At 43.6% G+C, this 72,089-nt stretch overlaps 1 protein-coding gene across 1 annotated transcript; it reads right to left on the bottom strand.

Moving 5' to 3' along the window:
* Nucleotides 1-49,183: 49,183 nt before the first annotated feature.
* On the bottom strand, nucleotides 49,184-62,002 carry SHOX (SHOX homeobox). The gene is made up of 5 exons (XM_073327741.2): nucleotides 61,729-62,002; nucleotides 58,151-58,359; nucleotides 53,788-53,845; nucleotides 53,568-53,656; nucleotides 49,184-50,931 (listed from the first exon to the last, which is right to left on the bottom strand). The coding sequence occupies exons 1-5, from the start codon at nucleotides 62,000-62,002 to the stop codon at nucleotides 50,686-50,688; spliced, it is 876 nt and encodes a 291-aa protein (XP_073183842.1). The 3' UTR covers nucleotides 49,184-50,685.
* Between the last annotated feature and the right edge of the window lie 10,087 nt (nucleotides 62,003-72,089).

Here is a 72,089-nt window from a genome sequence, read left to right as displayed (position 1 = left end):
TAATCTCAAAATATTAATCCCCCTGCTTTCACGCAGGCACACACGCAAACACACACCTGATACAGTATTGTTCTGTAGCATCTTTCGTTATCTGCTGTTCTGCCTGATATTTTTTAACATATGCAGTCATGCCCATGGTCCAGAATACAGCATTCTCCTGTTCTTTGTTCAGATGAAAGGGACAACGTTACTGGGAAGAAAGTAAAGAGTGTCTAGTGTCTCTCAACAGGTAGACAATTCAGATAATTTGCTGACAAGCATTGCACTTACATATACCCAGAGAGACTGTCAGGGAGCCTATTTACTGATGACTCACTCAAAATTCATTTAACACATGATTACAAACTGATCAGGGGAAAGAAACGGTATCGCTGGCCTTTTCTTTTTTCTTTCTCTCTCCCTCTCTCGCTCGCTCTCTCTTTTAAAGCTGTAAAACTCACCAAAAGTCAGCATTTGGTTGGTTTCCTGACCCACCATTTCTCAGGACACAGGAGAACTGTTTGAATTCTCTCCTCATCACTTTCTTGCTCTATAGATGTCAAATGATTGCCATGAAACACTAGAAAAGTAGAGTTCTGAAGATTTACCCCTCCCAGGAGATCTTTGCCCAGATTTTCTATAAAACTCAGTGCAATCTTTGATCTTCCAGCAACTTGTACTCTTCTCTGTTACTTGAAACCCAGCGTTATTATTAAGCTTAAGTAGATTGCTTTAAACTTCTACAATATTTACTCTCCTGCCTCCCAACGGGATGTTAACAATAAAAATAGCAAAGGCTTCTACATTTGTTTTTACTTTACATAAATGAATTAAGCAGTTTCTATTATACTCATTTATACCCTCAATAATGTAAACTAAGCAACATAAAAGAGTTTCCACACCCATATTTACAGAATAAAAATCACGAGACTTTGGAGAGAGAGAGGTACCTAACTCATTGTACCTTCTTAAGTGTGAGCAAATCTACAGGCCTCTCAGCTCATAAAAGAAACGTGTGACACTAACAGCTGAATTGTTTGCTTTGGTATTTAAAAAAAAAACAAGTTCAAAGGGACTCACTTGATTGTATGCCTTCCCAACCCCCAGCCTCATCCTTCATAACCATTGTTTAATGAATTTTTATTAGAAAAGCATGGCTGCACTTATGAAAAAAAAATCTGTCTTTGAAACCAGGAGGAGAGTGTGTTTTCCCTGGCATTAGCCTGTTAGTTTTTAATATCAGGTTTGCACTGGGGTTGACTCCTGGTGCATTTTGGAATCATAAACCAACAAAGTGAAGCCAATGGGAAAGGAAATAATGCAGGAGAAAAGAGCCCCTTTTGAAGAGGGGGGCAGGAAATCTGTGCAACTTTCCTCCTCCTCCTTCTCTTTCCCCCACCATGCCTTCCAACCCTCACAAAGCAAAGTGTGTTTCTTGCTGATTTTTGCTTACAGAACAGAATCAAGTAAGAACATAAATTTAATCTCCATTTCTCCATTTGCAAAACCTCTGGAAAAAAGATACCCACTGATATAAAAAAGAGCAAATAAAAATAATAATAGATGAATATGCTGTGGATGAAATCCTGTCTCCATTGCTGTCAATGGCAAAACTCCCACTGACTTCAGTAAAGTCGGGATTTCACCCTGTATATCTGGGTGTAATTAAGAATGTTTCCTTATATCAAGTTATCCGAAATAGTCCTCAAACAGTACTCCTCTGAGAACGAGAAATGTCTATTGTACCTTCTAGCTCAACAGATTATATTGCTGCAGGTTGTATTGGTACCCATGGCAGTAAGCTTAAAATTACAATGAGAAAAATTCCAGAAAAGATTCACTGCCAGCTACTTTTGTGACACCCTGGTGACACAAAGCAGCCGGAAGGTACTCGTGGATCTTGCCCTACATTTTATTCATTACCTTATTCTCTTAGGGTCACTATCACAAGATTTTATTGGCTTTGTACAACCTTTTAAGTGTGCCAGAATTTCATTGGCTGGCCCATTTTTCCTTGAGGAAAAGGATAGGAAGGATGTGGTTAACACACTAGCCTGTGACATGGGTTCAACTCCTTGCTCTGCAACAGGCTTCCTGTGTGACCTTGGGCAAATCACTTAGTCTCTCTGTGGCTCAGTTCCCCATCTATAAAATGGGGGAAATAGTGTCTCACAAGGGTATTGTGAAGATAAATACATTGACAATTGTGAGGTGATGATATACGGGGGATATAAGTACCATAGATAAATAGGTTTCAGAGTAGCAGCCGTGTTAGTCTGTATTCGCAAAAAGAAAAGGAGGACTTGTGGCACCTTAGAGACTAACCAATTTATTTGAGCATAAGCTTTCGTGAGCTACAGCTCACTTCATCGGATGCATTCAGTGGAAAATACAGTGGGGAGATTTATATACATAGAGAACATGAAACAATGGGTGTTACCATACACACTGTAACCAGAGTGATCACTTAAGGTGAGCTATTACCAGCAGGAGAGCAGGGGGGAGAAGGGGGGAAACGTTTTGTAGTGATAATCAAGATGGGCCATTTCCAGCAGTTGTCAAGAACGTCTGAGGAACAATGGGGGTGGGGAGGGAATAAACATGGGGAAATAGTTTTACTTTGTGTAATGACCCATCCACTCCCAGTCTTTATTCAAGCCTAAGTTAACTGTATTCAGTTTGCAAATTAATTCCAATTCAGCAGTCTCTCGTTGGAGTCTGGTTTTGAAGTTTTTTTGTTGAAGAATTGCAACTTTTAGGTCTGTAACTGAGTGACCAAAGAGATTGAAGTGTTCTCCGACTGGTTTTTGAATGTTATAATTCTTGACGTCTGATTTGTGTCCATTTATTCTTTTATTTAGAGACTGTCCAGTTTGACCAATGTACATGGCAGAGGGGCATTGCTGGCACATGATGACATATATCACATTGGTAGATGCGCAGGTGAATGAGCCTCTGATAGTGTGGCCGATGTGATTAGGTCCTATGATGGTGTCCCCTGAATAGATATGTGGACACAGTTGGCAACGGGCTTTGTTGCAAGGATAGGTTCCTGGGTTAGTGGTTCTGTTGTGTGGTGTATGGTTGCTGGTGAGTATTTGCTTCAGGTTGGGGGGCTGTCTGTAAGCAAGGACTGACCTGTCTCCCAAGATCTGTGAGAGTGATGGGTCATCCTTCAGGATAGGTTTTAGATCCTTGATGATGCGTTGGAGAGGTTTTAGTTGGGGGCTGAAGGTGATGGCTAGTGGCGTTCTGTTATTTTCTTTGTTGGGCCTGTCCTGTAGTAGGTGACTTCTGGGTACTCTTCTGGCTCTGTCAATCTGTTTCTTCATTTCAGCAGGTGGGTATTGTAGTTGTAAGAATGCTTGATAGAGATCTTGTAGGTGTGTGTCTCTGTCTGAGGGGTTGGAGCAAATGCGGTTGTATCGTAGAGCTTGGCTGTAGACAATGGATTGTGTGGCGTGGTCTGGATGAAAGCTGGAGGCATGTAGGTAGGAATAGCGGTCAGTAGGTTTCCAGTAAATAGATATTTTAAAGGGGGTGTAATAGAAAGCCAATAAAATAAAGCAAGCCAAAAAAATTACAGATTATAAAGGCCAACTATCGGAAGCACTGAAATTCTGTTGTCTCCTTTCCTTGATCATTCAGAGACTTTAATGATGGAAAATGTCATTACAAGAACCATTGAAATAGCTGACAGGGAAATGGTATAAATGTGACCTCTCTGGGTGGTGTGATCTTCCTCAAATGTTTCTGGGTAAAGAACAGGATGGGCATCCTTTAAGTTAATCATTCTCTGTCCCTAAAGCATGGGCTGGCGATGCACAGAATGCTTGTGGCTCATAGGCTGCTGATTCCCCCCCACACACCCCGCTTTCTTAAAGCTGCTTCTCGCAGGCATCCAGGCTCTTTGCTGTAATCAGCCTATCTGAATCCAATGGGAACAGAAGCAATAGGTTAAACTCCTTAGAATGTCACAGCTCCTGTTTCTCCCAGATCTGATTCCTCCTTAGAAGTAAGAACGTGGCCTGGTGTATTAAGCTAGGTAAATGTGCTTCTCTTCTACAATGGGCAGTAGGAGCCCAATCAACCCAACAGTGCGGACAATTCCCATTGCAGTCCCCAGTCCTATTTCTCGTTCACTGTGTTTGCTGATCTACAACACAGGTCAATAGAATGAAGCTTAATTAATAGAGAAATGCACTTGTTGAAATGTCCCTCAGGTCCATGCCAGAGGCCTGACAGGTTATAACCAGGATCTAACTGTGCTCTTCCCAATGAAGGCTGGTCATGTCCATACATGCTGCAATTAGTATATGTCAGTGACCATGGTGAATGGTGATGGATCACAGAAAACTGAAGACCAATTGTGACAGGGTCCCTGGGGTGCAACCTGGAGTGTGGGACCACCGAGCCCTCTGTCCCACCAACCTGGGGTATCCTTCTCACACTGTGATGCTGTGAAAAGCTACAAACCTCTGGCAGGTTCTGCACTTACACGGCTATCCACAGGCAGGGACAACCCCAACTGAGTTACAGGAATGATCTCCCAGCCGCTCATGAACCAACAATAGAGAGGCTCTGGCCAGTTCCCCCCAGCTCCCCAGCCTTACACCCCTGGAATACACCATCCTGCACTGGTCAGAAGCCTGACCAGTGTAAGTTTATTACCTAGTCTGCCCCTCCCTGTAACCTGAGCTGAGATTCCCCAAGCACTTCAACCAAAACACACTGTTTTAGGTAAAATATAAACAGATTTATTAACTACAGAAAGAGAGATTTTAAGTGATTATAAGTCACAAGCACAGAGATCAAAGTTCTTATCTAAGAAATAAAATAAATTCACAATCTGAGTTCTATAAACTAAACAGGATTTGAATCAAGCCATGTCTCACTCTGAGAGATGATACAAACAGGTTACAGATCTTCAGTACACAGGCTAGGACTCTCTTCCAGTCCAGGGACACCCAGTTCAAAATCTTTGTCCTCCAGACATGTTTCCAGGTGTTGAGTTGTGGGGGGAGTGAGGCCAGCCCATAATGTCACTTCCTCTCTTTTATAGTTTCTTCCAGCTTGCTGAAAGATCTATGCTTGTGATGTGCGGCTCCACCCCCATTGGGCAATCAGTCTCCATTGTCTGCATGTTCTCTCTGAGAAGTCTTCTGGGGTGGCCCTTTGGAGAGTGGATTCCCTTTAATAGGCCATCAACACATCTGGCTCCTCCATTGTTGCTCCTGAAAGGCTGGTTGTGGGTGTTTCCAACCTCACAACATATTTCAGTAACACACACATAGCAAAACTTCATTACTTCCCATACAATGATAGGACATAAAATCCAACAGGTTATTAATGTTCAACAGATCAAGACTTTCAAAATGATACCTCACAAGGCATACTTTGTACAAAACATATCATAATTACATGACAGTGGTGAATATGGGGCCTCCAGGGTGTTGCTTTGAGGTACAGAGTGCCAAACCAATACATTCAAAAATACCCTTAGTGTGTAGCCCATGAAATGTTGTATACTTCCCACTGCTTCACAACAACATAGCACCATGGGACTGTGTAGCATCCACATTCCTGGCCAAAGCCGTGACATGGAATCTGTTATGGGGACCTGACCATCACCTTCTTAATTAAGGCTGCACATGGACATCCGCACCAGAATTACTAACTTGCTGGTGACAATGACTGTCTTGGAAGGTCATAGCTGACAGAAAACTGGAGAGCAATTGTCATAAATATAAAGGGAAGGGTAAACCCCTTTGAAATCCCTCCTGGCCAGGGGAAAGCTCCTCTCACCTGTAAAGGGTTAAGAAGCTAAAGGTAACCTCGCTGGCACCTGACCAAAATGACCAATGAGGAGACAAGATACTTTCAAAAGCTGGGAGGAGGGAGAGAAACAAAGGGTCTGTGTGTCTGTCTATATGCTGGTTTCTGCCGGGGATAGACCAGGAATGGAGTCTTAGAACTTTTAGTAAGTAATCTAGCTAGGTATGTGTTAGATTATGATTTCTTTAAATGGCTGAGAAAAGAATTGTGCTGAATAGAATAACTATTTCTGTCTGTGTATCTTTTTTGTAACTTAAGGTTTTGCCTAGAGGGGTTCTCTATGTTTTTGAATCTAATTACCCTGTAAGATATCTACCATCCTGATTTTACAGGGGGGATTTCTTTATTTCTATTTACTTCTATTTTTATTAAAAGTCTTCTTGTAAGAAAACTGAATGCTTTTTCATTGTTCTCAGATCCAAGGGTTTGGGTCTGTGGTCACCTATGCAAATTGGTGAGGCTTTTTATCCAACATTTCCCAGGAAAGGGGGGGTGCAAGTGTTGGGAGGATTGTTCATTGTTCTTAAGATCCAAGGGTCTGGGTCTGTAGTCACCTAGGCAAATTGGTGAGGCTTTTTACCAAACCTTGTCCAGGAAGTGGGGTGCAAGGTTTTGGGAAGTATTTTGGGGGGAAAGACGCATCCAAACAGCTCTTCCCCAGTAACCAGTATTAGTTTGGTGGTGGTGGTAGCGGCCAATCCAAGGACAACGGGTGGAATATTTTGTACCTTGGGGAAGTTTTGACCTAAGCTGGTAAAGATAAGCTTAGGAGGTTTTTCATGCAGGTCCCCACATCTGTACCCTAGAGTTCAGAGTGGGGGAGGAACCTTGACAGCAATAAATCCAATGAATATACACTTACAAGTTATGTGAAATGTTGTATGTATAGGACTGGAAACAGGACTTTAAAACAATGCAACAATAAGGAGACTGTGTTTCCAAAGCCCCATGCCACAGTCCTGGCACTAAGACAATTCTACCAAGCTGGACTAGGGTATCTGACTGCAACCTTCATTGCTAGGGAGGTAAGACCATACAAAACCCCTAGATAGAGCTCTAGCAAAGAGCAGATTGAATGAGTTGGATAGACATCTGGCTGTCCCCATTATGGTTAATACTATACATGCATAGAACACACACATTTCTCTGAATTTGGTGAGAGAAAATGAATTATAAAAGTGATCTCAAAAGATAATATATACTATATATCCGAATTTTTCCATCACTGGTACCTCAGCTGAGTCAAAGCCTGACTCAAGTGAACTGGAAAGGAAAAAGTTTCAAGTATCTTAAATATTCCCAAATCCTACCAACCTAGCAAACTCCACAAACTGCTCCTAACTTCTCCCTGGGAGAACCAAAGGCCTGGGTCATACTCTTTGGAAATTGCATTGTCACTTATGCCGCAAGTGCAATCTCAGATGGTCTCCTGACTGCTCCAAATCAAGATATCATCTAAGTCAACAATTATTTTTTACTCCTCTACTACCTCTAAGGAGTGGAACTCCAAAAAAATTTGAAGCTCTTCTTCTAGAGCCAGGGAGATGTCTCTATCCTCATGTATTTGTGAAGGGACAAGCCCTTGCCTTGGATTGAAGGTGATTGTACAGTATTAGCACCTCTGTTGCAGATGCACAGTGAAGGGTTTGACTTTTCGCAGGTTTGCGCACCCACTAGTGACCAGTTTGGCCGGGGCAGACCCAGCAGTTCTGCTAGTGTCTACACAGAAGCTGCTTTAAAAGGGCTGAGAGGCTTTCAGTCTTTTAGGGCACTATTATGAGTAGGCTTAGGCTGGGGTGTGGAGGCGGGGCTGTGGGGTATATTTAAGGAGCTGGGACACCTATTGCCCCAAAAAGGGTAGGGAAGAGGAGAAGCCATGATTGCAAAGGATGATACAGTCTGCACAGTCTCCCTGTGCACTGGGAAACTCGGGAAATCACTGTACCCGTTCCTCCCCAAGCTCTCCCTGGGATGGGGCAAGTCTCCACGGCCCGCAGTGTGGGACTGTGCCTTAAGAGCACAATCTGGCCCATAGCTGTAAAGCAACCTGCCTTCTCTGCCACCACTAGGCAGCAGGGGAGATGCAGTGTCTCATGACACAGGAGCACTGATGGTATTGAACAGCCTCTAGGGTGCTAGGAACTGCAGCCTTTGGTCTCTTTTGGGGGTTATTTGAAGATGACCATCCCTGCCATTCACTTGCTGAGGTCGTGCCTCAGTGTAGCATTGTAGCATCGTGCCTCAGTGTAGCAACCAGGGGGGCTGAGTTTGAGAAGTTAGAAAAAGCAAACGTTTTATGCAGCACTTTGTCCACACTAGCTGGCCATACCACATGGCTGGCCCAGTGATGTAACAGTGATCAGTACAGCCAAGAACACTAGCATCTTTGCACACTCACAGCTTGATCTAAACAATGCCCATTGAAGACACTGAAAAAACTCCAATTGGCTAAAAAGGGCTTTGGATCAGGCCTTTAGCAAAGGAAAGAACTCTGCCCATGATTTGGGCTTCTGTCAAACACTCCTACTTGCCTGTTTTCTGGTCTAGAGACAGACAGTCCAGCATTCTGATCAGAGACAAAGACAGAATATGCCAGCTATTCTGCAGGTGCACAGCACAGGCACTGAAGACAACTTCCTTCAAAAGAGTAACCAACCCACTCCAGACTCTTGGCTGAAAGCTTGGACCACATGTCTGACCCATGCTCTGGAGTGTAGGCTGTATTCACACCCACTTTTTAAGGGTCTGTGTGGAGGTTAACTTTTAGGGTAGATGCCCTAAGCAAAAGGAGTTCAACCCTGTGTGGGTATGATGGCATAACAGATCTGGAGAACTGAACAAGGAATAATGCACTGACATCCCAGGAGGCAGAGTCCTTGGGTCTGGAGACCTCTGTACCTTGCACTAGAAAGTCTTCTTGCAAAGAGGATGTGTAGTCAGAAGTGCCCACAGTGCCCTTGCATAGAATTAGGAGTTTAAATTCATGATGACTGGAAGGACAAATGGATCCAGCATAGTGGGTGCGATCTCAGCTTCCGGGAGGGTCTGGGAAGTCATCCATTGCCAAACTACACTAGAACTCAGGGGATCTGAGTTAAGTTCCTGGCCTTGCTGCAGACATCCAGAGTTCCTGAGCAACCTTACCTTACCTCACTTAACCTCTCTGTGCTTCAGCTCCCCTTCTGCGGGCAATAATCATGTCCTACCTCACAGGGATGCTGTAGGGGGCCATCAATTAATGTTTGTGAGGAACCCAGATGCTATCGTGTTGGGGGCCATACACTGGCGGATTAAAGATTTTGCCACCCTGAGGCCCTGAAATAATTGCCGTCCTCCCGCCCCAGCTCACCTCTGCTCCACCTCCGCCTCCTCCCCTGAGCACGCCACCGGGTCCTGCTTCTCCCCACTCCCTGCCAGTGCTTGTGCGTGAAACAGCGTCACGAAGGAGGGGGAAGAGGGGGGAACGCAGCGCGCTCAGGAGAGGAGGTGGGGATTTGGGGAAGGGGACCAATGGGGCAGGGAGGAGGCGGGGAAGGGGTGGAGTTGGGGCGGGGCCGGGGGTGGAGGACACGAACCGGCGCCAGGGGAAGCAGCCTCTGGCTGCTATTATAAATTTGTCGCCCCTGCAAATTTGCCGCTCTAGGCCTAGGCCTTGTCGGCCTAGGCGTTAATACGCTGCTGGGGCCCTATAAGTTCCTAGACAGACAGTGTTGTTTGAGAGATGGAAGTGAGGTTAAGTATTAAGTAGTCTGGGAAGGAAGGCTGCTCCTCCATCTGCTTCAGAAGGTCAGCCATACAGGTGGAACCAGTAGGGGACATCAAACTAGAAGCCATTCCTGAATGGTGAGCAACATAGCCATCTTGGCTGGCATCAGGAGAAAACAATGGTTACTGAGGTGAGGCAAACCCCATTCATAGGGTGAGGGGCGCACTCCAAGTTTTTTGCCACACAATGGCCTCCAAAAGCCCTCATCAGATGTCATTTAAAAGGTTCCGAACATAAAGCAAAATGTGAAAAATAATGTGGCTTTATTCCCCAAGGAATGGAAGCTAATACAAATACTTTGGAGAAGAACAAAACAAAACATCTAAATATATGAAAGCTCATGAAAAACTAGATGATGTGAAAAACACTTTAAATCAAAGCAGCAGGTAAAGCTGGAAATAAGGTTATCTTCAGTAAGGATTTCTCTGTACCACATTGACGTTAATGCTTCATTTCCTGTAGACTATAAGTAAATCAAAGCCTAGCTTGTGTTTCCATATCTGTCTAAGATCTCATCTCCAAGAATTTATTATTTTGGCATTTCCCACATTGGAATTACTTCTGGCCCAAATTTGGGTAATAGAGTATGATAACATATTAACAAGTAATAAGCATGAATTTTTTATCCATTTTAAAATGTATTCCTGAGGAAGAAAACAAACACATAAAAAAGTGAAGGTTTCAAAAGTAATAGGCAATAGAACGGAGAAAACAAGACTTAGGTCAAAAGTGGAAAATGAAAAGGGAGGAAAGTTTAGTTAATTGGTGGCACTTTTGCAGAGAAAGAATGTAAGAAAAACTGCAAACCTATTCAGGAAAAGTAAAACAGATGTGTGAAGTGTCTGACTGAGCTATTGTTTTAGCTGTGTAATCTAAAATAGCTGACTAGATTTCGTTTTAACAAGGGATTAGTTTAGCAGACAGTTTGGATTAACAGCAACATATATAAATAAACATGCTACTCCTAAAACTTTAATGCCGAGCTTACAAGACGCAGGACAACAAGAACTAGAAGAATGCTGGTCTTGGACTTTTAAATTATAGAGCCAGAGCATGTGCCCATTCCACAGAGACAAGGCATTAGCAAGAGCCTTCAAATTCAACAATGTAATACAAGAAATATTCACAATTATGATTTCATTGTGAAGTAATTCAAGCACTACTTAATGGCAGATGACCACAAAGCACTTTAAACATAAGCTCTTTTAAGTAAAAGTAGGCTAAAATAATACTTGTATAAATAGACAGCACACTTCATGTGCAAAGGATCCCAAGACGCTTTAGAAATAATGGGCCAAATATGCTGTAAGCAAAGTTCCACACTGCTACTGCCAACAGCAGAGAGAAAAGCCTACCTATAGCCAGCATTATGGCTCTCACACAGTATGCTAACCTCACTAAACCCAAAATCTCTATTAGCAGTTCTGATTGTGGGAAGACTGTGGACTGGCTGTGGGTTAGGTCGGTGTAACTATATTGCTCAGGGGTGTGGATTTTTCACACCCCTGAGCAATGTAGTTATACAGATATAATAAGTTTGTAGTTTAGACCTGGCCTTAGACAGAGAGGCTTGTATCTCTGAGAGCTCTGGGAGCTTTCTCTAGAAAGTTGTAAGAGAAAAACAGTAAGTATATTAGTATGAAAGGATAATATTCAATTACTAAAACACAGGGTACAATAACTAGGCAAAGCCAACCAGACTCATGAAATGAGGATGGAATTTAATAAAACTTCTAGGTTCTCAGCATGCCTATGATCTAACCATGTAGACTTGTATTGGCCACCTGTGTATCTACTCCACATGTACTGGAAGAATGCAGACAACTGGCTCAACGTCAAGACCTTGTTGGGTGCTCACGCCTCAGCCAGACCTAAATTACACCCTCAGAGATTTAAACCATCAGTTTCTATTTCCACACAAAAATTTAGATAACTCAGCTACTGAAGTGCAGCCCCTATTGACTCAGTCACTAAAAATTAAGGGAATCATTAACTAAGCCACCATTAACATCCCACCCAACCTGAGCGCACATGCCTTAGCATCCAAATATCACATCACCCAAACACACGCACAGACTCCTCACCTCTACAACCAGCTCCCTTTCCACGCCAGCATAAAACTACCCATACTACACAAAGCCAGTTCTTCCAAATCACACACAACCTTTACCCTGACCTCAGTAAGATGAAGATACATTGGCACGCAGGGGCGACCTAGGGACTCACTTCTTTTTCCTTCTGGAGCCTCAACTCCCTCTATCTCTTTCTCACCAGACACATAAGGGCTAGTAGCCTCATGCACTCTCTCTCTTGCCTCACCTCATATAGAGGCTAAATGAGGCCCTTAATTCTCCCTTTTTCCTCCCTCAGTGGAGTGGCTAGCTGGGGACCTCCACATCTTGTTTTCCCCCCACACCCAAAAGAGCTTATTGGGACCTTCCAGTGGTCCCCTCTCTCCACCCGCAGTATAAGGAAACTTACTAGGGGAGTGTCCATTCCTTTGTCCACTTACCATGCCTATCGGAGCTTGCTAGGGACTTTCATCCCCCTTCTTTCCCCCCATGAGGGCTTGCAGGGACCTCCATCCCTCTCTGCTCCTCCTTTCCCACACACATATAGGGCTTCCTAGAAATTGAAAAACCTCCATCTTCCAAACGCACACAGAATGGGGTCTGCTCAGGGCCCCCTATATCCAGTTTTCTCAGAGCATTCATTCCCCTCTTTCTTCTTCCCACATATGAGGACTTCCTGGGAGCCAGCTCATCTCACTCTGCTGAAAGCAGGGCCAGGAGCTCCATTCCTCCCCTGGTGGCAGACCCTTTTGCTGCTTCCGCCTCTTGAATGAACCTCTCCTCCAAAAAGGGGAGAGCGTCTGTTTTGTTGTTCTAACTGCTGAAAGCGGAAGACCTGCTAGCAAAAGAGAGAGATCTGTTGCCAGCATCATCATGGGTCCTCCCAGCCATTTAACAGCATCCCCTATGGGGAGAGAGGAGATTAGTAAGGCGCAAACTACAGCCAAAGAAGGAGGAGGCTGACACTGAGGCAGGCAGGGAGGCACCTCAGAGATGAAAGGACTGGAGCGTATCTTGAGAGCACTAACTCTGTGCTTAAATTAACAGCAGAGTGGCAGAGCCAGCATTCGCTGACTAGGTCACCCTTTACAGCAGCGGTTCTCAAACTTTTGTCCTGGTGACCCCGTTCACATAGCTAGTCTATGAGTGTGACCCCCCCTTATAAATTAAAAACACTTTTTCATATATTTAATACCATTATAAATGCTGGAGGCAAAGCGGGGTTTGGGGTGGAGGCTGACAGCTTGTGACCCCCCATGTAATAACCTCAAGACCCCCTGAAGGGTCGCGACCCCTAGTTTGAGGACCCCTGCTTTACAGACTCCCCTGGCCTGTACTCAGGCCAAAATCCCATTAAGTAGGAGTTTATCTGGATGTGGCTGCTTTTCTGTTTTCTCCATCTTTGTGTTTTCTCTCAATAAGGCCCAGGTTTTTAGATGATTTCTCAGGCCTGCCTTGCCCTCTGGGGCTGCAGCCTTAGATGGCACAACTTTGAAAGTGCCGTTGAAGAGAACAGCAGGGGAATAAGACAGTCTGTGTATTTTGCTGCCTATCTATTAACTGTAAGCCCACAGTCTTGCCATCATTCCTGAAAGTAGAAGTCAAGGACAGATGACTTCACTGGGACTTTTGCCTGAGGCCTGGTCTGCACTTAAAAGTTAAGTCAACCTAGCTACATTGCTCAGGGCTGTGAAGAATTTAATGCCATAAGTGACATAGTTAGGTTGACCTAGCCCCCACTGTAGATGCAGCTAGAGCAATGGACACATTCTTCCATCAACCTAATCACCAACTCTAAAAGGGGTGGGTTCACTGCAGCAATGGAAAACCCCTTCCATTGAAGCGTCTAAACAATAGCAGCATAGCTACAGTACTGCAGCTGTAGCGTGTATAGTGTAGACATATCCCGAGTAAAGACTATGACGTGTCTTAACAGTATTTTGGTTAAAACACAATACCAATATGAGTGGAATCTGCCACCTTCTAAACTCAGCAACTTTATATAGCAGGCTACACGGCGTCTTTGGTAGAGATAAAAAATTAATGTATTAAATAATTTAGGCATCCAAGAGAGTCCTGTGACCATAATATAAACATATTGATGTTGGCAAGGAAAGTTAATTATTAATTTTACTTGAGAGCTACAAAGTTCCAGGTGCATTCCCTTAATTTAGAGGCATGCACGATTTCATGAAAATTAGAACTAATTTGCCCTTTTTTCTACTTTGATCAAAAGAATAGCGATGTGGAAGGAGGACACGAATTTTCCAACAATTTGGCTATTTATTTGTTCAGAACAAGCACGCTTATCACAATTAAGTGTCTACAAAAACACAAAAATCATAGGCTTTCAGTGTTTGGAATTGTCATGACAATGCACTAGATTTCTATCAAGTACTGTCCTGAATAAATAATGATTATAATGCTCTTTTTCCTCATTTGGCTTCCTTAGCTAGAATTAATGACCATGTCCATAGAATATATGGATTGGAAGAGAGAAAGAAAGAGAGAAACTAAAGTTAGACAAGTTAATATTCTATCAAGTATTAATTGCTGGAGTTAGAAGCAGATGCTGAAATTATGCACTAGGCAAATTTTCAAAATGCTAAACTGGTTTCAAGGGTTTTGTGCATTCAGACAGATCCAGATTCGCAGGATGAATAAAAGAGTGTCAAACTAACAACTTGCAAGAAACACTGTAGTTTATTTTTTCTTTTTGTTAACCTATCACCTGGCAAAGGGTCAAACATGAGTTTTATTCATTGTAATATGTAACTTCCAGGGGATGTTGATTTTCTTGTACGGCACCTTTAAATGCAGAACACTTTCCTTGCCTGCTCCACTTACATTCAAATACAAAATATGATAGTGGTCACTCTGTTCTCTCTCATGAAGATTTAGGCCCAAATTTTGAGACTTAGGCCTGGCCTACGCTATGGATTAGGTCGAATTTAGCCGCGTTCGGGCGATTTAAAAAGGACTGCGTCCACACAACCAACCCCATTCCGCCGACTTAAAGGGCTCTTAAAATCAACTTCTGTACTCCTCCCCAGCAAGGGGAGTAGTGCTAAAATCGACCTTGCTGGGTCAAATTTGGGGTAGTGTGGATACAAATGAACAGTATTGGCCTTCAGGAGCTATCCCAGAGTGCTCCATTCTGACCGCTCTGGACAGCGCTTTGAACTCTGATGCACTAACCAGGTACACAGGAAAAGCCCCGGGAACTTTTGAATTTCATTTTCTGTTTGGTCAGCATGGCGAGCTCAGCAGCACAGATGACCATGCAGTCCGCCCAGAATTGCAAACGAGCTCCAGCTTGGACCGAAAGGGAGACACTGGAGCTGATTGCTGTATGGGGAGAAGCATCTGTGCAGGCAGAACTCCAATCAAAAAGAAGAAATTCAAATATATTTGCCAAATTCTCACAGGGCATGTTGGAGAGAGGCTACAACAGGGACACACAGCAGTGCCACGTGAAAGTTAAGGAGCTAAGGCAAGTCTGCCACAAGACAAAGGAGGCAAACGGTTGCTCTGGGTCAGAGCCCCATACATGCCGATTCTATGATCAGCTGCATGGCATTCTAGGAGGGGAACCTACCACTAGCTCACCACTGTCTGTGGACACCTGCAAGGGGGGAGTCTCACGCAACAGGGAGGAGGATTTTGTGGATGAGGAAGAGGAGGAGAATGCGCAGCAGGCAAGCAGTGAATCCATTCTCCCCGGCAGCCAGGACCTTTTCATCACCCTGGAGCCAATACCCTCCCAAGGCGGGACCCCCAACCCTGAAGGCAGAGAAGGCACCTCTGGTGAGTTCACATTTGTAACTACAGTGCAGGGTTTAAAAGCAAGAGTGTTTAATGTTTGATTTGCCCTGAAGAATTGGGATACATTTGCAGCCCGTACAGCTGCTGGAAAAGTCTGTTCACATGTCTGGGGATGGAGCAGAAATCCTCCAGGGACATCTCCATGAAGCTCTCCTAGAGGTACTCTGAAAGTATTCTGGAATCATTGCAGCACAAAGCATGGCAGTGATTGGTCCTGGGTTTTGGTCGCATTCAAGCAACATTCGGTCTATATCTTTCTGTGTTAGTCTCAGGAGAGTGATATCATTCATGGTCACCTGGTTGAAATAGGGGAATTTTTGTAAGGGAACAGTAAAAGGACCCTGTTCATGCTGGGCTGTTTGCGGAGAATAGCCATGCGGTGGGGTGGGGGGAGGTGTGTGCTGCACATCCACCCGAAAACTGCAGCCCCTCCTTTTAAATGTGAAACCCAACTCATTGCTTGCTGTGGGAAAGGATGGCACTGCAGTTTGAAACCATTCCCACATGTTATGCATAAGAAGCCAATCCCGCATACCCTTTGCCTTACCATGGCTGCATGGAAACCAAATTCTGTTGCCCAGCCGTGTCTGATGTGTCACCATACCAGCAGGCACTCAATATAAAAGGCAAAATTTGACCTTGTACCTAAAGCACATGCGCTGTCTGCTGTGAATTGCTTGAATGACTATGAAAGGGTCTCCCTTTTGTTCTCAGAAATGTATCATCTTAAATTTTACTCTCCCTTTTTATCTCCCACCAGGTGCAAATGTTTCTAGGCTCCCCCATCATCTCCATCCCTGAGGTTATCGCAGATTAGAAGACGAAAAAAATGCACTCATGATGACATGTTTTCCAAGCTTATGCAGTCCTCCCGCACTGATAGGGCACAGCTTAATGCATGGAGGCATTCAGTGTTAGAGGCTAGGAAAGCATTAAGTGAGCATGAAGGGCAGAAGCAGGAGCGTGAAGAGCAGACACAGGAGTGCGAAGAGCGGAGGCAGGAGGCAATGCTAAGGTTAATGGAGGAAGCAAACAGACACGATGAAGCGTCTGGTGCACCTGCAGGAAAGCCAACAAGAGCACAGACCCCCGCTGCATCCAGTGTGCAACCAGCTGCCCTCCTCCCCAAGTTCCATATCCTCCTCACCCAGCCACCTAAGAACGTCGGGGGGGGGGTGGGGGGACAGGCTCTGGGCACCCAGCCACTCCACTCCAGAGGATGGCCCAACCAACAGAAGGCTGTCATTCAAACAGTTTGATTTGTAGTGTGGCTACAATAAGCAATGTGGCCTTGTCCTTCCCTCCTCCCCCACCCCACCCTACCCGGGCTACCTTGTCAGTTATCTCCCTTTTTTTTTAATTAATAAAGAAAGAATGCATGGTTTCAAAACAATAGTTACTTTATTTCAAAGGGGGGAGGGTGGTTGGCTTACAGGGAATTAAAATCAACAAAGGGGGTGGGTTTGCATCAAGGAGAAATACACACAATTGTCACACCGAAGCCTGACCAGTCATGGAGCCAGTTTTCAAAGCCTCTCTGATGCGCAGCGCACCTTGCTGTGCTCTTCTAATTGCCCTGGTGTCTGGCTGCTCAAAATTGGAGACCAAGCGATTTGCATTAACCTCCCACCCCGCCATAAAAATCTCCCCCTTACTCTCACAGATATTGTGGAGCACACAGCAAGCAGCAATAACAATGGGAATGTTGGTTGCGCTGAGGTCTAACCTAGTCAGCAAACGGCGCCAGCAAGCTTTTAAACATCCAAAGGCACATTCTACCACCATTCTGCACTTGCTCAGCCTATAGTTGAACTGCTCCTGACTACTGTCCAGGCTGCCTGTGTACAGCTTCATGAGCCATGGGAGCAAGGGGTAGGCTGGGTCCCCTAGGATAACTATTGGCATTTCAACATCCCCAACGGTAATTTTCTGGTCTGGGAAGTAAGTCCCTTCTTGCAGCTGCTCGAACAGCCCAGAGTTCCTAAAGATGCGAGCGTCATGCACCTTTCCTGGCCATCCCACGTTGATGTCAGGGAAATGTCTCTTGTGATTGACCAGTGCTTGCAGCACCTTTGAGAAGTACCCCTTGCAGTTTTTGTACTTGTTGGCAAGGTGGTCCAGTGCAAAGATAGGGATATGCGTTCTGTCTATTGCCCCACCATAGTTACGCCATTGCAGCAAAGCAATCCCCTATGACCTGCACATTTCCCAGAGTCACTACCCTTGATAATAGAACGTCAATGATTGCATTGGCTACTTGGATCACAACAGCCCCCACAGTAGATTTGCCCACTCCAAATTGATTCCCGACTGACCGGTAACAGTCAGGCGTAGCAAGTTTCCACAGGGCTATCGCCACTCACTTCTCAACTGTCAGGGAAGCTCTCATCTTGGTATTCCTGTGCTTCAGGACAGGGGAAAGCAACTCACAGAGTTCCAGGAAAGTGTCCTTACGCATGTGAAAGTTTCGCAGCCCCTGTGAATCATCCCATTCCTGCAACACTATGTGGTCCCACCATTCTGTGCTTGTTTGCCGGGCCCAAAATCGGTGTTCCACTATATCAACCAGCCCCACTGCCACCATGATGTCCCAATTGCCACAGCCCATGCTTTCAGGAATATCTGTGTCCATGTCCTCATCAAAATCGTCCTCGTGCTGGCGTCTCTTAGCCTGGTTCTGCACATACTCCAGGATAATGCACGAGATGTTTACAAAGCTCACAACAGCAGCAGTGAGCTGAGCAGGCTCCTTCTTGCCGTGGTATGGCATCTGCAGGAGAGCAGGAGAGCAGAGTTGCAGCGAAGCAGTGGATGATGACGGTTAGCAGTCATACTGCACCGTCTGCTGACAGCAGCACCAAGGACACAACAGTAGCGGTGACGGTGAGCTGAGCTGAGCGGGCTCCAGGCTTGCCGTGGTATGGCGTCTGCACGGAAAAAAGGCACAAAACAATTGTCTGACGTTGCTTTCATGGAGGGAGGGGCGACTGATGACATGTACCCAAAACCACCCACAGCAATGTTTTTGTCTCATCAGGCATTGGGAGCTTAACCCGGAATTCCAATGAGTGGCGGAGTGTAAAGGGACTAGCCGGGGCTTGACCCTCTCCGGGCAGCGGGGAGCCACACCGGCTCACTACACACAGCTGAGGATTGGGGAATTAGGTCGGCCGCGAAAGTCTTCCCTGGCGGCTCTTGTGGAGGCAGAAAATAAGTACAGTTATGCTGGGGCCCTAGGTCAGGGTGGGGTGACAATGGCTCAGGCTCTCAGGCAGGGGCTGCGCAATAATACTATCACCGTCGCAATATAAACAGTAGTAAGCCCCAGCCCTAGGTCAGGGCGGGGCAACACTGAGTCAGGAGCTCAGGCCCTCAGGCAGGGCTGAGCAGTGACAGTAGGGCCAAGCCTCCAAATGGCCTGGGAGAGGGGGAGACTGCCACCCACAAGTTGGGTGGCAGGGGGGACGCAGGCCCTCCCCTTCCACTGCGTCCCAGCCCGGGGCCCTAGCAGCAGTAGAAGACCCGCTGCTGGGTCAGTGGGGATCCTGACCGCAACACACTGACATGGGCTCTGGCAGAGTTACAGCCAGACTAGGGTCAGCTGTCCCCGAGCTACTTCCTAACTCCCCCTCTTGTGGAACCTGAGTCACAGTGGTGTCCTCCAAGGGGTCCAGCACCATGGGTTCCTCGGGGTAGCGGGCGAGCAGCAGGCCCAGTAACTGCTCTGGGCACATCCAGCAACTCCTCCAGGTAGTGGGCACAGGGCACATCTGGCAACTCCTCCGGGTAGCGGGCACAGGGCAGGTCTGGCCAGTTCTGGCATGCACCTTGGGCCCCAGGGGCTTCCCAGTCACAGGTTAGGCTGGAGGCATCTGGCCTCCCCAGCGGCTGGCCCTTCAGTGAGCTCTGAGGGCCTGCCTTTATACTTCTGGGTCGCCGCCTGACCCTCTGAGGAGCAGGCTCAGAGCTCCCTAGCTTCACCCACCCCGGCCTCTGGATGGGCTCATCCCTCTCCGGGGTGGCGGGGAGCCACACTGCCTCACTACACGGAGATTGTGGGAACTGTGGGATAGCTACCCACAGTGCACCGCTCCGTAAGTCAATGCTAGCCATGGTAGCGAGGACACACTCCGCCGACTTAATGCGCTTAGTGTGGACATACGCAATCGACTGTAAAAAATCGATTTCTAAAAATCAACTTCTATAAAATCGACCTAATTTCATAGTGTAGACATACCCTTAGAGACCTAAATTTAGGTTCCCACCTCTCGATGTAGTCACCTAAGTAAAGACTTAGGTATCTAACCTCAGGTCCCTACATTTGAAAATTTGGGCCTTTCTATTTGCTCTTTCTTCATTCAGAGTTTTTCTTATTCAAGTAAGTTAAACTGGGAACACTGTGCAGCTCCTATCCCCCATCCTGGCAGCTTTGAAGTGTTCAGGTAAAGCAAAGTAATTGGAAAGCTGTCCTGATGCAGCAACTGGGATGTCCCTTTACGTAAGGGAATACTTAAGTGGTGTAAAGCCTATGTAGCCGGCTCCAGCATTCGGGGAGGCAGAGCCATGGCTGGAGCTCCTTAAACTCCAATGGTCCTTACAGGACTGTTACTGGCAACCTAAGTAAGAGCACATCATAGCCATAGACTGCTGTAATTTACACAGGGGGCTGGGTTGGCTCCTGGCTGGTTCCAGAACCAGAGGAGCAAGAAAGCTGACTGAGCGCCACTTCCCCATTCCACACAAATCCTGCAGCAAGCACAGCTCAGCCAGACCCAGAAATCATGTCCTACATGTTTTGCAATATGTGTGCATGAAAAATACAGAGGTGCTGGAACCACTGGTTCAGGGGGTGCTGCAGTACCCCCTTTCTTGAAGTGATTTCCATTATATACAGGATAAAATATATCAGTAGTGTTTTTATATCATGAAACATGGCATGAAAAGAGACATCATGCTGAGAAAAGAAATGCAAACAACATGAGCAGAGGAGATAGCACCATCACGGAGTAATTCAGAGTGAAATCAAAACAATTTTTTTTGGTCACTAATGTAATTAAAGACTTCCTCAACACGGATACAAAGGGAGCATTTAATGTGAACTTTTGAAAAAGATTTAAAGGTTTAATATACCTCCAGAAGAAAAGAAAGGCATTTAAAAGGTGGCTTTTTTTTTCTTTTTTCTGGAAAGAAATAAAAGTCCAGAAATGGTTGGTGAAACTCCATAAAGCAGCTGGAACTTGTTAATAGACACACTCTACTGTGACCCGAGATGCAGGAATCTAACTGTGGATTTTTTACAGACATACTTTAAAACAAGTGCTGGCTGATACCACCCTGCTCTGCACAATTGAAATTTTGTGAAGACACTGTGGCACCAAGAGGAAATCAATTTTCCTTACTTTTAGGTATCAGGAAGAGCCCTTTTTATTAATCTTAAGCGGCAGCAGTGACTCAAGTCTTAAACTCCAGACAGTATTCTTTTCCCTGGTTCTAATGGTCCTAATGGTTCTCAGAGAGGCAAAAGTTAATAAATAATAATAGTAATTTCTTCCTCAACTATTGCTGACTTTAATACCATGTGAAAAAGATTAGACTAGAGAGAGCTGTTGTCTATTCAGATGAGCCCAAACAAATATACTGGAGCTGAACAGCCGTTTCAGACTCTGAGACATTGGAAATCCAGTCCTAGATCTAAATGTTGCAGGCTAAGCCCACCTTTAGTTTTAAACAATCAGGACTGGCTCTAGGCACTAGCAAAGCAAGCACGTGCTTGGGGCCACACAATTCCAGGGGTGGCATTCCGGCCATCCTTTTTTTTTTTGCTTGGGGCGGCAAAAAACCTAGAGCCGGCCCTGTAAACAATTGAATGTGACATGAAGTAAGCCTGGAGTATTTACAGACTCAGAATTAGTTTGCTACCCGTGCTACTATCTATTTGCTGGGGGTGAGTTCCTATTTCTTGCCATTCAGCCTATCACTACAAGTGTGGCAGAGTGGTCCAGTCGATGGAGCCTTAGCTGTGGATTCAGGAGACCAGCATTCTAGTACCAGCTCTTGCCACTGACTTGCTATGTGATCTTGGGCATTTTGTCTTTGTTTCCCCACCACACTTTCTCTGTCTTGTTTATTTAGATTGTAAGTCCTTCAAAGTAGGGGCTATTTTATGATGTGTACAGGGCCTAGCACGTTGGACCCTCTAGGTGCTACTGCAATACAAATCAATAATAATACAACTCTAGGAAAGGTGGGTACTTCCATAGCTGCAGGGGTTGAAACACTCACGTGAAGACTTCATTCCCATTAACGCTGCTTGCCACGGGTGTTACTGTTGTTGTTTCCCCCCGCCCCTCTCCTGCTGGGAATAGCTCACCTTACCTGATCACTCTGGTTACAGTGTGTATGGTAACACCCATTGTTTCATGTTCTCTATGTATATAAAATCTCCCCACTGTATTTTCTACTGCATGCATCCGATGAAGTGAGCTGTAGCTCACGAAAGCTCATGCTCAAATAAATTGGTTAGTCTCTAAGGTGCCACAAGTCCTCCTTTTCTTTTTGTGGATACAGACTAACACGGCTGCTACTCTGAAAGCTGTTAACAATGTTATTGCAGCACCCGGGATAGGCTGATGTGAAGCAAGCCTGTTGTCTTGTCAACTTCTTATTTGGACGAGTATCAGCATCACAGAAGCCACCACCACAACTGGCAGCCTTGCAGTCAGTGTCAGCAGAGAGGCAAAGAACTGAAAACCCAGCTATTATCTGACCTCTAAGAAAGGTCATTCAAGGTTGGGGTTAAGGCACAAATCAGGGAGGTAATATGGGGAAGCTTGCACTGCAGGGGCTTTTCCTATACCTGTTCTACACAGAAGACTTCAGTCTCCAGGGCTGTCAGTTTCCTTCACAAGCACTAAATTCAGACAAACGGTTAAGAAAAAAATGTTAAACTACCAAACCATAAATAGAAAAAGGTGTTAAATTACTTGTGGCCTCATTCCTTTTCTCTCCCTGACAAGCAGAAATGTAGCAGGAGTTACAAACTAAGACATTGTTAAACTTTTCTTGAATCCATTTTTTTTTTATTTAGGTTACTTATAAAAGATTTGATGAACTGGTTAGGAATACATAATTAACTGTATGAACCACCAGGACGGGAGAGAATAATGATTCTCTCTCTCTCGCTCCCTCCACACACACATTCCCATTTAAATGAATGAGCCTATTCATATGAATGGAAGTTTTATGGGTTTATTAGGTTTGGACCCTAGTCAGAGTTAAGCTGTACATAGCAGACAAATGTCTCACCTGCAGTACCTGTCAGCCTATTCGCCTGGTCCTGAGCACCCAAAATTCCTGTTATCAATGGGCCACATCCTGAAGTCCTTACCCAGTCCTAAAATGGGCAACATTATTTTTGCCTTAAATAAAAGGTGCTGGTGCTCAGCACCTCTTTAGGGGCCAGGTTGTGCCTTCCCACAGAAATGGACAGGGAGAGAGGGGGCGAGGAATTCCATCAGGTTCCCCTTTCATAGGTTCCTCACAATTTTTCTCTCAGGGTGGGTTGGCACCCCTTCTTCCAGAAGAAGCAGAGGGTCTGGCCCCTAGCCCAAGCCCTTGCCAGCCCTAAGCAGATCCATGGGAGGCCCAGGGCCATCTGTCCCCATTCTGCCCTCTGGCCCACTGCAGCTTATACTTTAATGGAGTGTTCCAAGGCCCAGAGGTTGCTTTGCAGCCTCAGGGAATTATACAGCCTGAAGCCATATTTCTTGAAGAAATGTCTCACTCAGATACTACAAGATACTAGTCTTGTTTTCTGTCCCAACCTCATAGAATAGGCTTCCTCAATAGGGAAGTAGCAGCTTCTTTCTCTGTGCCAGCAGATGGGTTCTCCTAAGGTAGAAGAAGCTTCTCTTCCTCTTTCTGGCTGGCCCCTAGCTCCCCAACAGGGCCACACGAAGGTGTATCACTGTTACTGAAAAATTACCTATTTTTATTTCTTGATCTTTTTTCTGATGGTAAGGGTTTGTTTGTGCCAGACCCCATGAGGATGTACAAGGGGATGGAATGGATTCATGTTGCTCTTTAGCATGACAGGTTATTGCTAATACCAAATGCTGTCCGTATTCTTGCTGGTGTTCTTGCAGAAAGAAAGAAAGAAAGAAAGAAAGAAAGAAAGAAAGAAAGAAAGAAAGAAAGAAAGAAAGAAAGAAAGAAAGAAAGAAAGAAAAAGCAAGAGATGCTTTCCCTCCATAACTTCCACTCAAGAAAGGATTTACAGGATTGAGAGAGTTTCTAAGAATTTGTAATTAAATACAATAGATTAGGGGCCTGTGGCATTACAGCTTAATTTGGCCATCGATCAACATTTCATAACCCTTAAGCACATTATCTTGACCAGCGATGCGAAATGTGAATGAACTGGAACTCTGACAAGGTTGAGCCCCCGAGAGAGAGACAGAGAGAGAGAGAGCAAGCAAAAGAAAGAAAAGGGTGGAAAGAAAACTTGCCGAAAAGGGATCTGAAAGAAGAAATAGAATTACTCTATCTAATGTTGGTAAATAAGATAAATGGACATTGGCATTGCACGTTTTATTATCGTTAGGGTTGTAGAAACAGATTTTCTTTGAGAGGGAGAAAAAAAGCTCTATCATTGAACATTAGCGTAGATTCAGGTCAGGGTGTGATCTGAAGGAAATCTCAGCTGAAATTTGAATGTATGACATAACAAAAAAAAGGTGATAGGCCTACAGGCTGAAACACCTATTAAAAAAGGAAAGACTTGGGGCTTTATTCTGCCCTCAGGGTACTTTTTCTTGCTAGCATCATCCTCTGGGCTGCCAGCTACATGAAGGAGAGAAAAGATGGTGAGAATGAGGTTGAGGCCATAGCCTACCCTATCTCTGCACATACCGATAGGAGAGAACTGAGCAGAGCTGAGATCCTCAGGAGACATTCTACCTGAGTCAGACAGATTTTCTTCCAGAGGGGCTTTTGCTGCAGCACAACCACAACCGCATCCCCTTCACCAGGGACCAGAGCCACAATCTAGCTGTAAAGCAGATTTCAGGGCTTTGTTAGTAAACTCTTCGCCTGACCATCTGCCCTGAGAAGGGCTTCAACACCTGGAAGACTGGATCTCCATTCCCATCCAGAAATGGTCTAAGCATTTCCAATGCTGAGCCCTTGTTTTATGACATATTGAAAAACTAACGTCAGGGAAAATATGTTTAAAAGAAAAGCTATGTTGGAGTACTTGTGACAATATCAGCTGTATCACATACGTAGTAAGGAGAGATTCTTTTTTTTTAGCCTGGAGGGGTTTCTTAGACCATGATTTTGTTGCTTTAGAGCTTTTGAACTTGTGCTTTCTTTCTTTTTATATTAAGTTCATTCCTACACATTTAATGACATATTTTCACCGTGGAATTTGCTTTTAAATACCAGTATTATATCATATTTCTATTCAGGAATGCACAGGTTGCATCACTGCTAGTCTCACTGGGTAGAGGAAGGAAGGATTTCCACCTTCAGGGTATCTTATTTCTTGGTGCGAAAAGGTTTTTTTAAGTTTGTAAGTGTCTATGAAACAGACACAGGTATAGCATGGTATTTCTGCTATTTCCAGGAATAGAAATGACATTTCATTGATGGAAATGCTGATTTGTTGATCTTGAGACGCTATTTCTAAAACCCCTGTCTCCTGTACGCAAAATCTTCAGACCTGAATTGTCCATACATAAGGATGGCATGTATAGATTGACACTGTCAACCACTATTTTATTAGTGGCATGTTTCAGGAATATCCATTTGTAGAGTATGGAATGACCTTGCAGTTAAGTTTCCAGCCACATCAAAGTTCATTATAACTTTTTTGTAAAAATTACTTCTGTTAGCCCCAGATTTTGAAAACCTTAAAAATGACACAATAAAAGCTATAACTTGCCCCACAAACCCCATAAATTGGGAAATGTGAGAGAGTTTAGGTTAGTGGCCTGAACACAGAACTGGGACAAGGAATACCTGTGTCCTAATCTTGGCTTTCACACAGCCTCCTTTGGAAAGCTCGCATAACCTCTGTGCCTCGGTTTCCCCATCTGTAGTAAGATAATGGATACTACAGAAAGATGTTATAATGATTAATTATGAAATGTTTGTAAAGCACTTTGAAGGTGAAAAGTTCTGAATAATGCTATTACTCTCTGTGGATGAAATTCACTCCTGTGCACAAGAACTATGTACACTTCAGCCCCGTTGTAGGAATTACACTACTAGAAAGCTCTTGTTTCAGTCCCCCAGTAGAGCTAGGTGCATACTACAAGAAAACCTTCATGAACATTGGTTCAAATGACAGCTGTGAATTCATGCTGATGATCTGTGCAAATGCTTTCATTCATTTTCTACAAACAATCAGAATTAAATCAGATTTTTTTCACAAATATTTGCAAGAACACAACGTGTTGTGAATGTCATGTGTGTATGAATTAGCATCCATAGTCACAGTGCAAGTGTTTGGCAGTCTTAATTAAAAGTGTCTGTGGGTTTGGAAGTCATCCACTCAGAAAGCAGAAACTGTACCACGTGACCACGTTCTATGTGAACAATAGCACATACTCTAAGGATTAGTCATAGCAAATAGCAGTGGTTTGTGATCCATAAGCTGAAATATGTTATTGTTCACATAAACCAAAGGTTCTCATACTGTGGTCCATGAAACCTTTCATGGTGGTCCAAAGAATTAAATATTTTGAGAACTAAGTAGTTGGGGTATTGGATTGTGGGAGGGAAGCAGATCCGCAGTAAGATCTGCCTCCAGTGAAGTGATCTGCAAAATGAAGAGGATGGAAAACCACTAGCATAAGCATGTTAACAATAGCTGTGAGAGGTGTGACCTGCCAGGTGTTACTAGGACTGACCCAAAAACAAGAATTTGATTACACACAAAAAATCTGAGGTTTTGGCATTTGCTTTGTTCCACATAGGAACAAGTGTTCCATTTGTGTGACTGGAGAAGAGTGCCATGAGCCTTTGGAAAGCAGATATTCCTTGGAAGTTGGACTAAGAACTTCCCCCGCCCACACACCACCACCCTTATCTCTCAGAAGGGGCAAGGTGCTCCTGCTGCTGCTTAGAAAAGTCCTAGGAGAGAAGTTGTCCATGCCACTCCTCCTGTCTCAGGGGATCCGGCCACCACTATTCCAAGAGAAGGGTAGGGGTATTGGAGTGGAGCAATGGGGGACTACAAGGATATTGAGGGAAGAACTTATTTTCAGGCGACACTGCCTCCTAGTTCTTGGTGTCAATATGTATTTGTATTATATCGAACAGAGCTAATTCCGCACCCTCTACAGGCCCAGTTTGTAATACGGGAATGATTTAGGTGCCCATGGATCATCCTTTTACCATCAGCGAGTCACCTGAAGGTGGGCTAAATCAGATTTCTTGGCTGGACTGAATCACAACTCCCTCCTATAGGGAGCTCCCAGCACATGTCATGTTTCCCCTTCCTCAGGCCAGAAAGTAGCAAAAGAGAAGTAGATCTTCAGGTCCGAGACTTAGAATGACCAGCACTTTGCCAGCAATGTGTACAAACAGGGAAGTATGAGGTAATTGGCAGAGGGAAGAGATGGGTGGAAAGCATGAGGATTTCTTTCTATCTTTGCACTCATTGGAGGTGAAGAGCCATTTTGTTCAGGAGAGTAGGAGAAACTGGGAGGGAGGGAAAGGGGGAAGAGCAGGTAAAAAAACAGAGCTCTTGCTGCAGGGAGGGAGAGGGGGATATGGATTCATGTTCCTCGGATTAGAACTTTTAGGTTCTGAAAGCTAAATAGCATGAAAATATTAAAGCAAAATTCTGACACTGATGAAAGCAATAAAAATGTAACCCTTTGCCAGTTGGTGTCAGCAGCAACAAGGGACAGGTTCAATAATCAGGGTCTTGTCTTCTCATTACAAAACAAACTGGCTTGAGCCCCCACTTAGAAATCTGAGAAAACGAAAACACCATCCCTGGATGCCTCTAAGAAGCAATACTTCCCCTTCTCTCAAGAACTGAGTCTGTGTATAACAAAATAAAGGTTGATTAATAGAAAAGGGAACACAGCATTAATTTGGGGAAAAAGTATACAAACAATAAGTATACACCTGCCTCACAGTATTCTGAGCAGTGTCCTTTGCCTCCGTTTCCCACCTTGCGATGTGAAAGTCCAAGGGGCAAATGTCCATTTACCATGCTGCTCGTCTTTTCCCTCCACTGCATCCCTCACTCACAGTTTGTTGTCCAAGCACAGGGAAGTCCCAGAATCCAGGGATGCATTCACCTCCCACCCTGAGGGGGATGGTGGTCAAATGATGCTTCTGTTGCTGTCGCCTCTGCTCACCACTGCCTTTAGTTCTGAGGTTCCATTGCTGAGCCCAGTTCTTAGTGATTTTACGGGGTGGTGGGGAACCTCACTGCTACTACCTCCTTTGTGTTGTTTTCCATCACGACACTGTCCCCCTACAAGGTCTAAGGCTTAGCCCTTTAGACCAGCTTTATCAGCTCTAGTAATCACTGAGGAGAAACAAGGACTTTCCATTGAGTCTCAACAGCTCTGTCATTAAACACTAGAGGGAGAGAATCAAATAGCATCTAAGGCCTTTTGAACAAAAGCAACAAAAATGATTAAAGGGCTAGAAACCATGACCTATGAGGGAAGATTGAAAAAACTGGGTTTGTTTAGTCTGGAGAAGAGAAGACTGAGAGGGGACATGATAACAGTTTTCAAATACATAAAAGGTTGTTACAAGGAGGAGGGAGAGAAATTGTTCTTCTTAACCTCTGAGGATAGGACAAGAAACAATGGGCTTAAATTGCAGCAAGGGCAGTTTAGGTTGGACATTAGGAAAAGCTTCTAAACTGTCAGAGTGGTTAAGCACTGGAATAAATTGCCCAGGGGGGTTGGGGAGTCGCCATCATTGGGGATTTTTAAGAGCAGGTTGGACAAACACCTGTCAGGAATAGTCTAGATAATACTTAGTCCTGCCACAAGTGTAGAGGACTGGACTAGATGACCTCTCAAGGTCCCTTCCAGTACTATGATTCCATAAAAGTCCCCACCCTCTCTATCCCTCACTTGGGTTTGGCATCACTACCCCAAGCTTAGCAAGTGAGGTTCAGTTAGGGTGACCCCTTCAAATAGGGCATAATAAGTACAGTTCTGCTACCCTTTACATACAATAAAGATAACATTCCATTACCCGTGTATCCAAGACTTAAGTGAATTTTACAGCAAAAATTGATTACTTTGGTAAAATAGGTCTGATTGCTGATCACCTAGGCAAAGTAGGTGTGTCTATGCAAATACAGTCTACTCCTGAGGTCTTTTCCCACAGTTCATTAATAGATGGCAGGAGAAAGCTTATTCAGACCACTGGTTTATACAATTTTTATGGCCCATTGTAATCTATTCCTTATTCATTAAACCAGAGTCCTCTAAGGAATGTTGCAAATGCTGTATTTTGCATTTGGGTCTCTGAGATTGCTAAAGTATGTGGAAAATCACACACGGTCAGACAATTCCCAATTGACTATGCAGCTGAGGAGGCTCATGAATGCTAGTTACTCCAGGAAGTGATACAGAACAAAGAACGCTCACTGAATTTGCCTGTCTGAGATGACATAACATGAATAATTAGGGTATTATGAACAACCTCACACTTTTGTTACAACCATTTGGGGAGAGGGGATTACTAGCATAGATCGATTAGACCCACATATTTACCAGCCTAATACATTTCTTTGTAGGATAGCAGAAATCTCAAAAGAGCAACAATGTTGCATGTAAGCTGCTGATAGCTCCTCAGATGCATAGATTATTCAATTTTTTGATGATATGCATATGTCAGTCTTAAAGCAAAATTGAGCCCTTAGGGCAAAATTTTCCTCTCAGATCCACACATCAATGGGAGTTCCACTCATGTAGGGAGAACAGACTATTGGAGTTGAGGGCTGCTGTGTGGATCGGAATGGAGAATTTTGTACGTAATGTTTATTTTTTAAATGTTACATTTAAAATATAAATATAATTTGTTGTAGAAATAAGGATTTTAATGATATCTGGAGGTGATCTTCCAGCATCTCAGCAAAAATACCCATGCAGACAAACATAAACCAATGTTCACTTGCATTATGTCTGCAAAATGTACCCTAGCAAAAGCTAAAGACCTTGAATTTCAGCCTCCCTCTGAAATGGTGGACATCTTCAGTGGGAATCTCAGTAATGAAAAGCACTTTAGGTTAACAACCCCAGTGGTGACGAGTTGTTTAAAGGATCAACTCTGAGAAATCCTTGAAAAACGACAAGTCATCACCAACAAGAACATATCCAAATGAGAACTCTTAATAATAGTAAATAGTATTAATACTTAGCTCTAATGTAGTTCCTTTCATCCATTGATCTCAAAGCACTTTACAAAAGAAGCTAAGTTTATATTTCCAACCATTTAAAATCTTTCACTTGGGAATATTCTGGTGATTTTAGGAGGGAGAATAGTTATCACGTCTATTCTAGTTTAGTCTCTATAGGTTCTTATGCCATAGTATAGCATTACTGTAGTATCTGAGCACCCTCCAGTAGCACATTAAGGGACAATCTGTCACCTTTTGTTTGTTATCTCATCCTTTTACCAGAGGGAGCAGCATGTGCAGTGGAGTGTTTTGTTTTTGGTAGCGTTTTGATTTGGTTTTGTGTTTATTTATTTTTTTTAATTTTTATTAATATACCTGTTGCTATGTGTTTATATTACAGGTGAGGAGAAAGAAATGTGCTGTACACTTGGAGAGAAGGTGCTGAAGTTTGTGATGGTCCTTAGTTCCTGGGGAGTACAGTCTACAGTCTCGGTCCACCCCCTGGGGAAGGTTCTCTCTCCCGAACAGAAGAGTTTTACCCTTATTGTAGAGAGTTCTATTGTGCTGGAAGGGCATATTTGTCTACTACAATCTTCACGTCAGAGCTATCAATTGTCTCTTAGGTATCTTGGGCTCAGGCTATAGGGTGCTTTGAAGATAAGGACCAAGACCTTGAACTTGATTCTAAATGCTATAGGAAGCCAGAGTGGAGAGTAGAGAACAGGTCTGAAATGAAGAGAAACCACTGCCATGAAACCAGGACAAAATTATTGTAAACCCCACTTGGACTTTGCCAACTCCTGGGACTCCAGACTGAGCCTCCAGAGGTTCAGTCCCACCCTAGGGACTACCACAACAATGGTTACCAGAACCCTGTAACACTATTACCCAGCACACTTGGAGTCAGGGTTGGGCCCAGGATGGACTAGAAACTCCTGTGGAGGCCAATAGGGAGGCTTCTGCACAGGTGACCTGGACTAGCAGTTTGCTGAGACAATGATGAGATAGGGCTGCTCAGCCCTTCCGTGGGAGGGAACAGCCTGACTCAGAGACGAAGACACTAGTTTGAAGTGTTGAGTTTGGGAGCTGAAAGAGAAGCAAAATGGTTCAGGGAGTCTCTGATTAATCCCATTCTCCACACAAGGAGTCTTCAAACTGCTGTCAGATCTAGTGCATGGATCAGACAGCTCCAGTCCTGCAGAGACCAGCATCCAGAGTGACAGGTATATGACCTGGTGTCAGCTACCGAGATCCAGCTGAGACCTCTACAGGAGACCAGACCAGGGAGCTGAAACCCTGGTAATAGCTAGGAGAAGACCCGGTCCCACCCATGGCTGAAGACATAGAAAGGGGACCCTTCTTGTTTAAGCCAGTCAATGTTCACAGTGCTGCAGCATTCATTTCTGGACTCATCCACAGGATACCATCTGCCTGGGAAAAGGCCATGGAGGGAGTTAGGAGCTGGTATGAGTTGTGAGGGTTGGCAGTAGTGGAGACAGATTTTGCAACAGGAGGTGGGGGGTCATATGGGTCATTAGTGGTGCCACCTTCTTTAATTATACCTATTGACTTTGCTTTTTAAAAAAAAAACACATCCTCCCTCTTCAGAAGAATCTCCCGGGACCCCAGTACAGAAATTAATTAACCATTTTGTTTCATTTTCCAAACCAACAAGAGTTGCATAGGTTCTTCTTCTTCTATCCTCGGTCCCCTCTATACAGGGTTGGCTTTTTGAGTCCCTCTTCTCCATTCCAGTCTGCCCTGAAGATTTCCTTGGAAACTCCACAGCTAATCAAATCCTTTTGTCTGACATCCATCTAGTCTTCCAACCCTTCTTTTACCCTCCGCTTTTGAGTTTAACATACTATTTCTTATATATTGTTCTCATCTTCTTTTCAGAACCAGCTAATTCCCTCAGCTTTTCTATAATTGGTGCCGCCTTCACACTTCCCCTAATTCATTCATTCTGAACATGGTCCATCCTTGTAACTCCAAGCATCCATCTTAACATTCCCCTGTATTCAAGATCTGCACCTGGTTCTTCCTCAGTGCCCAGCATTCAGAGCCATACAGAAGTGCAGGCCTACTTACCATCTTGTGGATCTTACTTTTCAATTTGATAGGTATTATTCTATGGTAGATCATTCCTCTCCCTTCTCTCCATTTAGTCCATGTCTTGCCTATGCTGCTTATAAGTTCGTAGCTGAGTTCACTGTTATCCTGTATTATTGTACTTGAATTTCTGTCTCTTTGGTAATGGGTGGCTCCCCAGAGTTACAGTTTCTTTGTCTTCCTGCAGAGTATCATTAAATCTAGAGATCATATACTCTGTTTTATTTCCACTGATTTTCATGCCCTTTCTTTCAAGTACACAACCCCATCTCTCTAAATCTTCTATGATAGCCTCTTTGTTCTCCCCCACAAGAACCACTTTGCCTGCAAAAAGCATGCACCAGGTTGTCACTCTCTGGATGCTGCATTGCCACTATCCAGTTTTGCTTTCTCAGCGGTGACAGCCTAAGACTACAACTCTCACAGAAAGGGCAAATGTAGCTAGCTATTTACAAGTAAAGTGAACAGACTTGTATGCATGCAGTTAAAGTTTTAAACATGGTGTAATCAAGTGGATTCAATGGCAGATGTAGCCTCCCTATTCAATGGGTGGACTCTTCTGCCGCCATCACCTTCTCCTCTTCCTCCTCACCCTGATGAGGGGGCATCAACCACTCGCAGCAGAACCTTCTACCCCAGCACTGCAGCCCTAATCCCAGCCTGGTGCAGAGATGAGGCTGGGCGGAAGCAAGCTTGGGCCACATCTGAGTTAATGGCATTGCAACATGGCACAGTGGGTTGCAGCACCACTGGACCCTGTGTACCATGTTGCAACACCCAGAGCAGGGAGCCAGGACTAGCCCTCCAGGACAGGAGCCTCCATTGCCGGGTGAGTGCAGGATGAGCTGATTCTCCATCCTGTGGGAAAATCTGTGTCATACAGTTCCTTTTGCCAATTACATAATACTCTTCAAAAGGTGACACAGAGACCTAAAAGGCACCATTAGCTCTGCCACTGAGCATTGGCAGGTTGGGGGAAAAGTTGATTTGTTAATGTTTAGCACTTATTAGTTAACCCTAAACTTTTACTTCCCCACATCCTCTTTTCCTGCTCCCAATAAAGTCTACCTTTGTTCAATTGTTATTTTTGGCATGTGTCATTTCTTTGCTTTGTTGCTGTATTTTATTGTTTCATTGTGTACTGGGCCTTATTCTCCTTACCGATCTGTAGCATTATTCATTCTCTCAAGGGACAGCACCCCTTGCGTACCAGGCACAGTGAGGAGTCACTTTGGTTGGAGGCACCAGGGGTCAGAGAAAAGAACCCAGGACCCAACCCAAGCAAGGAGAGGGGGAAAGCCACTCCGATTAGCAGGCGCCATAGAGGAGGCTTGAGCCAGGCCTCAGGGGATGGGCTATACTGTAAAAAAAGAATATCCTCTCGGTAACAGGATTCTTGCCATATAGGTAATTCCTTTGTTCAAAGTCAAGAGAAATTCTTGAAAAGAAGTTTGACACACTTCTTGTATACAGCTGTTTTTTTCTCAACCTCACCATAGTGTATCAGATTACTAAAATAATCACCTTGAATTAATACACTCAGGACTATGTCCTACAAGGGGTTGAGCACCTCACAAGATCAAGCCCTAAGACTCACTACTAAAGTAACTATCAGCTTTCCTGAACATTTATGACTTGATTCAAAGCCTGCTGAAGTTTATAAGAGGACTTTTATTGACCTTAATGGGCTCTAGATCAGGCCCTCACAGACAGCATGGACAGCAATACAGAACTAGCTAAACTCCTCAAGGTCTATCTCACCATGCAGTGGGCCCAAAGTATAAGATAGAATTAAGTTTTCAGGGTGGGGGACAAGGCAATTACATCTGTTGTTCCAATGTTCTGGTAAAGACCCTCAGTGGAATCTTTGTAGGCCATTACCCTCTCCTCCTGTACCTGAATTTGGGTTTAATGTCCAGAAATTTGGATTTCCAAAGAAAGCAGTTGGGCAAAGCCTTAGTTTTGTTATGGTATTTAAAGTACGCACCTGAGACAGATCCATGCTCATTTTATCCCTATGGAGTAGGGCATAGCTGAGCCTCATGTCCACGTAAGACCTCAGAATAATACTTATTAGGATTTTAGTGGCACATAGGCCTTGTACTGACTCTCTGGATGGGTGTGATTTTCACCCTAAAAGCCAATACAGTAATGATGGTTCCATCTTTTTATGCTTGTAGCTTCACTTACTGTTGAAAGACTCTCTCACACTCGTGCTATTTGGTCTCTTTCAACACCTTCTTGCTTGAGAACTTCTATATTCATTTGTCACTATCAAGATCATTAGCACTCAGCCTGGATTCTCTGTAACTGCTCCATAAAGTGCCTTCTCACATTTCTTACTGCAATTTTGGAAGCACTGATACTGCTGGCGGGTGGGGAGAAAAGAGCTTCAGACACATACAGTATGAGTGTAGCAGCAGTTAGGGAAAATGCAAGGCTATAAAAAAAAAAAGCAGAAATATTTTAAATTATTAAAAGCAAAGAGCTAAAATAAGCAACACCATTAACAAGCTACCTGTAAGTTCCATGCACTCCTAATACAAAGGTTTATGAATTTTTACTAAACATTTAGGTACTATTTAAATAAATATTCAGCTATATCCCTGTGAAGAGGTGATTGCCCTACACTTGCCCAGAAAGGGTTAAATCAGAGTGACCAGGTGGCTAATTAACCTAATGGGTCACAGCTGAGGGGAATCAGGTGGCCAGATAATCCCCTGAGTGAGTGAGGGAGACCAGCTGAGGAGGAATGAGCTGGGCTGGACATATAAAGATAGGAAATTTGAAGCGGAGGGGGCTGCCAGGAAAGTCTGCAGTCACTCCCTGAGAGAAGGGAGGTGTATTTGGGCTGGCAAGCCAGGATGGGGCTCAGGGAAAGGCAGTAAGGTCTAGAAGGGAACAGACCTTGACTGCAGGCTAAAGGGTCCCTGAGCCAGAATGCACAGCAGAGGGTGGACGGGCCTGGGTTCCTCTACAAGGCAGTGAATAGGAAGACTGTCTAGGACTGCTGGCAAGGAAAGACTTTGATACCCCAGAAAGGGAAACATGCATATGATTACCTGACTGGAGGGCCAAGTCCCAAAGAGGCAGCAGCCTCTTGTGGAGAAAGAGATGGGCTGCAGACCCAGAGAGGAAGGCGGAGGACAGCATGCAACCATGGGAAGGGGTCCTGATCTCAAAAGCTAGTCTCCAGAGTGACCAGGAGGTGGTGCTAGCCTAGCAGTGAGTGACCACCCTCATCACAGTTTGGTGGGGAATGCTGGAAATGATGGTTGCCCTGGATACAAGGGGAGTTTGAAAGACTGTGTGGGTGATACCCCCAATACAAGGGGGAGTGTGAGAAATTGAGAGACTGTTTAAGACAGCTGCCCCTGATATAAGGAGGATGGGAAAGGTGGTAGAAGAGACACTTGGGTAAAGAGAAAATGGAGCCATCATGTGCAAAGGCCTTCTTTGCAGAATGCAGGTGTACCCTCCCAAGCTCCACCACAGACTTTCTGCTCCCAGTGAAGGGGGCTGATTAACAAAGGGGGATACAACACAGGCCCTGATGAGAAAAGATTCTAGATAACCAGTGGAGACACTGGGAGGTGCAGAGATACCTCCTACAGTTGGTTGAAGAACTGCTATATTTGTTTGAGATCCTCCAGAAGGTGAGCAAGGGCTAGAGAGCCTGGGGCAAGAAAAAAGGCCCCAGGGTCAGGAGGCCAGAAGCCAAAGCAAGGCTTTGTTATGCCTGTGGGTGGAGGGGATGCTTTAAGAGAGAGTGCCCCTATTGGGAAGATACAAACCCTAGCCTTAAGGGAAATAAGGCAGAAAAGCCCCAACGTTTGACCTGTAAAGAAACCAGGAAGGGGGAATACTTGTTTCACTTGTGGGGAACCAGGACATGTGAGGAGGCAGTGTCCTCACAGACAGAACAATAGTTCAGGGAAGGGCAGAGTCCCATTGAGGGAAGAGTTAAAAATAGACAAGCCAAAATAAGTGTAAAGGGTCCAGAAAGAACCAAGAGGAAGTGTCAGATACCCAGAGGGGGTGCGTTAATGTGGTGGAGAAGACCAAAGGGGCTGACAAGGAGAAGAGAAATGAAAAATTAGAGAGACAAAAGTGTCCCTCAGAGGCCAGGCTGAAGGATATGGCGACTCATACAGAGACTAACCAGGGCGAGATAGGGATTCAGACCCTGGGAGAAGGGGTGCTGAGAGAGCCTACAGCACAAGGACCCAGGGTAACAGGTGAAATTGAAAGCCATCAAGTGGCTTTGCAAGTGTCACCAGAAGTCACCAGACAGCAGAGTTCCAGAGTGGGAAATTCAGGCTGATGAGACTGGCAAGTTGCTCCTCATGGCTGGAGACCTAGAGCACAAGCAGGATGTCCAGTGTGCCCAGCTGTGACAGCTCCAGGGGAGAACCCAAATGTTGCAGTCTTGAGAGGGAGGATATGTGATGGGGGTGTTTACCCCACACTTTCCCAGAAAGGGTTAATGCAGAGTGACTAGGGGACTAATTAATCCAAAGACCAGAGCTGAGGGGAATCAGGTGGCCAAGTAATCCCCTGACTGAGTGAGGGAGCCCAGATGAGGAGGAATGAGCCGGGCTGGACTTATGGTGACCTGCCCGAAGAGCCAAGTCACAAAGAGGCAGCAGCTCGTGAAGCAAGAGAGGGAACGCAGATCCAGAGAGAAAGGCAGATGACAGCATACAACCATTAGAAGGGTGTTAACCTCACAAGCTATTCCCCAGAGTGACCAAGAGGTGGCATCAGCCTAGCAGTGAGTGGACCACCCCGTCACAATCCTATTTCCCCTCTGGACATTTAGTTGGAAATTTCTAGAATTTTGCTAGACTAGACTTGAAAAAGTAACACCCTATTTCCTCTTGAGAGACTTGAAACTTTGGTTTTGTTAAACTGGTCTCTGTGAGATGTGTTTTTGAGACATTGCTCTTTAATGATGTTTTAACAGGCTTTTTCCATAATACTATTTAATAGGAATAAAATGTTCTTTGAGTATCAGTATTAAATGTATCCCCATTGATTGGAATGACTTTACTTTTTAATTTGCTTTGCCAAATTTGAGGTATGCATAAATCAATAATTGCAGTAAGTTGTTATGAGCAGTTGCCAAGTTAGAAAATGTTTCCCATTTGAAATACAATGATTGTGTTGCCATAGTTACACTGAGTTTCTGAAATAAACTTATTTCATCATTCTTATATCCATATGTAAACAGCTGAACTCTGTCTGCTTCTTCAGTTCCGAGCACCATAGGTACAGCAAGTCAGTTTAGCTAGTTAAAACAAAATTACTGTATTTTTCACAAAATGCAGATATTTAAAAGTGCAAACACTAGGATGGATAATAATCCTCTGACAATGCCAGTGATAAGTGCTAACACAATATTCCATGTATAGATAAAACTTTCATAGCAAAAAGGACCATTTGGAGCATTCCCATAAATAATCTTGGAAAATATGATGATGATGATGATTTTAAGTTAGCAAGAAATTTTTTTTAAAGCAGATTCTTTAAAGTTTGCTAGTTTTTCAAACCGAAAACCTCTTGTGAGCTAGCCAAGTGGGTAAGTGGTGTTTCAGAAGTCAGAACAAACAGCTGAGAAGGGAGTACATGCAATGCTACAGAGGAACATACAGTTCCTGGAACTCAGTAAGGCTCTAGTCGAGATGACAGAGGTATGATAGTCTCACTCTCCAGACTGGAAGAAAGTGCATTTTGGATATGACTCATCTTAACCTAATGGATGTAGCCAGGAACTTAAACTTCAGAGGATTCTTCCTTTTGCTGATTGTATTTTGGGCAAAATGTGAACTGCTACTCTGGGACTGATGATTATAAGCAGGATGAAAATGGCATCCCAGAGTAGAGATGGATAGAAATACACTTGAGGCCAGATCATTCCTCAGAAGCCTTGGTAAATAGATGTGTCTTGCATCATTCCTTCAGAGACAACAGACTAGAGCTATTGTGGACCATGCAGGAAGTAAGTTCCAAACTTGAGGAAATTCCCTGCCAGTAGCTCACCTCTCTTATATACCAAGTAGAGTCCAGCTCAAGCACCAGGGTCATCTCTGAGGTAGGTAGATCCCAAGCCATTAAGGACTTTATAAGTTGAAACCAACACCTTAAACTGCACCTGGAAAAAACCAGGCAGCCAATGCAGATATCACAGAGCAGCGGTGCTATGTGCTGCCAGCAAGATATATCCGCTTCCATTTCTGAGCTGATTTAAGGTGTAGCCTCATGTAGAGCACATTGTAATACTAGCAGGCAATGCTTCATCTTCTTATGAGTGGAGGACCATTCAGCTCAAGATGGAGTCTCACATGCTGAGACCTGTAATCTCCATAGGTCATAACTCCGTGTAAAATAATAAGGAAAATAATGCCTGCACTATAACGTGATGCCCAGCTGTGGAGTTAGGTGAGTGATAGTAGCATGTGTATGGCCCTTTTAAAATAAGGCATTGGAAAGAGCAGACATTGAGAGGTGAAGCAATCTGGGTGGAGTCTGGGCTTAGTAGAATAAAAGGTTTATTGAGTAATTGACAAGGAAGAAAAGTTAAAATAATTAGATTAGGATCAAATGCCAGAGTTTGGGAGCTTGATAGTCTCAGCCCTGAAGGTACAAGTAACTTCAGTGGAATTTACTCATATCTGGCAAGGGGAGAATCAGAGCCCACACATTTAAAGATAAGAGAAACTCTGGTTTGAAGAGCTAGCCAGGACATTATCCTCCCCTGCTATCACCTTCCTCTAGTTGCTGGTTCTCATCGGCTATGTCCTCCTATCGACTAATGCAGTGGTTTTAACCCTTTTTTCATTTGCGGATCCATCAACATTTCGAATGGAGGTGCGGACCCCTTTGGAAATCTTAGACATAGTCTCCGGACCCCCATGGGTCCAAGGACCACAGGTTAAAAACCATTGTTCTATGGTAACAACAACCTTTTGTGGACCCTTTAGACATAGTCTGCAGATCCCCAGGGGTCTGTAGACCACAGATTAAAAACCATTGTACTAATGCAATTAACTTTGTATCTCAATTGGTGACCATTGTATTATGGTGCTAAAGGTTCAGGGATCAAATGATAGTGATATGTGATGGGAAGGAGGTTTTGCAGGTGTATGGGATAGAACTTTGTTTTGCGTTTTTCTTTTATTTGTATATACACACACACACACACACACACACACACCCCCCTAGGAAATTACACTCACCCCAAAAAAAACCCAAAACCCTTTTGTGTTTATAGAATGCTATTATGGCTGCAAAAGCAAGCACTCAAAAGTTAAGAAATGCCAATATTAAGGTTGACTGTGCAATCTTATTTCTGCCCCTTCTCCTTATGCATTATGATACAGTCTTTAATTACATGAGTCACATACCATTTTGTCCACAGGACCACTGCCTTTTTCAGTGCTCAGTGAATAAGACAGCTGTTCTATATTTGTTTTTAGCCTCATGCTTTATTTACTGCACATCATCCAATCATTGCATTGAAGACAGAGCTATTAGTTACCTGGTGGGTTTTGATATGGTGCTCGGCAATGTAGTATCTGAGTATATTACACACATTAATTTATGTATTGTCACAGCCACCCTGCAAAATAGGAGAGTATTGTTATACCCATTTGATAGATTGGAAAACTGAGACAAGAAGACAAAGTGACTTACTTAAGGCAAGATAGTAAATCCATCACAGAGCCAAGATTAGACCTCAGGACTGCCTGAATCTCTGTGTTCAGACCTCCAAATCACACTGCCTTACTACTAAATGTATTGAACACCCACAACTTTGGTTGATTTCCATTTCTGTGGTGAATGCTCTGCACTTCTGAACATCAGGCCCCAGGTGTCTCAAGTCAGGCACCCAGATAATGAAGAACACATGTTGAGTGACCACATGCAAAAATTTTGGTGCCAACAGTTTGTCCAGAAGCACTTAGGAAATCTGCAGCAGAGCCCAGGATAGAACCGCCTCCTTCTGAGGGGGGAAAGAGGGGTTCTTAACTGTCTTAAGCACAAGACCAGCCTTTATTTTTTGCATTAATTTGCTACCTGCTTTATTCTCTACACATGCCTACCTTTCATTTTACAGTGAATGAGGAAGGGGTCCTTCAGAACACAGCACAAAACCTGAACACAGTCCATTCTGTGCACTGAATGAGGCAGAGGTCCTATGGAAAAAATAGTGTGTAATCAGGTAATTAAAGACTGTCATAATGCATGGGCAACCTTAATTCTATACTTAATTTCCAAACTTTTAAGTCAGGGGAGGGGTGTTGTATGTAAAAGGTACATATAGTCCCCAATCACAGCTTTCTATAACCAAAAAAGAACAGAAGATTGCATCAAGTGTCTTAGAAACCTAGCTATGCAAGTCTAATTTACCTAGAAAATGCTTAGATGCTGCAGTGGTGGGTGCAATAGAAACCCAATAGATAGGTCAACAGATCTTCCTTCCATGTACCTGCATAGGAAACAGCTGTAATTTAGGTTTCAGAGTAGCAGCGGTGTTAGTCTGTATTCGCAAAAAGAAAAGGAGGACTTGTGGCACCTTAGAGACTAACAAATTTATTTGAGCATAAGCTTTCGTGAGCTACAGAAAGGCCTCGACCACCGACACTAGGGTGGATCAAGAAACCGTGACCCCTTTTTTGCCATCTAAAAAACTAAAAATGACTAAAAGAGCCGAATGGCTCAGTGTGTGATCTTTTTCACGTTCTAATTTTCTTTTTAAACTGTAATGTTTTGCTTTAAATAAAACATTTCTGAATTGGTCATTGTGTTTTGTTTATTTTTTAAAAACCCCGCCAAACATCAAATTTAGTTGACTATGCTCCCAGAAGACACACTGTGGAGAACAGCCAGAGCTCAAAATGTCACTCTCAGCCCAGGAGAGTAGCCTCCGCATCAACTCCATCACTAATTTGTGTCTGCGGACCCATGCTGGAGACAACACAGTCTGTTTGCAGACAGGTGTAGTAAATTCTGCTGCTGGATATCTCATTGCCCCCTGGGTGTATGGAGGCATTATGCCTACTCCTAGCCTACACAGCCATAGTGCCTCCAGCTAACCCTACTGGAGATGTGTATCTCCTCCTTCCTCCCTAATACAACTCTGTAGTGGTCCATGGCTCTTAAGTCGGGAGGGAGGCCACTGTGCCTCACTGAGTCAGGCAGCAGCACTCGGGTTCGAGTCGTGCTGGTGGGGCCAAGCAGTAAACAGTCTATAATTCGTAGCCTTCTAGCAGAAGCAAACAATCATTAACTGCCTGGAGCTCTACTCCCCTCAGGTGGGGCAGAGCAGTAAGCAGTCTTTAGCCTAGAGTCTCCCAGCTACAGCTGCCACCAATCAGGAGTCTAGGGCTCTGGCCCGCTAGGCAGGGCAAAGCGTAAGCAATCATTAGACCACAGCCTCCTGGCTGGGGCAGACAGCAATTAACAGTCTATAAGGGGAGCTCTGGCACTTTGGGTAGGGCAGAGCAGAGGGCAGGCTATTGCCTACATCTCCTGGCTAAGGCAGCCAGCAAACATATAGTCCGGGCACACAGTCTCCTGGCTGGGGCAAGATATGAGTAAAGCATAGGCCTTCTGGCCTAGGGGTGAATAGGCCACCACCCAAGGGGTGAGGTTGGGGGCAGGGGATAGGGGGACCCAGGCCCACTCTGCTCCACAAGGTCCCATCCTAGGGCCCTAAAAGCAGCAAATGGTTCCACCACTGGGTCAGTGGGGAGCCTACCAAAACACACTGACCCATGGTCCTGCAACAAAACCTGACTAAAGTCTGGTTTCCTAGGGCTACTTCCTACCACAGTCTGGGCAGGGGCAGGGGGATCCATAGTCCAAGAGTCCTGTCTCCTCGGCAGTACTGGCAACCCCTCTACAGGGTCGGTTTCCTCTGGCAGGGCGCTGCACAGCGACAGCATTTGCCAGCGGGCTGGAGAAGTCTGTCTCCTTTCTGACTCCACTCAACTGAGCTGTAGGGTCCTCCCTTTATACTTCCTGTCCTGCCCTGGTACTTCTGACAAGGGGTGCAAGATGGGTATGGCTCCGCCCACCAAGGGGAATGTAGTGGTCTCTCGCTCTCAAGTCTGGAGGGAGGCCACTTCACCTCACTATAAGTTCTCACCCTTAGCACACAATCCATCTAGCACTGAAATCAATAGGTTCCTTCTGTTGACCTAATGGGAGTTGGATCGGCCTTTGAAGACTATATTTTTTACAGCCAGTCAGTAAAGTTTGTAAAGCAGTTTGAGAGCTAGTTTAATGAAAGATATTATGTCAGAGCAGGATTATTCTCCTAAATGATATGGTAATGAAGTCTGGGTATTTGGTTTGGAGAATGGAAATAAGGCACATTCTTCTTTGTTTTGGTACTCACTCTATACTCTTTTGTATGTGGTACTTGAGCTTAGATGATCGATCTTTTCTAGGCTGATCCTGCATACCTTAAATACCCAGATCTCCCATTGACCTCAGTGGGAGTTTTCGATGTGCAAGGAATGCAGGATTGGGCCATATAGGTGTGAGATTTTCCATGTTTCAGATGTACTATGGCCAACAGCTACCCCATCCTGTTTCTTCTCTCCTCATACGTTCATTACTATATTTCTGTACCTCAGGAAAAAAAGCTGAGAGAGAAGCTCCTCAGGAAAGAAATAAATACATTTTTACTGACAACTTTTAAGGACTTTATTTTGTTACTGTGTTTATTCTTATCCAATTCAAATTCTACAAAGAGAACTAGAGACAGTATCCAAAAATGCTAATGGCAATAGGTCAAACTATAACTTTTTGGAACTGAAAATAAATTCTCACTTAAAGCAGAAGAAAAATAAATACAAAGTCGGGCAGGAAATAACCCTCAAAATTGCCAATGATTTCAGAAAACAATCAGACAAGTAATATTTGAAGGAACGTACTTATTCTTCTCAACAAAAATGGAGAGGAAAAGGATGAAGCAGTTGAAAATAAATCACTTCCTACAGACCAAAGCTCCAAAAAAAGTGTAATTGTATTTTGACATTACTAAATTTCCTATAACCATTATTTTCTTTAGTTCTCTTTTAAATATTTTAGTTGAATATGAATAGACAGAAAAAGAGAATTAAAAACACTTATTTATAAATTGCTATGAAATTATCTTGTGCAGGAGCTGCTCTTTTAGCACAAAGTTATGTAGTTTATATTTTGCCTGATAGATCCTATAGTACACATTACTGATCACCATCCATTGTTTGAGTGCTTTCAAGGAATAGAAAGTAAAGATTTTTTTTCCATGATATCCCATCTCTTCCATAGTTACTGACTTCATAATATTTTTTAGGAAAAGCGGGATATCAATGAGTAGTGTTGGCTGGGTGTGAAACAGTAATTGAGATATGTACTGACGGCATTCTAACTACATAACAAAGAGCAAATGTAGGAGCTTCAAACAGATCCAGGCACTCATAGAAAGAGCAGGATTACAAAAGCCAAATTCTTGTTCTGACTTCAATTTACATAAACTGATACAGAAAAGAAATAAAATAAATATGGCTCTAATAAAAAGGCACGCTGGCAGAAATTTGGGAGTTCCCATTATAAGGAACAACCACTCTTGTAAGGCTTATTAAGCTCAAATACAACAAGGATATCACGCACTGTGGTTCCAGAGAGATTAGAAGTATGGTTTAACTCTTGAATGATCTCTGAATTTAGGGCCAGATCAAAAGTGCATTGAAGTTAATGGAAAGACTCCCATTGACTCCAGTAGGTTTTAGACCAGGCTGATAATGAAGTTATGCAATAAGCAGTGACAAGAAGGTAAATTGGATATCCCTTTCCACATCAGGGTGCTGGCTTTACTGCAAGCAGGGGTTAAGTTATGAGAGAAAATTGCATCTAGTATACAGACAGTGAGGGACATGACCATTTTCCTTGCCCCTGGCCAAATGAGCATGACTTCAATGGGCTTTGGATCAGATCCACATAGTCCCCAAATGGCCACGCATGCATAGTCATTTGTTTAAAGGAATGATGCTAGACGAAAAATTAGCAGCCCTAAAAAAAAAGTCATAGATATAAAAGTAAAAGCCTAAAATTGTGGCATCTGTTCATCATCGCTGAGCCATATCCTGCTATCAATTTCTTTGAAAAACTTCCATTGACTTCAATGGACACAGTCTGATGGCAGGGTATAGCATATTGTATTCATTCTCTGAAAACCCTAAAGAATGAAAAATGGTAAATAAATGAAAAGCTCTGTCTATGTATGTTTAATGAAATAAATGGTCCACTATTAAATAATCACTTTGGCATCAGTTATTTTGAGTATTCTTTAACACATGATTACAAATGTTTATAAGTTTATTCATATCTCACTTTTACAAGATGTACATTCATATCATGTGATTCAACATAATACACTCTGGAACTGGAACTCTACATGTCTGGTGAATTCATGTAGGAGCATGCTGACATAACCAAAACCTAAAAAAGGTTTCTTCCACAATAACAGAAGGGTACAAACTTTAAGACCAGTTGGTTTTGGAGAGTTTTTCATTTTAGCAATCCCTGAAATGTCTGTAAACTCAGACATACTATGTATACATAACCAAAACAACACAATGGTACTGTAAACCATACTGGCTGCTCATAATTTCGCAAAAGCAACAGGTTTAAAAAATATAAAAATAAATGCAAAGCATTGTCAAATTTGCACTCAACATAATTAAAATATTACAGATTTAGAAATTTTCAAACAAAATAATAAATAAAACATCCACATACATCAATACAAAGAAACAGAGATATTTACCTGTCTTTGATGTAATTAATACATATCATAGGCCTAGATTCATGAAAGTATTGCCTTTCAATAAATATCTTCAGCTTCAAAATTTGATATTTTCTACATTCTTCAACTGATTTTAATTAAATATCAAATTTCAATAAAATGTGTATGAACTGCATCAAGTTTTAATCTTTATTGAAAATCAGCAAATTCTTAGGCTGACTTTTAATAAATTAGGCACCGGCTGATAATGCAAACCTTGTCCCATACAGACACCCAATATTCAAGGGACATTAGACATTGTACCTCTTTTGAAAAATGCCTCAAACACAGAAGTCCATGGCCTACCATTGACCTTGCTAGAGAGGCTAACTGGCAAGAAATAACTGGTATAATATAAGCAGCTGGATTGTGTCCATGTGACCTGGGTCACAGCTTTGAAGGAGGGAGTAACTCAAAAGGAGGCACCATTTTACCAACAGGGTAAGTCACAAAGTGAAAGATTATATTTTCTTCTTGGTACATATAACTCCCATTAACACTGACCAGTGATTCAACTGAGAGGGTATGTATTAGTATAGCATATAGGGCTTTTTTTTATTGTCTCCAAAGACTATCAGGCCCTAGTTGATTCCACCACATCCTGCTGCAACCACTATATGTTTTTCAAGGTACTGAATCAGAGGTTCTACCAAATCTCTATATTACCACTGCCACTTGGAGTTGTGATTGCAGTGGGAATTACATGCACACTAAGGGAAGAATGCAACATAAAGGATTTACTAAGCTACTTACAGAAGAGGAGTGAGCATGTCACTGTCTGCTTTAACTGTCAACAAGGAAGATCTCCAGCCACGTGGATTGTGTCACTTTACAGAGCTGAAGATCATTAGTGATTCAAGGATAGTAGATGTTATAAAAATAAGTATGTTTCTTCAGAAATAGGTGTCATTTATTTTTTCTACATTTTTGTAAAATTTCCTCAGAAAGAAAGGGGAAAGAAGGATCCTGTCATTGCCATAGTAATAATGTCTCCATAAGTTGTAACTATCTATAAAAAGAAATGAAACAATCCTTTTGCCTACCATAATTAAAAGAGTAGAATGCACATGTAATTTCTCCCACCCTCCAAAAAATCCATGTTTATCCTTATTATTGTCTGAGATTTCCACAGGACTGTGTGTACTAAAGTATTTGAATCAATGGCCCCAATGTGTCAACTCAAAATTATGTAGCTAGGGCATTTTTTCTATTATTTCATGGGCAAATGTAGAAACAAAAAAAGGCAGAACAAGCATGCAAAAGAGTGACATCAGGGTGTTTAGTCTGTGTGAGAAATTGTTAGTAGCGGAGACTGGTAGTCAAGGTATTCTAGTGAATTGTGCATATGATTAGGCGCTAGGAAATTCTGAGTTCTAATCACATTTCCGCCACAAACTAGAGACCTGGGATGAAATCCTGGCTCCACTGAAGTCAAAGGAAAAACTCCATTGACTGAAAGGGGCTTTAGATTGGGTGGTAGCTGGATGGTGTTAGGGAAGCAAATTAAGGCTTCATTGTCACCCATAATCATGCTGAATATTACCTTTGGAGTAAGGTAGTAGACTGTAAGCTCTCTGGTACAGGAACTCTTTTTGTTATATGATTGTATGGTGCTTAGCACAATGGAGTCCCATTCCTGATTGTGGCTTGTAGATGCTACCACAATACAAATAATAGTATTCAATATGATTATGGATGGTAGAATCTGGTCCTTAATTTCTATGCCTTAATTTCTTCCTCTGTAAAATTGGGATGATGATAATTCTTACCTACTTCATATAAAAGGCATTATATAAGTGTTAAGGATTATGATTAATAAACCAAAATATTGCCACATCTATGGCCCTATTACGCCAAAAAATCTGATCTCATTGGTTTCTTTCTTGACTTTCCCAAGTCAATAAAAACTGAGTTATGGAGTTAGCTTCTTATTCAAGTTGATACAAATTCTTAAGCATATTTTGATAGTTCAAAATAAATTTGTAGCTGAGTTTCATCTTTTGATTACAAAGGGCTGTGTGTGATTAATTGGGCCCTGTTTTGAATTTTTATATACTTGTTTCTAGGCAAAATTATTAATTTTGAGGTGGTTCAAGTTATTTTCAAAATAACATTCCAACTTTTGAGGAAGACCTTTGCTGGAAGCCAGTTCACACTAAATGAAGACCCACACCAAGAGAATTCCATCCAATGCACATTGTTCTGATGATCAGTGGAAAGCTCTCATTTCTCAGAATGGGAGATTATGCAAAGACTAACATGGCCACTGATGTCCAATAAATGAGGCTCATGCTATCTATTAATTCAGTAAAGGTAATCTTTTAACTTTACTAAGTATCTCAGAACCTTAATTGTCTTATCTTCAACCACTTACCTGTTGAAGAAGTTCACGATAAAAAGAAAGAGGAACAGACCACAGTGGTTGAGATAGAAAAGAGACTGAGGTCCATATGCTCACTATGTGCAGATCAGGGCAGTCCCATTGAGGGAAAAGCTACACTGATTTACACCCACTGATGATTTGGCCCTTAAAAGTGCCAGCTGAAGCAGAAGTTCTCACAAGGCCAGGAAGAAAGAAGAGAAGGCCAAATGCATGCTCCATCCAAAGCTGGGCCCAGTGAGCCTTTTGGACCAGTTGTCACTGCGATTATCCTGCTCTTGAAATAAGAAAAGCAGAAGCAGTTTTGACAGCAGCACCTTCATTCCCATGTCAGGATTGCATCTGTCACGTGTGCTACACTGAATGAAAGGCAGGAGCAGCATGTAGATACAGTGAGGCACCCTGCCCTCTTCCCAGGAAGATCTATTGTTTCTACTTCAAACCCTGCTAAACTAGTAGCTGCTGCCACTTGCCTCCGGTTCTCCAGTGCGGTTTAGATATCTCTGAGCCATCCACTGATATGATTTACCAGTCTTAAGAAACTGGTAGAGTCTTCAGTGCAAAAAAGAGTAACGCCGATCCAGACAAATTTAAAGAAATCTGACTGGCGTATGAAAGTTCTTATTGCGCTGGTATTCATTAGAACACCAAAGGTCAACTTGTTAGTAAGCAACTGTTATCAAAATGTAACCAGATATATTTTATAAATGTAATACACTTCAGGAAGTGCAGTTAAGCAGATAACTTCATTTGTAAGATGGTTGAAGGCTCTCAGGGCCCAATTCTGCAGCCTCCCCTCACTTGAGAAGTTTCACTGAAGTCACTGGAACTATCTGAGGGCGAAATTCACTCCTGTGTAGAAGCCCAGAGCATGGCTGATGACCACTCAAAATAGGGCTTAAATGGGATGTGAGCCGTGCATAAGCTGTGCTGGCCCTCTGCACAAAGGTGAGTTTCTATCCAAGTGAATAAAGGCTGCAGGATTGAGCCTTTATCCATCAATATCGTACATCACAGTACCCCAAAGTATTGCGGGTAGCCAGTACAACTGCTCATCTGTTAGAGTCTAGTGCCTCCTTATGGTGAAATTCCCCATTTGTATGTTAAAAATATGGACTTGAAAATGCTGGTGGTGTTGTGGGGAAAAGTATTTATTATTTTCGTTGTAAAATGTGATATAATTAACAATATTGGAACTAAGACCAAACTTTATCTAGAAGAATAAACTTTATACTATATCATTACTATAAACAACATTTATACCTTCTAGATAAAGTTTGGTCTTAGTTCCAATCTTGTTAATTGTCTGGGTTTATTCCCCATGTCCCTCTACAATGGTTAATGTTATATTAGCATTATGGCCTTGGTTTAAAGAGATATTAGGCTGTCACAAAGAGGTAGCAAAGACAGGTAACATTTATAAACTCTAACATGTCCAAAATATAACCACTTTTCACATAATAAATAGGTGGAAAATGGCAGCACTTTGACATTTCAGAAAATTTGCTTGTCATAAAATATCAAAATTGGAAAAAAATGCAAACGTCTAAGACTGAAAAGATCTAATGCATTACTTTTTGCCCTATGGAAATATTTGGATTTGATAAATATCAGCAAAAGCCAAAATTAGTAATGGATTACTAGATGATAAATACACTTGAGAAAGAAAAAACAGGCTTACTGGCAGTACTATTGAGAGGATAAGCTTCCATGAATGTAGGCCTTGATAACAAAGGCAAAAAATTGAGCTATCTTGTTAGAAGTAGACAAGAGCAGTATTTGTTCTCACAAACAAACCCACAACATAATAAATTGATTAGAAGAGAATTACATAACAAATAAAAACATGGGGGGGTGAGTAAACCCAGACACTTTGGTAATATAATTTCAAGGGAGTTTCCCCAACTTAGACTAGCTATGCTGCTTAGACAAGTTTGTATTTGGTGTCTACATAACTGGAAAAAAGAAAAATTGGCAAACACTGAACTTGTCCACCCCTACAAACCATTTACTTTTTTTGTTTCGTTTTGTTTTGTTTTGTTTAAAACGATTGCAAAAATGTCATACAGGCTGTTCATCTTACTTCCCAGAATATGGCACATTAACTTGACTAGAAATCATAGTATCTATCTTTTTCCATATGTGATACATATATTTTTATCCATTCCTAGAAGACCCGGACTGTCATTTTGGCACTAAACTGCAATGTACCCAGTCTGAGCATAAAGGACTTAAGTTATGGTTCTTGCGGAACTGGTTATTAACAGAATAAGAATGTACGGCTATTTTTTAATCTATAATATTTACAGTATTGCACTTTACTGCACTTAATTGCATTTCACTAAAAGTAATGCTGCATCAGTATTATGCCTTAAAACCATATGTCCATCTTTGTTGTGTGAGTCATTCTTTCTATATCCTGTATAAGAGCAAGATTTCAATTCAAAGATCCAGACATTAGGGAGAAAAAAATCAGAAAATCGACCTGCTCCTTTATGGCACAATGCATCTCAGCTAATTCAGGTGATTCTGGGTAAAGCAGGTGCATTCATATTGTTCCCATCACTCAAGTCACCACTGATGGTTAGTAAATTCTAGTCTGTCTTTTTTTTCCCCTTCTTTCCAAAAGACTTTTAGCCATTTGAGACACACTTTTTTTTTGTTATTGCTGCTTTTTTTTTTTTTTTGAAGAAAAAAAAACTGCCCCGCCTCAAATCTGAAATTCCACATTTAAATTTAAACCAGTTCTGCAGCAGCAGCTCCTCAGCGATGGAAGATATTCATGGCAGTGAAATAATACTGTTGGCAACAAAGAAATGTCATCTTTAATGGAGACCAGCCCCAAGGATCTTTTTTTTGTTATTATTTTTGCTTGTTTGTTTTGTTTTAATAGATGTTACCATCTTCAAAATGTGTTGAGTTAGACACATGCACATGGTCGCAGAACTGACGGCAGCCGAGGACCTCACGCTGACGTGATCACTTTTGCTAGCGTCAAAATCCAAATGTCCCACTGTTCACAGATGAGCATAAGTTAAAGATTTTGTTCCCCACCTACTTTATCCTCCGGAAAGTCTTTGCTTGTGTGTGTGTGTGTGTGTGTGTGTGTGTGTGTTTAATCTGATGGCGGTTCGGGATGGTCTCACCCTACCATTGCATCTGGGGGAGCAGTTTTAACCGTGGAGCGCTAGGTGCCTGAAAAATAAAAAAGAAGGGCAGGCGACTGGGCCCCCGCAGTCCTCAGACGAACCGGGTGGGACGCGAAGGCTTTGATCGCGAAGGGGGAAGAGAGGAGGAACTGGGGACGTGTGGCGATGGTCTTTAAAAGTACTTGCAGGCCTTCCACAAGCCAGCGAGCCGTGTCCCCCCCCCCCCCCCGCTCCCGCAGGCCTGGGGCGCGCCGGAGGGCAAGCGGGAGCGGCGCGGGAGGCCTGGCCGCACACACACACACACACACACACGCGGGCGGGCGCGGCACGGCGGAAAGTGTCAGAGCCCCAGCGCCTCGGCATGTTTCCTGGCCTTGAGTCGCAGGTCGGCGATGCTGGAGTTTTTGCTGTTGCTCTTGGCGGCGGCGGCCACCACCGCAGCGGCGGAGGCGGACTCGGCCAGAGAGGCGATGGGGAGTCCGAAGGGCGGCGGGGGGAACATCAGGTAGGGCGCGTGGGCCGCCAGGTGCGGGTGGAGGTGGGGGTGGGCGTGGGCCACGCCTTCCAGCTGCAGCTGCGCTTGGACCTGGGAAAGCAGAGCCCGGGGAGCCGGGTGAGAAGGGGCCTGGCGGTGCGGGCTTTCCAGCCGCCGCGGGTCACGAGCTGCCCTCTCCCTCCTCCCCCACACCTGGCAGGGGACTAGCCACCTCCCCGGGCCGCGGCCGCGGCCGCGCCCTCCCCCGGCGAGCGGGGCCTCCTGCGCTGTCGCAGGCCGCATGCGCCGAGGCGGGGAAACGGACTCGGTTTACGAAGCCGAGCCACATGGCGCCCCGTCACCGCTCCCTCCCCACCGCCCCTGAGCAGAGGTTTCAGCGGGAGCCATTTATTGGCACTTTACTCGACTGCCTGCCCGCCGATCCGGCCTAGCTTTAGTGCGGTTCCAACGTCGGCTGTCTCCGCACGGGGGACTGCGCGTTGGCGTCGGAGCCGCTCGCGTGGTTTGGCAGCACAGGATGCGAGCTCGTGGCGAGAAAGCGCAGCAGGGCCCGGCGGGCCGAGGAATTCGAATCGGCGCAGTTCAAGAGGGATACGAGCTCCGCCGCCCTCTGAACAAACTAACGCGTTGGCCTCTTCCCCCCCCCCCGAGCAGCAGCAGCAGCAGCAAGTGTGCAGGTTGCTGCGTTCTCAAGGAAAGGACTAGAGCTGCAAGTGGGAAAGAGGGGCCTGGGCTTGGAGTCGCCGCTTTAACCCCTTGCACGCAGCAGGCGCAGGGAGCATGAATAAAGGAGACAGCTAGGCACTGGTTTGATTTAAACAGGTACTGCAAAGCTGGAGGAGGACTGACTGGTTGATAGTAAACATTCCGCTCAGCACTTATACAGAGAGAATAGAGGCATATTTAGGCCTTCTAATATTTACAAAAATGAGCTGGCCATCGCGTGGGCGCCAACAAGTGCTAAATAGCATTTTTTTCTAGGGATGTTTATTTATATCTTTCTAAAAACTCTTTAACCTTGTAAAAGGGACCAGTGGCCAGTGTTTACTTTGGCGCTTTTTAGACCTGCACAAACACACTGGATTGACAGAGAGATCTCTGCATCGGGTGTGGGTTTTCTCCCCCAAGATATGTGTTTTTCAAAAATCAATAGCATTAATCTGTGCCTTTTACCTAGTTTGCTTTTGGGAAACCGATTCCTCAATCGGTTATGTAAAGGCACAAAAAGGAAATGCCACAAGCTGTAGCTTGCACTGTTAAGTGGCATCTGGGCTGGCTTGCCTCTCTTCTCCCTTGTTTCCTGAGTAGTGCCAGCCTAACTCCACTGACTTCAAAGGGGATTGCTCCTGATTTAGGCACATGGAGCAGACTTAGGCCCAATAGATATAGAATCATAGAATATCAGGGTTGGAAGGGACCTCAGGAGGTCATATAGTCTAACCCCCTGCTCAAACTGGGACCAATACCCAATTTTTGCCCCAGATCCTTAAATGGTCCCCTCAAGGATTGAACTCACAACCCTGGGTTTAGCAGGCCAATACTCAAACTGCTGAGCTATACCTGTCCCATATAAAGGTGCTGGAACTAGAGGTGTTGAAGTGGTTTCCATTATAGCCAGGGTTTACAGTTTGGTTCAATGGCTCTCAGCACCCACACCATGTAAATTATTCCAGCACCCTGCCCCATGCCTCATCTAAAATATTGCCCCTCCCCCATTGTGAAGAGTCTGGGTGAGAATACACACTGTGTCTTGCACACCACAGTCAGCCATTTATACAGGAGGTCGATGCTACCCGGCATCTACACTCTGGGGGGGAGGGGCTGCAAATATGTGTCTAAAAGTCTCAGTAACTGACAGGCTCTAGTGAAGCGAAGCTCCCCCTGGCGGTGCGGACAACTTGCCTTCATCTGGAAGCGTGCACGTGAGCGCCCAGCCCTTGAACTGGGAGCAAAAACCAGCGCGTGATCGTCCCCCGTGCCCAGGGAAATGGACGCAGGGAGCGCCAGGAGCATTTTTGTTTCTTGGACTCCCCGTGCTGGAGATTTTTGCAGGGCCGAGGCCAGCTCCGGGCGAGTCACCTTCCCTGGGTTTGGGCTTGGAGAAGGGACAGCTCCTAACGGGGAGGCTTGTCTTTGCCACGTCCCGGCCCAGCGAGCCGGCTGCTGCACAAGGCACCGGTTTCATCCTTCCGAGGGCGCCCTGCGCCAGTAGCACAGTCCCCGTCTCGCGAAGGAAGAGGCTCCCCACCTTCCCTTCCTGTTGCCCTGGGCTCTGTCCGCATCAGGGGACTGCGAGGGAGGATGCTGGGCTGGGCTGGCCAACCCTTCCCTCTCCTAATGCACGGGCCAGATCCTGCAACCAAACTCCCCTTTGACTGAGCGCAGGAGACTTGAGCCTCCTGGGAGGGAGGGGGTTGGCTGGGCTGCTGACTCCTTCATTTGCGCATCTGGGCGCCCACAGGGCCAGAGCACACCGGGAAAGGAGGGGCAGACCTACAGCCGCCTGCCTCTGCCTGAGCAGGGGAGGCGAGAGGAGGGGGGTGTTTGGAAAGAGGCCCCTTCTGAAGTTTTACAGCGTGCTTTTAATACGTGCCAACTTCGCTATAAATGGCACTTGTAAACGTGTCCCACTTCCTCCTTTGGCGGTGAAAGGGCAGCAGAGGAAGAGGGCAGGCAGGAGCCTCAGGCATTGGGACAGGCGTTTAACGGGAAGCAAAACGAACTACCTGTTGGAAAGGCATCCTCAGGGCTCCCATATTCACATAAGGGGCCACTCGGCAGGCGTCTAAATGGCTGGCAGTTCCCAGGATCACACCTGCAAGGAGAGACATGGCACGGTCAGCCGCGTGGGTGGCATTTTCCCTTCTTGCCATTCCCGGTCTTCTTCTCCATTACTCAGTGACCATCCCACCCATCCACTCCCTGAATCCGGGCTCTCAGACCCACCTTTATGCATCTGATTCTCCTGCTTTCGGCACTTCGCTCTCCTGTTCTGGAACCAGACCTGCAAAAATAAAAACAAAAGGGGGAAGGTAGACAGACAGCTGCTGAGAAGCGGGACTAGCAAGCGGAGGCCAAGCAGTTCGTATAATTTTAATGATGTGTATAAAATAAACACACACACACACACACACAAGGCTACTGAGTGGCCACTGCGCGTTGTGTGAGTGATTATGACTCTCACAGTCCTGTTAGAATGGCTTAGAGAACGTGGGACCGACACCAAACAAACAACCAACATTCATTCTCCTCTTTTGATTGCCAGTGTATCGAGCCTGGCCAGCACATCAAAAGTTACCGTAAAGCCTCTACAATCCTGAAAACAAACATTTCGGAACCGTGGCCCTCTTTCTAAACGCACGCCCCCAGTATTCCCCAGACTTGCAGGATTTCCAGGCTTTCACTCCCTTGTGCCACCCATAGAGGGTGAGCAGTCGCGATTGATAAAGCAAATACCAAAATTGTGTCCCTCACAGATCTCCCTTCATGATGATATCATCTTTTTCTCCTCATATTTAAGCCAAACCGGTAACATTTTGTCAAACTTCAGTGCTCGATTTCTAGCCCATAAAATCTGTTACCAATCCAAAACTTCAGTTTTATGGGTTTTGAGAGATTTTAAGGTTTCACATAAAATAATAAATCCAGACTTGGGCAAATGGACTGAATTATTCTCCATTACATTAACTTTTTATTTTTGAAAAAATGTTCCTGCTGACGTTTTAATGTTCTTACTTGCAGGCAATAACGGACTCTTTCAGATTTGGGTTTAAGGAATTATTTATACTACCAGCAGGAAAATATCAATAATCCTCATCTAATTCCAGTCATTCTAACTGTTAAACAAATGCAAAAATCCGGTTGTCATTGTTTCTCTTTTACTTCTATTCGAGAGTGTTTCAGACGTTTGAGTTTATTGTTTCCTCTCCTTTCTCAAATGGCTAGTTTAATGAAGTGAGTTGAGTTGATTGTCAGACGCTCAGATTCAAATGTTTTTGCCCAGTTTTATTCTTACACAAAACCTACCAAATGTGCACAAACATTGACTTGTGGTGCTGATAAAATCTTGAAGCTAAGAAGCACCTTCAACCTTTGATGTTCTTACACTTGCCAAGTGATCATACGGTTAATTAATACTAACTGCACTTCCTACATCAAGTTTTCCCTTCAAGCTTTCTTCAGTTGCCTTAATGATGGTCATTTACAACGGAGTAATTAGTGCAAAGAAAGGCTTCCAACGGCATTAATTACCCAGGGTACCTCAGTGATTTTCTTAAGTAGGAATTGGCCTTCTCTACTCTGGAGCGCAATTCTTTCTGCTCAGGGTCGCCAGATGATCGCGTGAATAATAGCGAACCCTCTTCAGCTGAGCAAACCCTGAGCTATGGGTCTAACTGAAAACTGTAACCTGGATTTTTCAAGAGCACGACCTTTCCGTGTACTAATAAAGTATCTGCCTTTCAAACTCATGCCAGCTTGGCTTCGTGTTATTGTCACTCTGCTTTCTTGAACTAATGACTACTGAAAAATTGTATTTTTCAAACCAAAAATATATACCCCAATAATAAACATTTAAAACTTTGTACCAAGCTACTGTCATTTCGGGTGAGGACCTTTGTTGCTGCGACCACAATGCATTTGGTATGGCGGTGATCCTTGCATAAAATCTTGCATAATGACAGGTTTCAGAGTAGCAGCCGTGTTAGTCTGTATCCGCAAAAAGAAAAGGACTTGCGGCACCTTAGAGACTAACCAATTTATTTGAGCATAAGCTTTCGTGAGCTACAGCTCACTTCATCGGATGCATAGAATTCTATGTATTCTATGCATCCGATGAAGTGAGCTTTAGCTGACAAAAGCTTATGCTCTAATAAATTTGTTAGTCTCTAAGGTGCCACAAGTACTTCTTTTCTTTTTGCATAAAATCTGTCTTTTTTTTTTTTTTTTTTTTTTGGCGAAGGAGTTTAAATCATCATGAGGAATTTAAGCAGCGTGTAAACAACTTCCCCTGCAAATCAGAATATCCTTCAAACAAAAAAAATATTTAAATCTGCAAAACGAAGTGCCCTTTCCCTTTAGCTATGAAAAATAAGGTTAAGAGGAATAAAAGTGATGAATTAGCCACTGCGTTAAGCGATAATAAATCAGGCTTGGTGTGATTCACGATCAGTTCCAATTAGTCATGAATATGCTAAGTAAAGCACAGTACACTGTTTTAGACAGTTATTTCTTCATTAAGGATCACTCAGTGATTTCTTTCACAAATGCTCTAATCTGATTTCCTTTTGATTTCCATTAGAGACAGTGAATAATGACATTTAATTTAGCCCTGCACCATAAACCCAAAGATATTTGTTGTAATTGAATTACTGCCTGCTCCTCACTATGGTCTCATAACTTTCAATTATAACCCTGACAGCTGGGTGATATGAGTTTCCAGTACAACACTAAAAATAAAAGGTTAATAAGGACTAGCTACCATAGGAGCTTCAATTTATTTACAGCAAATTTCCACACTAAATTGAAACTATATCCTTTAACAACAAGGGACAGGCGGTGCAGAGAGGGATTAGAGAACAGTTCTGAAAGTATTAAAATATCCCTCCTTTTCCTCCTTTCTTTTTTCCTACTCCCTCTTTTTAACTATAGTGAGTCCTCTGTTTTTTCCTAATTAATTATCTTATTTTCCTTTTTTTACATTACTATTATCAGCCTTCTTCATTCAGTCCTCTTTTTAAAAAATAGAGAAATGAAATTTTGTCTTGCTTATAATTCCCACTTGAATCAACGTCACCATTTTTAATTTTTTTATATTTTATTTTTGGTGTGGTATTTCAAGTTCTGCCAGCTCTTGAAGCACCAATTTTGCTGTAACTATGAACATCCTGTTAAGGTGCTGCTACTCAGTAATAAACTACTTGAAAGAAAGAGTGCAGAATTCAATTACAAGTAATTTATTTTTATAGAAACAGTACATCAAGGCCCTGGAAAGATATTACAGAGCCAAAGCAAGAAGATCTGGGAAGATGACATAAGATTTGATGTCCCCTTCAGCAAAAGTTTAATCTTTTCATTAATTTATATGGTGCGGTTAGATCAATCTTCCAGGAGAATGTAAGCCACCAGCCCTTTCAACCCCTGCAATATTCCCCTAGATTAGAAGTCTCCCTTTTTAAGGCATATGATCCACACCACAAGGTCCCTTCTCCAGCTTGTTTTATACAGAAAGACTCCACAGCTGAGAAAAACTAGCTACACTATTTATTTCGGGAAATGCCTCAAGGAGGCACTTATTTAAAGCTAGATAGACATTTACTGGGATAAGTACCTGAAGGATTTGGAAGGCACAGATTCTTCCTCTTTGCTTTCCAAAGACTAGACATTTATAATATTTAAGGGGGGGAAACAAAGAGAATCACCCTGCCATCCGAAGCCTAGTGTGTATATTTATTTACATATATAAGCATATATACATGTTATTTTTCTTCAGAGAAATTGATGTGATTAAAAAGTAAAAGGATTTATTTCCTCTGTTAGCCATGTAGAGAATAACAACCTGATAAGAGTTTTTCTTTAAATTTGTTCGCCCTGTGCTCCTGCTCAGGGATCCACAGGTTGATCTTATTAATTCTTTTTTACATGACATCTGCTTTTGGAATGGATTCTCTGTTTATTTCTCTTTTTTTCCCCCTCCCCTTGGCTATCAAGGAGAAAGTTAAAATATTTTTTAATCGATTCGAAGACACAATGAGCAATTCTGCGAGGTTTTGATTGCCACATTTTTGTGGCTATGTCTAAGGATTATGAGACCTTAAAAAAAGGCAGAGAGGGAAAATATACCAGATGGGGTGCAATGAATTCATATGCTTGCTATGCGAGTCAGATGGGAGCACCTTTCCCCCGGCTCTAGATAATCCAGTCCCAGAGCACCCAAACCGTCTAGCCTTATCCATGACAATTGTTTTCTGATTTTTTTAAAAAACATCCCCATAAAAGGAGAGCAGGGCGAAAGAAAAAGATGGGGATTAAGGGGGAGGTTATTTAGTGATCAGATGAGTTTGCAAAAGCAATTCATTACATTATTAATTAGATAATTTCTAAAAACTAAAGGCAACAATGGAGGAGTTTAAGAAATATATTTAGCAGAACAAGTTCACCGGATATACAAACAGCTTCCCACCAGACGTGTCGTTTCTGCTTTCAGCTCTCCTGCTTTGAATGAAACAGGGCACTGTGCTAGAATCCACTGGCAGTCAGGAACTGAGGTGAGGACATTTCCAGGAACATAATGCAAGAGTCTTTCTCTTACCTGAACTCTAGCTTCAGAGAGTCCCAGCCTCTGGCTTAATTCCTCCCTCATGAAGGCATCTGGATAGTGAGTCTCATCAAAAAGTCTTTCCAGCTCATTCAGCTGCTCTAGTGTGAAATTGGTTCTGCTTCTCCTCTGTTTGAGCTTGGTCTGTCCATCTTCATCTTCTGACTTCACGTCTTCCCTCTTCTCTTTGCACTCGTAGATCCCTGCCGGGGGGTGGGGAGGGAGCGGGGGACACAGAGCTTCGCTTTAGTATCTCACAAAAGTTTCTTTTGCACAGGAGGCTAGTTTTTCTTTTCCTCTCCTCTTCCCCAACCTGATTCTAAACTAGAGGAAAGTGCCATTAAACAGAATCACTCTCATGTTGTCACGCACAGAATTTTTGCTTCGGGGGAAAGGGGCGGTGAAGGGAGGGCAGTTTTTTGTGTCTTTATAGAGAAATATTATTTATTATGTATCCCCATCCCATGGCAACGTACCTCTTCTTGCACTAGCTACACCCTGTCACCCAACAAGAGCAACAGTGTAGGGAAAGCGTAAGCAATCGATTGGAGCAGAAAATAACACACCATCACAGAGCCATGACAGGGATGTTACCCCAGTGGACTACCGTGGAAGTTATGCCTGAGTGAAGACTGCAGCATCGGGCCCCAAAATATAGCTGCCCTCTAGGGGAATGCTGGGAAATATTTAATCACTGTGTCCGACCATCGCTCCTTTTACATATCAGGAGGGTCTGAGCCACTGTTTCACGAACAGCAACGGTATCCGTGCGAGGAAAAAGAAGGGGCTTGGGGGTTTTTTGGTTCGCTGGTGAATTTCGCCATGTGAGGACCATTTAAAAACAAGTCACTAACCAGCACCTATGATGCGTTGGTAACTGCAGTTGAAGAAGGGTCGCAGACGAATGCTGGGAAATCGTTCTGCTAACCCTATGTGGAGCCAGTGGAAAGGGGCGTGGGGAGGGGCAGCTCTGGGTTGCTGTTTTCTTTAGAAGTAAATGCAGTTATGCAGGGCATTGCCTACCGCTGTTGGGGTGAAGGCAAAACATTCGCGTGGTAAGAGAATTTTGTCCATTGTTTAGCTACACGGGCGTGAGCCACTTCGCCAAAAATACCTGGGGAAACTCCAAGCTGTTGGCAGGGGTCGGTCATCTTTCTGTGTCGCTGGAAGAATCCGGCCTTGTTACATCGGGGGAGGGGGGAGGGAGCTCACACACACACACACACACACACACCCCTCCCATCAAGGAATAACGTGCTTCCTCTCTACCTCCTCACTCCCATCTTGGCCGCCTTTGGGGAAATCGCTAGAAAAGAAGGTGCCAGGGGCGGGGGAGCGTTTCTAACCTGAGACTGATGTCTCCTGTGGAGCATCCGTCCACATGGAAACTGGGGCATGTGGAGATTTACACTGAGGAGGGGAAAACATTACAACGAGGCCAAAAACAAACCCCGGCGTTTTCTCTCTGGCTTGTTTTAGAAAAGGGACCTAGGGCGCAAATCCTCTTTTAATCGTAATAACGAAAATGGCCAAAACCATTTGATCAGCAGAGGGTGTCTATTTTAATCACGCTTGTGCCAGCCAGCTGTATGCCCTCGACCAAATCTGATTGTATAGCCGCGAAAAGGTTACCCAAATTGTTCCACCGCCGCGCGATTTAAGGAGTCCCAGCAAGGTCTTTATTTCCCCCCCAGTTGTTTCTTTTGTTCTGATCCGCCTCACAGCCAGTGTGGGGCTGCGGGTGAGAATAAATGTAGAGATAATGTTGAATTCCCCCCCCCCCCGCCGTCCCCCAAAAATCTGGTGACTACTAAATGAAAATATTTGAATGAAGCGGGGTCTGTGCCAGTGGAAATCCAAGGAGAAGAGGCCACCAGAACCCAAATCTTCGTTTTCACTTCTTAACTTAAACTACAACAGTTCACATCAATTCACGGCCCCCTCCTTATAGACTGCTGTTCGATTGCTTAACACTTTCACGTTTGCCTGTCCTTTGCCTAAAACAAGCGTTTGGCCCGCATTCCTCACTGTAATGTATGCGGTTTTCATGAAGCCGTATTTAAACAAGATATTTCTAACTAAATGAATAAACAGTGATGAGCCGTGTAGAAAGATAAACTGAGTCTTGTGGTAGATGCATTCTCCGCAGAGAATTAAGCATGCCCACAGTGTATACAAAATATTGGATAGTCATATCGGTGGGATTGGAATAGCATATTGAAATCAGTGAAATTAGATTGAACCTTTACCTGCACTGACGTTGTCACAAACGCCTCATCTTGCACAACTCCGCCCTCTCACCTCCACCCCACCCCTCTATACATAGACGGATTAGATTAGATTAGATAAACACACAGTCTAACATTTACATGCTTAGAATAAAAAAAAGGGGGGGGAGTTTTGAACAATATCCATGTTTCCTTTTAATAAGACTTCCTTTTTGAATAATTTCTATAAATGGTGTCCATGCTTTGTAATCTTGATCATTAAAAATAAAAATAACGAAGTGCTAAGTGAGATATACTTCTTCAGAAATACAGGCCTCAAGTACATTATAAGACTTAAAAAAGAATTATTCTCAAAATTATTTTATATGGGTTTTTTACTGTGAATTCAAGTGTCTTTCAGTCAGCGTTTCATTAAACGGTTTTTCAAAAAAGTTGAAAGGTTGGTTGTTGTTCACAAACCAATTAGACGATTTTTATTATCGCCAGGTGTAGCCTAGTTAGTAGCTCCCAGGACAGGTCGACCTGACCAACTTGCCCGGAGACACTTTCTCAGCTTTTTGTTCCCCCCATGATTTGATTCTCTCTTTCTCTGTGTGTGTGTGAATGAAAAAGTACTCATGTTTTAAAATTCGATAGCGTCTAGGGACGTAGAGGTGAAACTAGTTTGACAAAGGTGAGATTGCCAGACAGGACTGAATGTCCTGAACCTGATGACAGCATATGTATCCAAGGCTTGGAATGTTTCGCTGTCTCCATGATTATCTGCCCCTTAGAGTACACGCACAGCTATGCTGCTTTATGACTTCTCACTACCCACTTATATACGAAAACAATCTACTGACTGATCTGTGTTCTGCAAGACAAAATTGTCCAAAGGCAGCGCCTTAAGGTCCAGCTTTCTCCCAGAAGAAGCAGCATCCTGATGGCCCGGAAACAGGAAGAACATGTCTTCTGATGCATTAGAACTCCCTGGACAAGATTTCCTCATTCGCCTACCCATGGAACTTCTAACCCCGTACAGAGCATTGTTAAGGCACCTACAATCTGTCCGATTTCCGATTTAAAGGGGGGACTCTGGCTAAACTAAAGTGGCTACTTCCCCTTTCACTGTTAAACCAAACCTCTCTCTCTCTACACACACACGCACACGCGCGCACACACAAAGGCATGAAACTGATGAGCGTGTGCTCTCATCGGGACGCATCGGTTTCAATTAACTGAGTTTCACCCCTCATTTCAGGCGAGCGGCAAAGCTGAAGGGCCGCAGTGTGGAAAGAAGGGAGAGGAAGGCTCCCGGCGTGGAGCCGGCTTTGCAGAGGGGGCTCCCGCCTGCACAGTGCTTACCTTCCGAAGTCCTGCCCGTGCTGAACTCTTTCAGTTTGTCCTTGTCACTCTCTACATGGTCTTTGAAAAGATGCACCGGGCAATGGTTGCTGCTCTCAGTAATGTCCTGCAGGTTAGTGTCAGAGTTTCCAAGCTCCCTAGATCGAGCCAACCCACTCTCCAAAACTTCCCTGTACGTGATAGTCTCCTTCTTGCTGCTGCTGCTGCTGCTGCTGCTGCTCTCTTTGCTTTTCTGGTCAAAAGATTTGGATACAAAAGCTGTAAGTTCTTCCATGGCTGCCCGGCGATCTTATCCACAGAGATCCACTTGTTTTCAGCAGGAGATCTGGCCGTCTTCTGCACGCTTTTTTTGCACGTAGAAGATGGGCTGTATAGGGTTAGATCACTCCTGCTGTTATTTATGCCTTTCAATTTGAGATCACACTATTTATACATGGCTACCTCAGCCCAACCCCCAGCTTTCCCTGTCTCCAGCAATTACTGACTGCTCCATAGTCGCAGGCGGACTCCTAGCAGCTATCTCCCCCACCTCAGTCCAGCAATTGGCTTTCTTTTCATTTCATCACTGTTTGGCATCTTTGCACCTTGATTTAGGGAGGCAAAGAGCACAAGCAACTAGAGAGAGAGAGAGAAATAAAAGGGGGGAAAGAGAAAACACAAAAACAGGTATCTGCATTCTGTAAATGGGTTGCAGAAATGAAAGTCAAGGAAGACTTTATTGATTGTAAGGACATCCTAAGCTTACCAACACTGTGAGTAAAAACGGACCTAGCTAATCAAATAAATCTGTTCTTGCAATTAAATGCATAGATATCAATGGGAAAAGAAAATGACCGTGCAATAAAAAGGTAATTAATACAAGCTGGATATGTGCATTTGCTGTAATATTTATGCTTCTACATGATGGCGATTTTCTGTTTTAATTAAAAATTGTCAAATTATTCAGTGAACAAAAATGTTGTTTTAAAGTGTTGTCTATTACGGAGAAAAACATTTATTGCAGTGAAGCCGGTTGTTGTAAATCTCTGAGGTCCTTATCAGTTTTTGCCTATAGGTACAGGCACCTCCAGTGTGTAAACATTACAGGATCTGTTTTCTGGCTAATGCTATTATGTTGCCCGAAGATGTTGTCCGGGAATTTAAGATCTAAAAATGTCTAATTTTTGTATAATGCAAACCTGTCCTGGTGAGTGGTACTGAAGGATGATTTGTTAGCAGGAGTGGTCCTGTTTGTACACATCAAATAGAATATTAGATTGGTCTACATTTTTAAAGCTAAACGACTATTGTCATATTTAAGATGGAGCTGTCACTAATTTTTCCATCTTATTCATGGTGGGCGGTTATTTTTGTTGTGCACCATGTCATAATTACCACCCTGTAAGTTGGAATGACTGCCTGAATGTAATGTCCAGATAATAGCAGTGACATTTCTAACTCCTCTCTGCACAATTCGATCGGAATATAAAGCTGACCTTTCCCCCCCCCCTCACCCCCCCTTTGGACTTAACACAAAGGATTTGGCATTTGTGGGAATTTCTGGTTACCACTGGCGTTCATTTTGCATTTTCTTGTGTCAGGTCCTCATCGCGAGCATTAGTTAATCAACCCACATCATCATGCCCACTCTCTGCTCTGAATTTTATCCAAATGAGATCTCCTTGCGTGAGTCAGGGTTCATTGTTTGCATTCCAGGAAAGTGTGTGATTGCTCTGAAAATTAACAGAGCATTAAAACAATAGAAATGTATTTAATCCAGGGGTGCACGCCTCCCCCTCCCCCCCCGACACCGGAGTTAACACCTCCGCAGGAGGAGAAAAGAACATCGAGGAAACAATTAATAAAGCACTTTAAAAAAAATCAATTCCCCCTGTGTGATTTTAAAATGATTATCAAGGGGACAAGGATTGATCGTTTGATCTTGGCACTACCGATATCCCTGACATTGATTTTATTGTTGCTTCTCAGCAGCCTCCTACCTATAGAGTTCATTTAACCAGCGAGGGAGCCAACAGAAGCCTTAGAATTTAACAAACAGATCTTGTCTTCGCACGAGCCAATCAGATCCAAGTTCCTAATATATATTACACGCAACCCTATCAATAATAAATGGAAATTACCTATTTATGGATAAAAAGATATAGTCAAAATATGTTGATTAGATAATATAATATTATCATATATTATAGATAATATACGTGTGTGTGTCATATATACATATATGTTGCTAACATATATAGACCCACATTTCTTTTAGATTAGGTTTGTAGTAAAACACACACAAGCACCTATTCGATTAGATTTTTCAAAGTTAAACTCTTCTTTATAGAAAAGGAAGGATTTGGCAAGGATGATCTTAGAAACCAGTTTCCACGTGTCTTACTCACTCCCTAGGTCGTGAGCCATATGAACTTTCCTGAGCTGCAATTTTGTACATCAATGAAACTCTCCAAACCCCTCGACTCCTTCATTATGGATTCCCCTCCGCATTAACAGACAATTTGTCTCTCACTGTCTCTCAAATTAAGGGTAAATAGTTGGGGTAAATATTTGTTTCCACACTCTCCTTCCAGTTTGAACGTCGGTGTTTCATAGCCCTCTTCTCCCATACTTCTAGCTTAGTTACATGATCTCGGATAGTTTGCAATAATCCCCCCTCTAGCCCTATTTTGACCCTCGTGTTCTGTTTTCTTCCCCTGGCTCTGAAGGGAAGCACGACTTCCCAAGATAGTAACCCCCCACCAGTTCTCCCAACCCGCCAGGTCCTTAGTTTGCCCCGTCCTTTACTGGGCAAGTGGCCCGGAGTTTGCTTCGGGCACCTTCACAGAAATGCAGATCTGGATGTGGAGTCAGTCCTACCACAGCCAGATCCTCAGTCCCAAGAACTCGGCAGTTTTCTATCAGAGCCCTTCTGACATACACCGGAGGGAGACAGTCCATATTGGTCCCAGTGACACGTTTTATGAGCTTCCCATGGAACACATAGTTCCGCCTATTTGCCCCACAGATTTTGACTTTGTACAGTATGTGATACATTAGGTCATTAAAAATCTGCATGCGATAAACATGCGCCATTATTTCACTGGGCTACTTAAAGTTAGTTTAACTGTTTGACCCAGTATTGGCCGAGAGGAACTTTCATCATACAGCTTGGGAGTTTGCTAGTCTTTCTGAACGTGTGGACTTTCTCAGAGTTAGGGAAGTCGACGCGTTTGACTTTTAATGGGGAAGCGCCAAATATTCTGTGCATTGCTCCCACACAACATCCTAGTCCCCCAGACAGCGGCTTTGGAGAAACATTGGCATATAGGCCTGTTGCGAAAGAGCTAATCTCCTATCCGAGACATGTTTTGCTGTGTAAGCCTCTACGCTCGCCAGGAGTACCTAAACACACTCGGTAGGTGCTCGCCCGCACGATCCTGTTCTGACAGACTGCACATTATCTTGAGAGCATAATACCCTCTCAAATTGTTAACTGCTCGTCAAATTCAAATCTTAATGCTGATTTACCAATAAAAAGTGGGGGACATTCTTTCGCCAAAAAATTAATCACTTCTAATGGAGTTCAGAATAACAAAAGAGGCGAAACTTTGACCCCATCACAAACTTTTAAATCGCTGCAAATTCAGAAAGAGAGAGATTTTACTGCCACACAAACCCTTTTGCCTTCTCAGGCACTAAACTCCCTAGAACGGCCTCGAAACAAAAGGATCTAAACACCGTTTTAACTTTAAATCAGCGTTTTGAAACTGACCTGAAAACTCTGCCTACAAAGTTGTGATTTCTGGATGTCTTGGTGCCTGGATGACTGGAATCCCAGGACTTCCGTCTCGCAAAGCACAAAGGAGGGCAAATCTAAAGCACCAATGCGTTGTACCCCCTGATTTAAGCTTTGACCGGAAGACCAGCAGAAACAGGGAATTGTCAGGTGATAAACTGGACATTTAGAAAAAAAATCTTTGTTCAACACGGCTTTTTCAGTCACTTCGGAGCATTGCCCCAAATCACCTGCACAGAGCAGTCCCTTTAACCACACCCCCCACCTCAACCTCTGGGTTAAAGGAGTGAGTCATCTATCTCCTCTGAGCCAGGGTGGGATAACTGTGAAATGAGATGGCTAGCCATGCTCTGATTCCTGTGTAAACGGGACCTCACTTCATGGGGATCTCGCTTTCCTCTCCCTCCCCCTCTCCATTAGACATCTCTCTCTCTCTCTCTCTCTCTCTCTCCAGAAGTGGTTAAATAAATACTAAACTATTTTCTCTTGCATTCGCACACGTTCACGCTTAATAACTTTTTTTAAAATTCTCCCCCCCCCCCACTTACTCGGCCTTTCAGCCTCACCTCAAGAGGCCAGCGCGAGCGAACGCAACTCCTTTAGGTTTGGGACTTGGTCCTGTACCCAGGAGATCTCACCTCCTTCAAAACAACCCGACCCCCCCCCCCCCCCCCACGCCTACCCTATTCAGAGGCATCAAACAATTAAGGAAGAACGTTAGCTCAGGACAGTCAATGACAGTCGTTGGGGTTTCTTTGGATCAGGGCAGCTCGGTCAGAGGAGTACATCCCTTGGCGAACAACAACGTCGAAGGGGACAACTAGGAGGACAAATGTCTCATGATTATTGACACAGGCTCCTCAGTGATTGCAGGCGGTCACTATTTTTTTTAATAAAAAGGCATTGTACTAGAAAAGTGCCTGTCCTCATCACTGTACTGATCCTGAACACTGAAAGTAATGCTTGTCTATTGTGAACAAGAGCAAGAGAGAGAGAGAGAGAGAGAGCATATGTTAATTACACAGGCATACATACGTGAAAATATAAACATATACATATACATATCTAAGTTGTATTTTATGTGTGTGTACATATATATTGCTGTTAGTTATATGACACATACTGGATAGGAATACATATAAACAACGTAGTTTGTGCATAGAATGCAGCATTGTTAGACAACAGCTTCTGACGAGGTATCACAGACGAGCATTTATTTAGCATAATATCTCTCTATATATATGTTATTTTTTCTCTGCTTGCAGAGGGACCTCACGATCATCCAGCAGTTTCCTTTAAGTAAATCAGGAAAATAATCATGAACGAATAGTTCATAGGTTTAAGTATTTCCAAGGCAAAGTGTGTCTGCTATTGAATTTAATATTTACAAGGGACATTACCATTTTCAGTACCCTTTTTATGACTTTTAGTGAAACTGTTTTCAGGTCCCTTCCAGTCCCATAATTCTATGATTTCTGGTCAAAATGAAGTAAATAGCCAAAAACTATTTTATCTGTTTAATCAACACTTTAATTAGCCCTTAAATGAAGCTCAAGATTTTGCACAGCAGCTCCTGAGTTCTCTGTATGCTCATCTCTCTCTCTCTCGATTAATTCAGAGACTGTAATCATAGGCATTATACATCAAACCTTTCTCCTCATTCTACAGATTCCTGTAGATTTTTATTGGTTTACATGAAAGCAAGTAAACATATTTCAGAGGATGCCCTTCAATCTGGCTCCCTTTTCACAGCACATAATTCCAAGGACAATTTGTTTTGATAATAAGAATGGATGCAGTGTTAATGGTTTTCAATTTGTGTTTTTTTAAAAAAACATTAAATATTTATAAGTATCGATCGAGGGTTTCAGGATTTTACAGACTTCTTAACACATTTCATAGATGGGATTTTTTTTTTTAATTTAGAAACCTGCGTCGTATTCTCTTTTATGCTTTTTATTGATTTAAGCAACATCCGTGTCTCCAATGAGGGGCTAATAGATTTTCATTAAAATAGGCTCTCTTAATTCTGATTGTGAATGGATATGATTGATCCACCCAGCACACTACACATCTATTATATTAATAAAGGACATTATTATGGCAGGCTTGCATTTCCTTCATTAAGGCACTTTTTCCCCCCCTCCGCAACCTTAAAGATTTATTTGGGGAGCATAAAATGGCCCACAGGAGGGAAATGCATTGGGATGAATACATTTTTATATTAGAACATTTTTGGTTGATAGCTTCAGTGAAAATACTTTAAAAAAAACCCTGCAATCCACTGTGGCTACATATGGTGAAAATTAAACTGTTTCCTAGCAAATCTAATCTTAAAACATTTATGTTGAGCTTTATATTTAGAAAAACATTTTTAAAGAGAGAGCAAAACATTTTAGATGAAAAGCAAAATAAATAATATTTTAAAGGCTACCGTTTAAACTAATAGGTTACTTTTCAGAATGAGCCTGCTTGTATGAACTCTCCTACTTGATGAATATATTAAGAAGCTCTGCAGACAGCAGTTTAGACAGTAATTAATAGAGAGTGACATTAACGTTTAGGGCTTAATTTTGTCTTTATTCCGATTTCTAAAATGGTAGCAAAAGAAAGAAGAATTAAACCAACACAAAAAATAACAGCGAGAATCACACAATCTCCCTCCTCTGTTATGGGCTCATTTTCTGGATATGTTCATTATTCATATCGTCTTTAAAAGGAAGCGAGGTATGTTCAAATCCATCCTTTTTGATAGCTCTGCAAAATAAAATACAGTCACCAATGTGTGTAATTCATTGTAGTAGACTAGACCAAATCCTGCTCCCCTAGCTAAAGAGTCTAAACTGCAGCGGGACTAACTCGAACAGGATTTGGCACAAGGACTGGCATAAAAACAATATCAAAAAGTTCTGGGCTGCAAAGTTTGTACTGATTTAGCAACACACCACACAGAGAGAGATTTGTTTGACTTCTCCAGTAATATGCTGTAATGTTGAACTCTGTAATAATGATTAATAAGTCAAAAGGGCATATATCTCTTGTATGGTATGCAGCTCTCAAGGGAATATTATGTGTATGTCTTTAAAACGCAGTAGAAATATTTACAGACGTGTGGAGTTAGCAACAGCACACAAAAAGAAAAATCACGAATATTTCAGTGACCTATTACATTTTTTTTCAATTATTTCCCAATGAGTATTTCAATGAACTGTTACATTTTCCCAATTCACAGGGAAGATTTATGGGATTATTAAGGTTTCTAGTGGAAATATTATACAGTGGAAGTTTATCGTCTCTCAGGGATTGTACACCATTTGATATCAATTTCCAGATGTTATGATCTTTTTTTAAAAAAAATAATTGAGTATATTAACTTCTTTCCTATACAAGAAAAGGTATGTAGTTATTTTTCTGTCAAGGACACAACTATCTTTCTTCTTCGTCTTCTTCCTCTTCTTCTTCTTCCTCCTCCTTTCTTTGGTGGAGTGAAATTATTGAAACATTAGAGAAAAGTTAAATCAGATAATGATTTAATACCCAAAGGAAGGAATAATTCATTTATGGATTAATTACAAACATAAGCCTATGGATTTATCTGTATTTTTCTATACTATCACATTTGGAAGATACAGTATAAGATTACATGTCTGTAGATTTCCTTATCGAGAGGTGTGTGTATATATAAATATGTGCATACAGAGAGATGGACAAAGGTGTACTCAGCTTTGCTAATTAATTACACTTTAACTTTCCGCTTTAGCGGCGCGCCAGCAAAAAGTATCACTGGGTGGGTGGAGGGCAATTTTTTCCACCCGATTTTGAATCTAAATGCTACCATCGCCTGAACAAGGTCCCTGTTCCACCCAGAATAAGGAGGCCAAAGAGTTCGCACCGAGCAGAGGCAAACAGGGCTGCAACGAGGGCTGCCTGCCCCACTCATTAGAATACTGGGGTCCATCTGCAGGTAGGGGGCTCCTGGTATTGGAGAGGCTGGCCGGGGAGGGCTGTCTGCTCTTCCTGGCCACTCACACCCGCTGCAAAGCCTCCTGGCCTGAGGCGAAGCTCAGGGCTAAAAGAACGGCTCGAAGCGGCTGGACACCAGCCAGCCGTCCGCTGTGGTGCACAGGGCTGCCCTTAAAGCACAGTTTGCCAGCCAAAGCGGCGGGGGAGGGGGCGGAGCAGTCTGTCAACGAGAGATTGGTATAGGTGCTGTGGAGCGAAGGCACAGGGTGGATGCTTCCCAGCATTGAGGACAGCAGGGGGGATGGGGCTGTTTCCCAGCTGGTTTCCTGGTGCTAAAACGGGCAATCATTCCCAGCCTGTTAAAGGGGCAGGGCTTTGAGAGGCGGAAGGTGGTAGCGATTGCGACAGCTCTCGGTTACCTAAACCCAAAGCTCTCGCCGCCGAGAGAAGTAGGAAAGTTTCATCTTCCCTTCAGGCTGCAGCCCCTGTGTTCAGTACACTCCCCGGTGTACGCCCCTACGTCTAATCCCAGGCTAAACCAGGAGAGTTCACGGGGAAAGGGCCGGATCCTACCTGTCCAGGCACCCCAAACGCCCAGCGACCGGCCTTTGGGGCGTGCACGGGAAGGTCGGGATCGGGCCCAGTCCGCCCAGCCCCAAATGAAGCCTTGATCGCACCCAACCTTCACCTACGATCGACATTTTTGCCACCTTGCCTCTCAAAGCCAAGAGCCCCGCTTTCTATTCGCCACAGCAAAGGAAATCAAAGTCCCCTGCTCGGCTTGCGAGCAAAAGTGCCCTTCCTCTTTGGCCAGGGTGCACTCCTCAGCAGGGTGCACCCGGACCGGTGGTCTGATGGAAGGGCTCCTCAGCCTGCTCCAAAAGCCACCTCCCCAGCCCGAGGGCTCCAGGGGAGGCACTGAGCAAACGGGCGCTTTGCTGGGGAGACCGGGAAACAAAATGCCACCCGGTAACCTGCCATTAGAAGAGCCCCGTCGCCTTCCGACCTTCCCAGCCCCTTTCAAAAGAAAGCCACACAGGGAACAAGGTGGTGTAAAAACGTCACAAAGTTGTTTAGACTCTGCCATCCTCTCGGTATCAGCCTAGGCCTGGCCACGTTCTCTTAAGAGGCATGGAGCCGAGTCAGTAGGTCTGCAGAAGATCTTAACTGTAGGACAAAGAGGCGGGAGTCAATTCTGTAAATAGCTATACTCCACAGGTTGGTGCCCTGGGCTTCGATATCATTGCAGGCAGAATGGGTTCATTTTAGTGGAAGTGGGGAAAGAGAGAAGCCCATTTTCCACAGGTGACCTCGCTTTGGATTTATCAAGCCAGCTGAGAAGAAAATCAACTTTAAGAGTCCCATGGTTTAAGTAACAGCCTTTGTTGTTTTGATAGTAAAATGACAAACACTTAGCAAAAGAAAAGTTTGAAAGTCGGAGGCTGGCCGCGCCCCTAAATTATATTGTCTTCCCTGTTGCTTCAAATTGGACCCAGGACCTCGTAACATTTGCCTGGGGCTTTAGCTGCTGCCTTGCTGATTGCAAAAACATAATTGTATCATTTTACACCAGTCAACTAAGCAAGTGCCAGTGGAACAAAATCCACAAAGTACACACATACCAGCTTTCTGGCTAAAGAAGTCTGTTCCTTACAAGCTGTAAAGGCCTGCAAATTAAATACCAGTTACTGGAGGCAATAAAATGCTTTTTTATTGCATGAAGTCTCCTTAAAACAGAATAGAATAGCCCTTTTATTTTCAGGGGGGGGAAAGAAGGGTGGGTCACGAAGACATATATTGGCAAAGAAAGAATACATACAGTGCCTGAATAGAGCCATAGTGGAGAAATTCTATCGCCTTCGGGAGACAGGTTTTTCTGGTGTTATACAGAGGCGCTGTTATGCAGAGGTGGTTATGGTGGGGATTATTACAAGTGAGATTCTGAAGGGTGGAGACCCAAACAACAGTAGTTCTGTGGGGGAGAGAATGAGTGGTATAACTGCAGAAACTCTTCTGACGAGACTGTGTTTTAACCCCCCTTCACAAATATGACTCCAACGGTTTCGTGGTCAATATAAATCGTGAGGATGATGCTATACATTGATTACTTCCACCTGCCAAAGTATATTCTTTGGAATCTTAGAGAGGATCTGGCAACAGGCTTTCAATCTTTTGAACACTAAAATAAAAAAAAACGGTTAATTTTTCATTCAATTTTTCAACCCACGGACACTCCTGGGAGTTTTTTGGAGGCGCAGAAGGAACACAGGATCGGGAGTAAAATCAACAGCGATCAAATCGGCACTATCCTCTGATCAGTGATGTCAATATCAAAAGCTTGAAAATGGCTACTAGACGGCTAGATTTAATGTGCAGAGGTGCTTAACTTTAAGAAAGCAAATAAAAGTGGCAACTCAATCGAGAAAGGGCAAGTTTACCTAGATGAAATATAAGGCTTTGATTTTGTTCCTTTATTATTGTTTATAAGAAAGGAAGAAAGATAGAAGACAGGCAGGCCTGGGCTAGGTGATATGAGGAACTTTGTTTTATGCTTATTTTCTTATCTAAATGTCTCTCTCAGATTTTACCAGATTTATCATTTTTGCTAGTCGTTCACTCC

This window comes from Lepidochelys kempii, chromosome 1, assembly GCF_965140285.1.
Source record: "Lepidochelys kempii isolate rLepKem1 chromosome 1, rLepKem1.hap1, whole genome shotgun sequence".
NCBI lineage: Eukaryota > Metazoa > Chordata > Testudines > Cheloniidae > Lepidochelys > Lepidochelys kempii.
Note: the sequence above shows the minus strand (reverse complement) of the source record. Positions and strands in the feature narration are given on the sequence as shown.

Coding starts and splice junctions, on each gene's coding strand:
- SHOX (XM_073327741.2), bottom strand. CDS start 62,002: ATGGAAGAACTTACAGCTTTTGTATCCAAATCTTTTGACCAGAAAAGC. Junction 58,360..61,728: donor CACGGGCAGGACTTCGGAAG/GTAAGCACTGTG, acceptor ACCCCCCGGCAG/GGATCTACGAGTGCAAAGAG. Junction 53,846..58,150: donor TCTCTGAAGCTAGAGTTCAG/GTAAGAGAAAGA, acceptor TTATTTTTGCAG/GTCTGGTTCCAGAACAGGAG.